General features: G+C 61.5%; 4 protein-coding genes across 6 annotated transcripts in view; 2 read left to right on the forward strand and 2 right to left on the reverse strand.

The window, feature by feature from the left end:
* Nucleotides 1-7,156, forward strand: part of TTLL12 (tubulin tyrosine ligase like 12) — a 16,124-nt gene extending 8,968 nt beyond the window's left edge. The window contains exons 6-14 of the mRNA XM_079774259.1: nt 488-564; nt 1,788-1,904; nt 1,974-2,168; nt 2,431-2,542; nt 3,198-3,349; nt 3,568-3,649; nt 5,238-5,306; nt 5,773-5,911; nt 6,211-7,156. Of these exons, the coding sequence (XP_079630385.1) occupies nt 488-564; nt 1,788-1,904; nt 1,974-2,168; nt 2,431-2,542; nt 3,198-3,349; nt 3,568-3,649; nt 5,238-5,306; nt 5,773-5,911; nt 6,211-6,362 (1,095 nt within the window). The 3' untranslated portion in view covers nt 6,363-7,156. The remainder of the gene's footprint in view (nt 1-487; nt 565-1,787; nt 1,905-1,973; nt 2,169-2,430; nt 2,543-3,197; nt 3,350-3,567; nt 3,650-5,237; nt 5,307-5,772; nt 5,912-6,210) is intronic.
* A 2,427-nt stretch (nt 7,157-9,583) lies between these two features.
* TSPO (translocator protein) lies at nt 9,584-18,510 on the reverse strand. Of its 2 annotated transcripts, none has more exons than XM_079774260.1 (4): nt 18,433-18,510; nt 11,794-12,003; nt 10,444-10,582; nt 9,584-10,008 (listed from the first exon to the last, which is right to left on the reverse strand). In XM_079774260.1, the coding sequence occupies exons 2-4, from the start codon at nt 11,973-11,975 to the stop codon at nt 9,820-9,822; spliced, it is 510 nt and encodes a 169-aa protein (XP_079630386.1). In that variant the 5' UTR covers nt 11,976-12,003; nt 18,433-18,510; the 3' UTR covers nt 9,584-9,819. The 2 variants fall into 2 exon arrangements, with proteins under 2 accessions (XP_079630386.1, XP_079630387.1); XM_079774261.1 differs by lacking the exon at nt 18,433-18,510 and adding an exon at nt 17,931-18,042.
* Nucleotides 18,511-22,880: 4,370 nt separating this feature from the next.
* MCAT (malonyl-CoA-acyl carrier protein transacylase) lies at nt 22,881-32,072 on the forward strand. Its single transcript, XM_079775827.1, has 4 exons — nt 22,881-23,326; nt 24,521-24,608; nt 27,763-27,980; nt 31,599-32,072. Exons 1-4 carry the CDS (start codon nt 22,907-22,909, stop codon nt 32,037-32,039), a joined length of 1,167 nt encoding a protein of 388 aa, XP_079631953.1. The 5' UTR covers nt 22,881-22,906; the 3' UTR covers nt 32,040-32,072.
* A 2,716-nt stretch (nt 32,073-34,788) lies between these two features.
* Nucleotides 34,789-52,184, reverse strand: BIK (BCL2 interacting killer). 2 transcript variants are annotated; one of them, XM_079775828.1, is made up of 5 exons: nt 52,122-52,184; nt 38,169-38,300; nt 36,518-36,625; nt 35,709-35,826; nt 34,789-35,230 (listed from the first exon to the last, which is right to left on the reverse strand). In XM_079775828.1, exons 2-5 carry the CDS (start codon nt 38,291-38,293, stop codon nt 35,135-35,137), a joined length of 447 nt encoding a protein of 148 aa, XP_079631954.1. In that variant the 5' UTR covers nt 38,294-38,300; nt 52,122-52,184; the 3' UTR covers nt 34,789-35,134. The 2 variants fall into 2 exon arrangements, with proteins under 2 accessions (XP_079631954.1, XP_079631955.1); XM_079775829.1 differs by having other exon boundaries at nt 38,169-38,295; nt 52,122-52,161.
* Between the last annotated feature and the right edge of the window lie 14,667 nt (nt 52,185-66,851).

Below are 66,851 nucleotides of genomic sequence, written 5' to 3' on the forward strand. Positions count from 1 at the left end.
TGTCCTCTCGGGGTGGAGGCTCGCTGCGCTCAGAGCAGGTGACCCAGGAGAAGGGAGGAAGCCCCAGGCCTTGGGTGAACTTGCACAATGTTGTTCCACTTCCTGTTGGTTAAAAGCAGCTCATTCAGCCCACACACAGGGGAAGGCGAATGAAGCCCTTCTGAGGGAGGTCAGAGTCGGGGGGCGTGTCCTAGGCCACCTCGCTGCTCAGGCTGGGAGCACCCTCCGGGCAGGCTGGGCACCTGCCGCTGGGTGTGGAGGTGGATTGAGAAACGGGCTGTCCAGCAGCTGCGGGGCCTGGAGCCCAGACCCCCAGGCCGGGGGGGGGGGGGGGGCGCAGGAGGGGCGCGGAAGCTCTGGGGAAAGGCTCCACGTGCGGGCTGGGTGTGCCCCAGGTCCTAAGCCCTGGGGAGCCGGGATGGGGAGGCGGGGCTCGTGGCTTCCTTTCTCGAAGGCCCGTCTCCACCTCCCGTGTCTCTCCTTCCAGGCCATTTTGGAGGAGAACAAGGAGAAGCTGCCACTGGCCATCGACCCGGCGGTGCGTCCCAGCGGCCACGTCTTCAAGTGCGTGCCCTCCGCTTCCAGCCAGACTTCCCGGTCCCGTTGCGCTCACACAGACCCCCCCCACCCCACCCCCAGTTCCACGGCTCCCACAACAGCACCCGCTCAGCGAGGCGCTCCTAGGCCCGCTGTCTTGAGGCCCCGCAGTGACTGAGATGCCAGAAGTGGGGTTCTTAGGGTCACAGAATGCTACAGGCAGTGAGGGGTGAGCGGGCCCTGGAGGGAGAGTTTAGAGTCACCTCGAAGGACAGGACTCGGCTGTGAGTGCGCTGGAGGCAGGCGGAGGACCCCGGAGCCGGGTCCGCCCCCGCTCTGTCCTAAGGCACAGAGTGTCGTGTGCCGACTGCTCCACGCGGGACTGCTGTGCGCGCCCAGGTTCTCGGTGTGTGTTCTGGTCCCGGAGCAAACAGCCAGGCCCCAAGGGCTGGGAGCCGTGCTGGGCACCTCGGAGGGCAGCTGGCGGCCAGGGGCTGCGCCCCGTCCTCAGGTGTGGGCTGGGGGTGACATGAGGCCAGGCAGCAGGCCCCAGCCGGCCCCGGAGCCGCGGATGCTCCATTCTACAGATGAGGAAGTGGGGTGCAGAGCTCCACCCGCCCTGAGGACAGGCGCCAGGCGGGTCCCGCTGGGCGGGGACTGGCCTCTGCCTCCAGTGGGGCCCCTCCAGCTGCCCAGACCTGGTCTAGCCAGAAAGCGGCACCTCCCCTCACCCCGTCCGCCGGTCCTGGGGGTTCCTCCCGCTGCCCGGCCCTCGTCCCCTCTCCCGAGGCCCACTGCCCAGCACCCCTCCACCTCCCTGAGCTGCTCCCTGCCCCGGTCCTGCCAGCAGCCCCGCCCCGCTCCTCTCTCCTCCCGGAGCCCCTCCCAGGCAGGCCTCCTGCCTCCACCTCAACCCCAGCAGACAGGCGCCCAGGTCCTGGCCACACCTCTGCCCGGGGCCAGGCAAGGCGGGCACAGCGAGCACCGGTGTGGGAGGAGGCCTTGTCCGGGGCACGGGCCTGAGCAGCACGCTCCCCTGGGGCACCGGCTTCTCTAAGGGTCAGGCTCCTGGTGAGCCTGTGGGCAGCGGAGTGTTGACCGGTGCCTGTGTGTCCGCGGAGGGAAGAGCCGTATTGGTGCACCCCTGGGGTTACCCCGCTTCACCCTAACAAGGCGGCCCCTTCCAGGTGCGAGAGCGGGCTGTCAGGGTCCGAGGAGCCCCTGCCGCCTGACCAGCCCTCTCCCTGCAGGGTCCACACGGACGTGCAGCAGGTGCTCGGCCACCTCACGCACCCCCGCTTCACCTTCACGCAGAGCGAGGCGGACGCCGACATCCTCTACAACTTCTCACACTTCAAGGACTACAGGTGAGGCCCCCTCCAGGCCCCGGGCCGCCCCCACCCCCCAGCCCCTGAGCCGGTCCCCCCTCTCCGCAGGCGGCTCAGCCAGGAGAGGCCGCACGTGCTGCTGAACCAGTTCCCCTGCGAGAGCCTGCTGACCGTGAAGGACTGCCTGGCCTCCATCGCACGCCGGGCGGGGGGCCCCGAGGGCCCGGCCTGGCTGCCCCGCACCTTCAACCTGCGCACCGAGCTGCCCCAGTTCGTCAGCTGCTTCCAGCAGCGGGAGAGGCGGTGAGCCCCCACCCTCGTCCCGGGGGCCCCACCCGCCGTCCCGGGGGCCTGGCCGAGACCCTCCGCTGTGCAGGGTCCAGGCCTCGCCTCCTGATCCCCAAGGCCCCGCCTCTGACCTCTGCGGTGACGTGGCCTCCCTCAGCCCCGGGCGGGGGGGCGGGGAGGGCTGGGAGGGGGCCTGGGTGTCCCTCTCTCCCCAGGTCCCGGGGCCGTTGCCTGGGAGGGGGCCCCGGGCGCAGCCCAGCCTCCCTTCTGCTCCCAGGGGCGAGGACAACCACTGGATCTGCAAGCCCTGGAACCTGGCTCGCAGCCTGGACACCCACATCACCAGGAGCCTCCACAGCGTCATCCGGCACCGCGAGAGCAGCCCCAAGGTGGGTCCGCCGCGGGCGCGGGCGCTCGGTGCACAGGCTGGGTGGCCACTGGGCGGGGGACAGGTCGAGCACCCCCACTCCTTCCCCTGCCCTGCCAGCAGGGAGGGGCCGTGGCCGTCCGGTGAGAGGAGGGAGCCCGGGTCAGAGCCGTCCTGGGTGTATCTGACCTCGGGGTCCCCACACGCTGCGCCACGCGTGACCGCACGGTTGGAGGGAGGCGGCCGGGCCCAGGAGCCCTGGGGCCCTGGACGGAGGGGTGCAGTGCATGGCGCCTGGCGGCAGTGCCGGGCGCTGGAGGGCGCGGAGCTTGCTCCGGGCAAAGGCAGAGGCGAGGGGAGAGGGCCCAGCGCCGTCACTGCAGGTCCCCCTGGGATGCGGGCCGGTGGGTTTCAGGCTGGAACCACAGTGTGTTCAGTTCCCAAAAGCTGAACTGGTGGGACCTTTTCCTTCCAGTGAACAAAGGAGAGAGAAGGGAACCGTCCCAGGATGGACGAGGGTCCGGAAGGGCAGAGGAAGGAGAGCCGGGGTGCAGGTCCCTCCAGGTGGGGGGCGGCGTTGGGCTGTCCCACAGGCGCGAGCCCTCAGCGAGCGAGACCGGTGCTCTCCCCTGCCGAGGTGCTGGGGGACCCCCGTGAGCCTGGACTGTGCCCTGCAGGTGGTGTGCAAGTACATTGAGAGTCCTGTCTTGTTCCTGCGAGAAGACGTGGGGGGGGTCAAGTTCGACGTCCGCTACATCGTGCTGCTGCGCTCGGTCAAGCCCCTCCGGTTGTTCGTGTACGACGTGTTCTGGCTGCGCTTCTCCAACCGGTAACCGAGAGACTGGCGGGCGGGCGGGGCCGGGCAGGGGGGGCCTCAGACGGGAAGTCCTTGTCCGCGCACCACGAGCCGCATTCACCACCGTAAGGGACGTCGGCCTCCTTGTAAAACGGGCACCCACACCTGTGGGCCGCGGTGACGTTTACGGACCTCCGGGGAGTCCCTGTGGGGCCACGGGACCCACTCAGGTCTGCCTGCTGGTCCTGCAGGCCCTTCGCCCTCACCGACCTGGACGACTACGAGAAACATTTCACTGTCATGAACTACGACCCGGAAGTGGTGCTGAAGCAGGTAGGCACGGGCCCCCAGACGCACCACCTGCTTCCATTCAGACCTCTGAGCACTGGGGTGAGGAGCAGCGGGGCACAGGGTCCCGCGCAGGGTGGGGGCAGGGGGCGCTGGCCTGTGACCCTGCCTGGTTTCTCTGAACGCCCCGCACTCTCCGGGCGCCTGGGGCAAAGGGGCATCAGGGCAAAGCTCCTTTCACGGTTCTGTTCGTGCAGCAAACCCGTCGGCCAGCGCGCCCCTGGGGCAGGTAGGCACAGCCTGGCGGAAGCAGGCGGCTCCGGGCGGAGGGAGGAGGAAGGGGCCGCAGCCTCGGTGCGTTATCCCACAAGCCCCCTCGCCTGCGGTGGTTACCCCCACCCCACCCCCACCCCACACAGGCCTGCCGTGCCTCCTCCCTCCGCCAGGGGCCGCTCCCAAATGTGGAGGCACTTCTTTTTTTTCCTTTTTAATATATTTTTATTGATTTCAGAGAAGGGAGAGGGAGAGGGAGACTGAAACGACAATGATGAGAGAATCATTGCTCAGCTGCCTCCTGCACGGCCCACACTGGGGATCAACCCTGCGACCCGGGCATGTGCCCTGACCAGGGATCGAACCGTGACCGCCTGGTTCACAGGTCGACGTTCAGCCGCTGAGCCACGCCAGTCGGGCTGAGAGGCCCGTCTTGAGTCTGTTCAGCATGAGCTCGTCCCTAAACAAGGCACACGCCTGTTTGCACATGGAGGTTTTTGTGTAAACAGCACCCTCGTGAACAAACCCCTGCGCTGCTCTTGCTGAGCAGGTTTTAGGGTTCGTCATTATTGTCCGTGCGGCTGCAGGCATTCCTGTCCCTCACTGGCTCACCAGCTGGAGCTCATTCCCGGGTTTCCCGGCTCCTGAGCCTGCTGCCCTGGGCCAGGCCTGAGGCCCCCAGGGCCGGTGCCGCGTGCACCCCAGCAGGGGGGTTGCTTCTTGTTCCTCTTCCTGTCCGGGGCTGCGCCCACGGGTCCCTGGGAGCCTGAGCCCTCACCGGGCCCCACGACGCTGTGGGACGTTGTTGCTGGGGGAACTGTCTTCCCGCTGCATCGAACACGTGTCACCCTGGGGCCCGTTTTCCTCTGGAGCCCCGTGTGGGGACACGTGTCCGGGGGGCGTGAGCGCCGGGCTCCCGTGGGCAGCCCATCGGGCGTTTCTGGGAGAAACCCGAGAAGCTGCTGCCCCGGGCCGTGCAGACACGGGTCCCAGGCCTGTCCCCATCGCACTGGCACGGGCGGGGGCGCGCCGTCCCGACCTCACAGCCTGCAGAGCCCCCTGCGGGCACTGCCCCTGTGAGGCCCGCAGCAGCCCTGCAAAGGAAGCCTGTGGGCAGGGAGCATCGTCCCATTTCACAGATGAAGACACTGAGGCTGCGAGAAGTACATCTGCGTGTCCAGGGTTCAGACTCGGCTCCTGCCTCCCTTGTGCCCCGAGAGGGGGGGTGGGTAAGCTGCTGGCGCTGACCTGTGGCCCCAGCGAGAGTCCGAGGCCCCCGTGGAGGCAGGGCAGCGGTGACGGGGAGTCCGAGGCCCCCGTGGAGGCAGGGCAGCGGTGACGGGCCCTGTGTCTGTCGCAGGTGCACTACGACGAGTTCATCCCTGAATTTGAGAAGCAGTACCCAGAGTTCCCCTGGAGGAGCGTCCAGGTGAGTCCTGAGCGAAGCTGAGGGGCCAGGGCCTCTGTGTGGGCCACGTGCAGGTCTGCCTCCTCCCACCGAGGTCAGGGAAGGGACGGTGAGGTGTGGAGGGCGACCGGGGGGACCTCAGGGCACCCTTGGGGCAGCCGGCGGCCACAGCCCTGCCTGTCCCAGGAGTCGCAAACCTAAGGGGGCAGCAAGGACTCCAGTGGAGGTGCAGGCTGGCCTCCACGTCCCCGGGTGAGCGTGGCAGTGCCCTGCACACCGTGGTGCAGGGGGAGCCGGGGCTCGAGGCAGGAGGCAGGCAGGTGGTGCCGGGATTGGGGGCAGGTGTGGGCAGAGGCGGCTTCGGCCAGGCCTGGGGAAACAGGATGGAGGAGGAGGTGACTCGGGCCCTTTGGGGGCTGGGGCTTGGGCAGCAAACCCCACGTGGAGAGCCGCTCGGGCAGCCCTGACCCAGCCGCCTGGTCCCCAGGCTGAGATCTTCCGGGCCTTCACGGAGCTGTTCCAGGCGGCGTGTGCTGAGCCGCCACCCCGGGGCCTCTGCCACTACCCCTCGTCCCGGGCCGTGTACGCCGTCGACCTCATGCTGAAGTGGGACAGCCGTCCAGACGGTGAGGGTCCCCCCGCCCAAACCCTCACGCACCCAAAGCCCGTGTCCAGAGGGGCATCGCTGGCCAGGGCTGCTGGGCCGTCCTTGGCCAGGAGACCTGGGCCTGGGGAGGCCCGTCGTTCAGGGGCGACAGCCTGCGTGATGGAGAGCAAACGGGGGTGGGGGGCGCCCCGCTTCCTGGAGGCTCAGGAGAGTCGGGGCCGGGCCCTCGGGTCCTTCCGTGGAGGAGGCCCCAGGCCAGGCCGAGGAGCGGAGCCCCGGGAGCTCCCAGGAGTGAGTGCCTGCGCTGTGTGCCCCCAGGGCAGCGAGTGATGCAGCCCCAGATCCTGGAGGTGAACTTCAACCCGGACTGCGAGCGCGCCTGCCGGTACCACCCCACCTTCTTCAACGACGTCTTCAGCACCTTGTTCCTGGACGAGCCCGGCGGCTGCCACGTCACCCGCCTGGTGTAGGCGCCGGCCTCCTGCGCGGGCTCCTGGCGACCCGGCCCCGGGCTCTGAGCCGCTGCTGCAGAGCCCCCTCCTCCCGGGCCGGGCCGCCAGGTCCTGCTCCCACCCGGCGCTGTGTGCACCCCCACCGCCTGTCCGGTGTTGCTGTGTTGCTCAGCTCAGCCCCAGCTTCATCGCCGAGTTTGGGTCCTGGCGTCCATGTTTCCCGGGCGTTAGCGAGAGGGGTTCTGGGGAGTGTGACGAGGTGTCCCCAGAAACAAGGTCCCCAGGAACGCCTGTGGGAGCCCAAACGTCAGCAGGGCCAGCGGCTCTCGTCCAGTCTGTTGAGGCGTCCTGGCTCCCCCAGAGCGGGGCCAGGCTCCCAGCCTCCCCTCGGCCCGTGTGGCAGGCGTCCCCAGAACACCTTGGGGACCCTGCTTGCCAGACCCAGCCTTCTCACACCCCCATTCTCCCCCTCCCCCCCCCCCACTCCCCGGAACCGTCACCAGCAAACCTGTGGCCCCCGGGCAGCTGCTGATGCCTCGCCATCCAGCGAGGGCAGCCGTCCTGCTCCCCGCGGCCCTGGCCTCCCTGGACGGCAGGGGTCGCCCTCTCTGAGGGTGGGTGGTGCTTGGGCGAGGGGACCTGCGTGTGCAGCAGAGCAACAGGCAGGGGGCGGCTTCGAGGGATGATTCCACCGAGAACTTCGCGTCAGATACATCCTCCACCAGAGTCCAGGGTCAGACGTCGGATTATTGTTACTCTTTCGTTTATGGGAAGAAAATATAAAGTTCTTGTTCGTAATGTCGTTTCTGAAATGTGGAGTCAGATGCCAGCTGTAGCCGCAATGCGCCTGCCCAGCTAACGGGACAGTGGCGGGGGCCTGCTTTGCTGTGTGTGTGTGTGTGTGTGTGTGTGTGTGTGTTTCATTCTGAAGCCAAGAGAAGTCCTGGTAGTGAGATGGCACCATCCCGTGCCTCCCATCTGCCTGTCCACCCTCTGTGCTGACCGGGACCTCGGCCCGTCCATGAGCCGAGGGGAGGCCTCGCGGGCGGGACAGCGCCTGCTTCCTCCCGGGAGAGCGGCTGGCGTCTGTCCCCTCGGCGCCTTCGTGCTCTGGCCTCCCTGTGTCTGGGTCCCGGGGCCACAGGCCTGGCATGCTCTGCCAGCGGCTCTCCTCCCGGCTCAACCAAACTCTCCAGGTGTGAGACCCGGGAGGAGAAGTTGGGGTGCTCAGGGCCCAAGTCCCCGTCTTAGACCGTTCCGCTGCCGTAACAAAATGCCGTAAACTGGCAGCTTCAACAACAGAAGCTTTTCTCACGGTCCTGGAGGGGGGCGGGGGGAGGGTCCCGAGATCAAGGGACCAGCAGATGGGTGTCTGGGAGTTCACTTCCGGGTCATGGACATCATCTTGCTGTGTCCTCCCGTGCAGAGGGGTGAGGGATCTGCGGGTCTATTAGGGCACTGATCCACCCCAGAGGGCTCATCACCCCAAAGGCCTCACCTGATACCATCACGTGGGGGTTAGGATGTCAACACGTGAATTTGGGGGACAGGCACCCCTCAGACCACAGCGGTTCCCTAACCCAGTGTCTGCGTTTCAGAGCAGGAAGTGGTGGGCAGGTGTGGAGCTCAGGCCGCTGTGCACTCGGCCGTGAGCTCTGAGCTCTTACATCAGGGCTGGGCTGGGACTTCCTCCCTGTTTCCTCGTCCTGGGATGAGGGATCACAGGGGCCCTCGCCGCTCAAGAAACTGCCAGAGGGTCCAGGGAGCTGGTGCAGAAGTGACGACCTCCCACTGAGCCTCTGGGCAGCGTGAGCGGCTGGCCCTGTGTCCTCGTGGTCAGCGGACAGGAGGGGAGCCGAGACCTCACCCGCGGAAGCGGCTCCGGGAAAGGGTGCAGCCCCGAGGACCCGATACACCTGCCCGGTGTGGGCTTTCCTGTTGAGCCGGCGTGGAAACCACCGCGGGCCCCGTGGCTGTGACAGCCAGAAAGGGGGAGCACGCGGCAAAGACCAGCAAAAGCCTCGCCGACGCAGCGGGCGGAGCCGCAAATTGCCCACCCTCCCGGCGTCTGGCTGAGCAGGCGGGATGTTGCTGGAGAGGAGCTGACCCAGGTGTAGGGAACGGACACAGCGGTCTGCGTGCGTCACGGGAGAGATCAGCAGCCTCGGGTGCTGCATGCCGCACAGCGTCTGTCGGACACACGTGGCCTCCGTTGGACACGCGTGGCCGTGGTGGGAAACTCGAAACCAAACAATAAAGTGGATGTGCAGTCCCACCTGACCCCGCTGCTCTGCGGAGCCCCGGAAACATGGCGGGAGCCGCCCCGGGCCCCGCCACGCGCTCACGGCCCTGCCAGACGCCTGCGGAGCCGAGCGTGGACATCTCTTCGCAGCGAGTGCGCAGGTGAGGCTGCTGGGCAGCGCGGGCGGCTGGCTGCTCGGCTCCCCGAGCTCCTCGTAATTTGGGGTCACGTCTGACTGTGAAGCCAGGGGGAGGAGGGAGACAGAGCAGAGGCAGCGAAACTCAGGGCTGCTGAGCCGCCGAGCGCTCTGCACAGGAAAGTGTCTCCGATTCTAATTAGCTTATGTGACAACCACAAACAGCACAGGCAACAAAGCCAGGGGGTCCGACCACGGTCCCAGGAGGCCGCGCTGCCGAGCTCGGCCCAGGGCCCAGACGTCCTCCCAGCAGGAGCGAGGCCTCTGCCCGCCTCCCTTACTCCAAACAGCTGCCTGGGAGGGCGTGGGTCTCCCGTGTGAAGCCGGGGTGACACCTGGGCAGGCCTGGCCAGTGAGGGGCTGCTGCCTGCTGGGCTGGGACCGGCCTTTCCTGCCTCTGATGTGCCCTCCCCCCATGAGGTGTTTGAGGGGCTGCCCTGGGTGGGGCGGGCTGGCAGGCGTCCTGGCCCCCAGGGGCGGCCGACGGAGGGCCCTGCCTTGGGCCCAGGCAGACTGTGGGCCGCACCCTCCAGAGGCTGAGCCCCGGCTCCTGGAGGCCCGGAGGGGGGCAGGCCGGCCTGTCAGCTGAGCCCAAGGCCCGGGCCGGGTCCCTACCAGCCAGGCAGCAGCACAGCCAGGGTGGGCTCCGGGTCAAACCCGGGCTGCTCTCCCTGGGCCCCTCGCCTCTTACAGGGTCTGGGGTGGCCCCCAGAGCGTGCAGGCGCCCTGAGCAGGCCCATCGGTGACGCAGCTCAGACACCAGCAGGGGATGAGCTTCCCCGCCAAGAAAAAGGCCAGGGCGTGTTAGAGACTTTATTTGGCTGTGACACTCGGTGCCCCGAGCCCGTGCCCCCAGCAGCGCAGAAAGTGCAGGACGTGCCCCTGGGTGTGGGCTCAGCCTGGAGCCGCTCCGAAGCCGGTGGTGACCCTGGGCTGAGCCCCCGACAGACTCGCAGGTGTGGTGGCCACGAAGGTGTGAGGCCACCACCCGCCACAGGCCCACCTGGCAGCAGCCACAGTCCTCAGGGACAGGCACCTCATTCCGCAAGCCGCCGGCCGCCCCGCCGGCCTTGGTTGTCCCGCCAGACGCAATAGTTGAGTGCGGTGGCGAAGGCCAGCCAGGCCAGGTACGGGTAGAGCAGCCGAGCAGCCGGAGGGCTCACCCGGTGCCAGGCCACGGTGGTGGCTGCCGCCAACCCCCCCGTCAGCAGGAGGTCCACCAGGGCCTGTGGAGACACGGAGGACGGGGCCTGAGGCTCAAGGTACCCACTAGGGTGCATGTCCCAGCTGCCCACCCATGGGAGCAATCTCCATCCCACCCCTGCAGGACCCGGCCACGCCCCCCCCCAGCCCTCCGCCTCAGTTCCCCCACATGTAACATGGCAACAACTGCCTCTGCCTGACCCGCGCCACGTGTGGGGCGCATGGCGCCAGGGGCAATGTGGGTTGTCCTCCACGTTGGCCCCTAAACCAGAGCCCCAGCCTGTCCGGCGCCTGCGCTGGAGGAAAGCCGCCTGGAGGCTCCACCAGAGGGCGCTGGCCCCTAAGGCTGCTGACGGGTGCTGCCTTTGGGCCCGGCCCCGTCCGGGTGGTGGGGCTCATGTCCCCCGAAGGAGGCCCACCCTCCGCGGCCCAACTCCAGGGAGCAGGGAGGCACTTACCACACCCATCTGCCGGGTGCCAAAGAAGATGGGGGGCCACGCCCAGTTCAGGGTCAGCTGCCCCGCGTAGAGGCCCAGGGGGACCACCGCTTCCTCCGAGAAGCCCCCCAGCTCTTTCCAGACCAGGTAGGAGCCGTATCTGAAACAGAGGCCCCTGTCAGGGCAACGGCGGGAAGAGGCCAGGCGCGCACTGACCTCCGGGACGGCGCGGTGATGGCGCAGGCCTGCCCTGCCGCTGACTGCTGTGTGGCCTTGGGAAGTTGCCTGACCTCTCTGGGCCTTCATTTCTCGCAGGGTTGCTGTGGGGAATCAAGTTAACACACTGGTCGTGCTTAGGACAGTGCCTGGCACGTGGGGTACTCAATAAGTATTTACCGCGATTATCGTTACCGGTGCTGTGAAGGAAGCCCGTGAGGCTCCCAGCCCTGCCCAGGCACTGCACAGAACACAGGGACATTTGGGCTGGGCCTTGCAGGATGAGTAGGAGTTTGCCCTTGGCAGTGCCTACAGGAGCCTCACGGGGCAGGGTTCCAGGAAAGAGACGGGGCCACGTTTGTGCCGTGTCAGGGTCTCGATGGTAGAGGAAGGCCAAGGAGGAGTGTGGAGGCCTGGAGGCTAGAGCGAGCTGACGCAGGAGCGAGGTCCTGGGCCAGGACTGGGGAGAAGGGAGCAGGACGCAGGGAGCGCTGGGAGCCTGGCTGGGCTGGGGGGGTGGGGGGGCCAGTGACAGCCAGGTTTCAGGGACTTACTCCCACCAGAACTCTGGGCACCCAGCCCAGCCTCTGCTACCTGCCCCGAGGGTAGCTAGGGTCTACGGCCCCACCCTGCCCTGGGCTGGCCCAGAACCCGCATGCTGGGAACATTCCAGAAGATGGGCAGGAAGCTGCCAGCACCTCCTGCATGCAGTTCCCACCGTGGCCACCAGGGGCGACCACACACAGCACTCCCTTGCAGCAACTCCCAGGGTCTAGTCCAGGGCCTCCCGCCGGGTCCCACGCTCTAGCACCAAACGGATGCTCGGCCAACGGCAGCCGCTGTGACTGCGGCTGTTACTGCTGCCATGGGTCCGGGAAGCCTCCACGCGGCCCACATATGAACTTTGCCCACGGAGCCCGTCTCACCCTGGAGTTGTGAAAACAGCCAGGATGCCAGTGTGGGGTTGAGCCATCCGGCCTGTCCCTGCCGAGAAGCCCGCAGGGGAGAGCTGGGTGGTGCAATCCACGGCCCGCCGCCCTCTCCACCCTCCCGACACGGGGCCGCTGCCCCAGCAGCACGGACAGCCCGGCCCGGCCTGGGCCCCAGAAAGGGAAGAGGCCCCGCCCGCCCGCCCCGGGGGACTGGCCCGCTCACCCCATGGCCGAGTAGAGCGTGCCCCAGATGGGGCCCAGCGTCCAGCGGGGCGGGTGCCACGAGGGCTTCTGCAGGCCGGCGTACCAGCGCAGGCCCTCCCCGCGGACGTGGTAGGAGCCCAGGAAGGCCCCCAGGCTGGGCGCCAGCGTGAAGCCCACGGCGGGCACCCAGGGCGGGGCCATCGCTGCTCCGGATGCGGTTCTGGAAGCTCTGAAAGAGAAACCAGGGCCGGGTGAGAGGCTGGGCGTTTCCCGAGGACCTACTGTGCGCAGACCCGGGTCAGGCCGCCGTCTCCTTCAGCGTCACCGAAAGTCCTGGGGGGACCTGGCACCAGCCCCTCGTCACTCACAAGGCGCTCGGTTGAAGGGAAGAGGGGAGGCGAGGAAAGGATGAGCGAGGGGGGAGGGGGAGGGGGAGGGGCCCTCCCAGCCCGGGGCCCTAGTGAACCCATCTCCACCCAAACTCCTCCCGCCCAGAAGCCCAGAAGCTGCCCCGACCGACCGACCGCAGGAGCCTCCCAGGTGCCCGTCCCACTGTGGGCCCCCCTCAGCCCGGCCCCCGCACCAGGGTCCTGTGCTCTCGCCTCAGCCTTGGCCGAGGGTCTCCAGACCGGGGAGCCCTCCGCTCTGCCCCTCAGTCAGGCCAGCTGGGCCCCCGCCACCAAGCAGGCTTCCCAGCCTCCCCCCCCCCCCCAGGCCGAGCGCCAGCCGGGGGCCTGGGAGGCCTGGGCCAGTCCACACCCTGTGCTTTAGGTCCCAGAACTTCTCGTTCACTCGTTGGGCGGCTGGTGGCAGACAGGGCTTGGCTCCTTCCTGCCTCCCAGGACTCACAGGGACCTCAGGCAAATCACCCAAACCCTCCGGCTGCCCTCAGTCTTTCCCTCCGTAAAATGGAACATCAACCTGGGCCTCCCGGGGCCCAGCCCAGTGTGGGACCTGTGCACACCCTAAAATCACCCTCCCGCCCTAACTGGTTTGGCTCAGTGGATAGAGCGTCGGTCTGTGGACTGAAAGGTCCCGGGTTCGATTCCAGTCAGGGCATGTACCTTGGTTGCAGGCACATGCCCAGTGGGAGGTGTGCAGGAGGCAGCTGATCGATGTTTCTCTCTCATTGATGTTTCTGACTCTCTATCCCTCTCCCTTCCTCTCTGTAAAAAAATCAATAAAATATATTTTTAAAATAAATAAATAATAAATAAATAAAATCACCTCCCCCCCCCCCTTCTGTGTGCCAGAGAGGGACAGCAGCCTGCCTGGGGTCACACAGCACTCTGGGGCCAAGCTTGGCCTGGGTCAAAACCCGCTCCTGCCTGACACCCTGGGCCACCGGGGTGCTGAGTGGGAGGGGGAGGCCTCAGCAGGCCGGAGGGCAGGGCTCAGGGTGAGGAAGGCTCTGCCTCGGGCCGGGAAGCTGGGGACCCAGGCATCGGCCTCGCCGTTATGCTCGGTGGCCGTGCCCCGTGCCCAGCAGCACCAAGCGCTGCGCTGAGGACCTACTAGGTGCCCGGCAGCGTGCCATGCTCCTGGCAAGCTGAGACGCTCATTGGGGCTGAGAGTCCAGAGAGACACTGAGGGGGCGGGGAGCCCAGGCTGGCCTCTGGGGCCAGCTCTGCCGGGACCTGCTGCGGGCACCCCAAGCCCCTCAGCACCCCTGACTCAGCGTCTGCTTCCCCATCACAAAAGGAGGGGCTGAGCCGCCCCTGACACACTGACCCCAGTTGGAGAATCTGGGGGTGTCTTTGCATGAGATAAGAAGCCACACACTGGATTCAGTTCAGTAAACTTACATCACAGCCTGCTGGGGTGGGGGGCTGCTTTCCCTCTCTGGCACACAGGAAGGGGGGCTGGGCACAGCCTCAGAAGGGGCACCCTGACCCGGGATCTGGGGAAGAAGGTGCTGGAAGGCAGTGAGCACTTTCTCCACAGGACACAGGAGGGGGACACAGGAGGGGGACAGAGGAGGGGGACACAGGAGGGGGATGTGGGGGTCCAGAGAAGGACACGGCCGGCCAGCAAGGGTGGCCTGGAGGGGGGTGGGAGGGGGGCAGATGCAGGGGAGAGGCCCTGTGCAACCCAGAGGCCCGCATAAATATAAAACTGAGTAATACAGACAATCCCAATTTCAACAGAAAGTAGACCATATAAGTATGCATTGTAAAAACTGTAACAAACGCTCAAAGATGTTGTCATCATCCTGAAAACAGGATTTTCTTGGCAAGAGCTGTGTGGCCGGCCCGGGCGGAGCCCCGACCTGAGCATGGGCCTTGGGTCCCGGCCTGGGCGGGAGCTTCGCCAGGTCTGGCCCTGCGGTGACGCCGGCCCAGGAGGCCCGCACGGGGCGGTTCATTACATCGCCATCGTTTTCCAAAGCGTCTCTATGAGCGTTATTTTTTTTTTTTTCAAATTAGAGAAAGTTCATTGAGGAAGTTAGAGGTGGTGGGGTGAGCCAGCCGGGCTGCAGGCTCAGGAAGCGAGTTAAGAAGCCGAGGAGGCCCTCGGGGCTCAGGGGAGGGACAGGCGGGGCGTGTGTGTGTGTGTGTGTGTGTGTGTGTGTGTGTGTGTGTGTGAGAGAGAGAGAGAGAGAGGGGGGGGGGAGAGGGAGGAAGAGGGAGAGGGAGAGGGAGAGGGAGAGGGAGAGGGAGAGGGAGAGGGAGAGGGAGAGGGAGAGGGAGAGGGAGAGGGAGAGGGAGAGGCCAGTGAATCTTAATTTTGAAGGAACAGAGTGTTGGGCTCCCAGCGGGGCCCAGCTCTGCCCTCAGCGGCCGGGATCCCTCCCTCCCTGGGCCTCGGTTTTCCCGCCTGTTGAGTGGGGACAGTTTCCCGCACTGCCCGGGGCTGGGCCCGCGACAGGGCCGGGCAGGGCGCGATCCTGGGCCCCTGAGGAGCCTCCGATCGCCCCTCCGCAGGAGCATTTCCAGGTGACTGACCGGTACTCCGGCCCCTCACAGGGCTGCAGCCCGTGGCCTTTGGGGACCGGCTCCTCTCACCAGCACCATGTTGTCAGGGCGCCCACAATGCAGCCTTGTCCACACTTCTCCCGGGGGGGGGGGGGTTGTGGGCGGGGTAGGCACCCTGACACGGCACCCAGCGCTTGCCTAAGCAACCCCCACACAGACCCGCGCGGGGTGCCAGCCGGCCGGGGCCTAGAGCCCACCTCCCAAGCCCCCCACCAGGGGTGGGGCTTCCCTGTGGCCGAAGCGACAGAGCAGGGTGAGAGCCAGAGCTCCTGCGCCCCCCACCCCTCCCCCCCCCAGGCCGCCCCTTCAAGGGCCGGGCTGTTTGTGCTCCACGGGCCGAGGGGGTCAGAGGGTCAGAGGGTCGCAAACAGGGAGCCCAGATGCCCCCCGTGGAGAGGCCAGGCGGGCGTTTCATGGGCCTCTGGAGGCTGCCTGGCTCCTGAGTCACCCCCGGGGGGACCCACACGCTGAGTCATGCTGGCCAGGCTGGCAGGGCGGCCTGAGAGATCCGCTCTGGAAGGGGCCCCGGGGGGCGCCAGGAAGCGCCCGGGGCCGGGAAGGGGAAGGGCTCGGACTCGGGCAGAGGGGCAATGCCACCCCCTCATTTCTGCCTCTGGCAGAAGGTGACTAAGAACCCAAACCTTGGCTTTGCCTCCAATTGGCTTGGTGACCCCAGGCCAAAGCGCCTCTCTGGGCCTCAGTTCCCCCCTAGGGCAAGTGGGTATAACCTGGCCTGGCTGCTTCATGGGGCCGTGGAGAGGCTCAAGTGAGGACCAGCTGAGTGAGGGGCTGTGGGTATGGGTGTTGGGGGCCACTCGCCCCATTTCCTCCATGGAGCCGACCCCAGGCTGAGAAAACTGGCTGGCCACTGGACACGCAGGGGACAATGCTGCACGGAGGCCCCGCCCCCACGGCCTCCAAACCAGGCCAAGAATGGGGCAAGCAGGGCTCAGGGCCTGGGCCCCTGGGAATGACCAGCAGGTGAGGTGCTGGCGGAGAGGTGGGGCTACTGGGGGGGGGGTCTGGTGGAGGGTGGGCTGGCGGAGGGGGTGGGGCTACTGGTGGGGGTGGGGCTACTGGAGGGGTGGGGCTGCTGGAGGGGTGGGGATACTGGAGGGGGTAGGGCTACTGGTGGGGTGGGACTGGCGGAGGGCGGAGGGCGCAGTGGGCCAGGCTGGACTCATCCCCTCGCTTATTCTTCTCAGAGCCCTGAGCCGCACGGCCCTCTGGGCCTCCGTGTGGACTCCTCACTATTCCCACGGTCCAGAAGAGGAAACTGAGGCACAGGGCATCACAGAACTGTGGGGTCTGTGTAACTCTGAGGCCGAGGACTCCACCCCCACCCCGAGCTGGGACTCTGCTGGCCGGAGCTCTGGGCCACGCGTCCACTCACAACACTGTGCGCCTCCCCTCTCAGCCCCCTCCCATCCTGACTTGGCACCTCGGCCTGCGTCACCCCACCTCCCTCCTCCCTCCTCCCTGCTCCGCCCACGGACCACGCCAGCGCCAAGGGCCTCCCTCCCGCCCACCCTAAGGCCCACGTCCCAGCCCCTCGGAGCATCGGGCAGCAGAACAGGATCTGAACCTTCCCCGCCCCGGACGGGGACCCAGGCCCTCCCTTCACTCCCGGCCCTGGGGTCCCGGGGGGCCCTCCGTCTCCCTGGACCCGCTGTGGGCTGTGGGTCCCCTGTAGGTGACGCTCCTTCAGAAGGTGGCAGAGCTGCCCCGGGGCAGCACAAAGCCTTTTGTCCTTTCTCTGACGCCCCTCCCAGCTGACCCAGCCTCCCCGCCTCTGTCTCCCTGGAAGCCACCACGGTCCCAGGGACTAGGGACTTGGGTGTGTGTGTGTGTGTAGGACTCACAGCCAATCCTCCTGATTATAACCTCTGTAAAGCCTTTCCACCATGAAAGTGTCCGAGGTACCAGACAGCAGGTCTATAAGGACCCCCAGCCGCTGGAAACCGGGAGGGCGGGGCCGCGGTGAGGCTGGGGTAGGAGTAGGACTGGGGTGGGCTGGGGTGGCGCTGGGTCCGGCTGGGAGACAAGAAGAAACTTGCTTTGTGGAGCATGACTACTTTTTAAACACAGAGCGCGGCCAGGCATTGCTTGCACAATCAAAAAGAAGTAAAAGGCCTTAACCGGTGTGGCTCAGTGGATAGAGCGTCGGCCTGCGGACTCAAGGGTCCTGGGTTCGATTCCAGTCAAGGGCATGTACCTTGGTTGTGGGCACATCCCCAGTAGGGAGTGTGCAGGAGGCAGCTGATCGATGTTTCTCTCTCATCGATGTTTCTAACTCTCTATCCCTCTCCCTTCCTCTCTGTAAAAAATCAATAAAATATTTTTTTTAAAGAAGTAAAAGAAAATACAGATTTTAAAAACCAAGATTCAAACGTAAAATGATGAAAAGGCAAGTGTACACAGCAAACAGTAGGCTCCCTCCCTGTGGGCCCTCACCCCACCCCTGAGCCACCACAGAACCCCCTGGTTCGAAGCCCAGCTCCACGGCTGTGGCTACTCCCTGGGCCAGTGGTCCCTGCCTGAGCCTCAGTTCCCCCGCGGGGCCCGGGACGCCCTGGGAGGCTCCCTCTGGGGGTGGGAGCAGCCTTCTGGAGGCCTCTCACGGAGGCCTGCTCCTCTCCCTCCCTAGCTCACAGCTCCTTTCCCACCAGTGGACAAGCTCCACTCCCTTGGAGAAGCTGAGGGAGGAGCTGACGCCTGTCTCCTCCTGCCCTGCGGGCCCCACTCTGCCCCACAGAGACACAGGCCTCAGCCCACATCCTGGCGCACAGCCTTGGTCGAGGGCCGCCTCTGCCACCCCTCCCTGCCCGTGGCCCTGGTGGAACGGCCTGGGCTCCTGAGCCTGGAGAGGCCCAGCCCCGCTCCTGCAGCCCACCCTGAGCACGTGGCTGGCGCCAGGCACCTGGCCCCGGGCACCCACATGCCTCGGCAGGCCAGCGGGAGGGGCTTGCCGCCCGGAGCAGCCCACGGCATCTGCCAGCCACCCCAGCACTCCGCAGTGTTCGCCGCTGGAAGCCCACAGGCCTCAGTTTCCCCTTCTGGCAGGTGTGCCTAGGGTACAGGTCGGTCAGCAGGCCCATGTCCAGGCCACTGCGCACCTGAGCACTGGAATGGGGGGCTAAGGACCGGGTTCTAAGGGTTCTAAGGCCGCTTGGGGTCTTACCTGGCTTTGGGCAAAACCTCCCCAGTCTGGCCGGGGTTTCCTCCCCTACAAAGGGCGTCCCACCCTCCCCGGCCGGCTGGCTCACAGGAGTGGGCGGAAGAGGGGGTGTCCGCCCCTCCCCCGCGGCTCTGCTTCTCCCCCCCCCCCCGGACGTGCCCCGGGCTGGGCGAAAGGGGGCGGAGGTGGGACGGGGCGGGGCTGCCCAAGTCTCACACACACACACACACACACACACACACACACCACACACGCACACACACGCGCACACACACACACACACACACGCACACACACACGTCTTGTCTCCCCATCGCCCAACCGCCGCCGCCCCAGTGACTTGCAGCCAAGCTCCTAGTGCAGCCCCGCGGCCTCCCCTCGGGTCTCCGCCCGGGACCTGCCACCTCTGGCCTCAGTTGCCCCCTCGGGCCAAACGCCGCCGGCGGGGATCGCGCCCTCGAGGGGCCCCCTTGCTCGGTTCCCCGGGCGCCCCGTCCCCACTCACCAGCGACGAGGACTCGCTCCGGGAAGGGAGCTGCGCAGGGGAAGTGGCAGGCGAAGTCGGTCCGGCCCGCCCCGCCCGGGGCAGTGAGGCTCCGCCCGGCCCCGCCCGGCTGGCTGGGAGCCCGGCCCGCCCACTGGCCTGCCCGCGGGACGGGACCGGACGGGACGGGACGGGGAGCTCCCTCCTCCCAGCGGCGGCGCCCGCGGGACGCGCTCTGCTCACCCGCCAGGACCAGGTCTCCTCCTCCCCACAGGTCCCAGCCGCGACCCGACTGGGTCCGCAAGCAGGTCGCTTCTCTGGAGTCTCACCTTTCCCATCTGTAAAATGGGCCAACAGAGATGGCGCTCAGAGAGGGGCATCGCATCGCTGGATGGCAAAACCTGAACCCCCACCTACACAGCCGCCTGGCCACCGTCTGCGGAGGAGCCCCCCTTTAGCTGCTGCCCAGGGCGGGAGGCAGCCTCACCCTCCTCCTGGCAGCCCTCTGGCTGGGTCCTCGGCCTCCAAGTCCTGGTCTGGAAGGTGGGCACAGGCAGTGGGACTGATGGCGCCTAGAATGCGGGCCTGGCAGAGCCGTGGTGCTCGGTGCGTGGAGGCTGCGGGCTCACAGCCCAGAGGTGCCTCCAGTTTGCCAGCGTCACCCTGATGGGACCCACAGGTCCAGCCCCTGGGGGAGGGGGGCACCCCTCCCCATCGCACGCCGCTTTGTCACTGCAGCCGGGCCTGGCCGGCCTGGGCTGACCTGGTGGGCAGAGCCCGGAGCCTGCAGGCTCACAGCCGCCCCTGCTGTCCTGGGGGACGGTGAGCCGCACCCCTCTCCCCGGGCTCAGGGGCTCAGGGGGGGGCCTCCTGGGCCCAGGTCCGACTTCCCGGGCCCTGGCATTTTGTCCGGTGGGCACTTCCACCTTTGACTGCACTGGCATAACAAGAATAATCCAGGCTGGACTCCACCCACCTCTCCCGTCGGGTTTTAAAAGAAATTAAGGTATTTGCCCCAGGCACTGCGCCTCCCTCCCAGTGAAGCGGCCTGGCCACGCCTCCCAGAGCCGCCAGCAGCGCCCTCCTCCCACGAAGAGGTGCCCGTGGCTTGGCCCAGTGACACACTTCCCTCCCCAGAAGGCCCGTGGGAGAAAGCGTGTGGCTTCCCTCCAGCCTCGCCCCTCTGCGTGCAGGCGCCAGGCCCTCGGGCACCCCGGAGGCAGAGACTGCTGTCCCTACTACTTGCTGCCCGGCAGGCCAGCGGGAGAGCCGGGCACAAACCCCCAGGGCCCTGCCCTCACGGGTTAACAGCCTGTCTCAGGTGGGAGCCTGCAGCTCCGAGGACCCACCGAGGTCTGGGCACGGCTGTGCATGTCCATCGTTCTGCCTGCATGCCTCCGCGCCTCCCGCCTCCCTCCCCTCCAACCCGGCGACCCCACCTGCACCTGGCCGCAGCCACAGCCCTCGCTGGCCCCTAGCTCCCTTCCACGCCCCTCCTCCGCTCAGAACCCTCCGCGGCCCCCACGGCCTCGGGAGCCAGCCCAAGCCTTGTGCCCGGCACGCACGGCCCTGCCAAGCTGGGGTCAAGCTGGCTGCCCACCCCTTCCCGCCTCCCTGCCTTTGCACACGCTGTTCCCCTGCCCGAGCGCCATTCCTCCTCCCCCTTTCCCTCCCCCTGGGTGTCTCCACGTGTCCAAGGCTGACTGCTCTCCAGTGTCACCCCAGGAAGCTCTTCCAGAACCCCAACTCTGTGCACCCTCCCCTCCAAGTGGGCCATGACCTCTGAACTCCACAGCACTGAGCACGGGAGCGTCCTTGGGCACGTGTCATGTGCCAGCCTCGAGGGACATATATATCCAGCACCTGGCTGATAGACACTTGGCTAAGAATTCAAAGGTGGAGATATTTGTCCCTCGGCGTCATGGAGACGGGGTCTCCCAGCCGCCACAGAGCTGATGAGAAGGCTGAGGCGATTCTGGGCTCCAAGCCTTTGCATGCAACCCGTTTTGTTCTTCCTGGGAGGTTTTAAGATGTTTGCCTCCCAAGTCCCGACATTTCACACTGATGTTCCTCTCTGTGCGGCTAACTCCATCCATCATGCCAGCACGCAGGGCCCCATTCACCCAGGAAAACCACGCCCTTTATTCTCCAGGAATGAAATAAAAACACTGATTTCCTTCCCGCCATTTCTCACTCCTCTTTCTGGAGCCGCAGGGACGCGGTGCCCTGGATTCCCTGGCTGGTCTTCGCGCTTCTTTTCCGCTCCTGCTTCTCTCGTTTGGTTCTTCTGTGGCTTTGCCTCCTGAGGTTTCCTCGGCTCTCTCTTCCTGGCCTTCTCTGGAGTTCTTCAGTTCTTCAGTTCCGCTCTCCTGTTTTTCATTCCCAGGGATTCCTTTTTGTTTTCTGAGTGCTATTTTCTCATGTCACTTCCTGTTCCTTTTTCATGGAGGCAGTGTCTTCTCTGACTTCCATGGTAGTTTTCTTTCGACTCTGAACCCTATGTGGTCTTTGTTTTCTGTCTGTAAGAGGATTTCCTCAGATGCCTGGGAGTCTTCGATGGCTGCTCACGATTAGGGGAAAAAAGGAGGAGAGCCCTAACCGGTGTGGCTCAGTGGATAGAGCGTCGGCCTGCGGACTGAAAGGTCCCAGGTTCGATTCCGGTCAAGGGCATGTACCTTGGTTGCGGGCACATCCCCAGTAGGAGGTGTGTAGGAGGCAGCTATCGATGTTTCTCTCTCATCGACGTTTCTGACTCTCTATCCTTCTCCCTTCCTCTCTGAAAAAAATCAAAAAAATATATTTTTTTAAAAAAAGGAGAATAAGTCAGTGGATGGTATGTGTTAGTTTAACTTCACTCTAAGTTGAACTTGGTGGGCCATTTGGGAACTTCCTGGACTGTCAATACCTTCAGGATTTTCATCTTGGACTGGCCAGATTCCCCAAGGTCCTCCGGGCCCTTGCTGGAGGGGAGGGGTCTGGCTCCAGGGTTCCAGCTCCGTGGGGAGAACCCTGGAGGCCGTCCCTCATTCAGCATTCAGCGCCCCCTGTTTCGGCGGAGTACCCACATCCACCACTGTCCCTGGCATGCCCAGCCCTTCCCAGAACTCATCTCTGGATATTTGCTAGAATGGGGGAGGGGCATCACTCAGTGGCTAGAGAGAAGGAGGGGAGCCAGAGATCTAACTGTTCCCCAAAGACCCCTCCAAATGGTTCTCTTTACTTTAGCCTTGCACCTCAGGTCTAGAAGCAGCCTGCTACCAGCTCCTACACTTTGCTGTTGTATGAATAAGGGCTGGTCCTCAGCTCCACTGCCGGAGGGATTTGGCTGCGTGGGGGCCGCTAGGCCAGGTCACACTGGTCCGCCCGCTTTCCGGCTTCCAGACAGGCTGTTGCTGGCCCTTTCCTGTTCTCCCTGTCCCTGTGCATTGATGTCTTTACCGGCTCCGGGGCTGGGGATTTACGGGCTTCCTGAGGCTCCATTCCTGTCCCAACCTGAGACGCTCCTCCCAGTCTTTCACGATCACAGCATTAGATTCGCCGTAATTCCCTTGACTAATCTCCTCTCGTGGGGCAAGCAGCTCATTCCCACTTTTTCCTTGTCAAAAGCAAGGCTGCCACAATGTCCTAAGAGTTAGGGCTTTCATTCTCAGGACAAACTCACTGAAGATTTGCTGACATCATTCTACCTCGATCTTTCTCATTATGAGGTGTGTAGTGAGTGTGTGTGTGTGTGTGTGTGTGTGTGTCCTGGGCTCTTTAGAAGGAGTGGGCAGGAAATGAGAGAGAAGCGAAGGGGGAGGTGTATGTATGTGATTAGGCTGAGGTTTAGAGATAGACTCTCTTTGACCCAGCCTCAGAAGCCAGGGAACCCCAATTTCCATTCCTCTTCTGTCACCCACTCTTAGAGCCTTTGTCTACTCACCCATAAATGGAGGATAACAGTACCTATTCGTCACAGCGTAGCTGTGAGAAATTAAATAAGCGAATGTCTGAAAAGTCTCCAGGGCTTCGTTCGGTGGGACAAATATTTATTGGGTGTTTATTATGGGCTAGGCACCGGGTCTGGTTTGTAGGAAACATTACACAAGAGAGCTGTTATCTTGCTTAACGCCCAGTGCAGCTGGGAGAATCAAGTAAGTGCTGAGACAAAGAATGTGGAGGCGTTTCGAGCACTTCCAGGTGCTAGGTAGAAAGCGTGACTATTGCTTCGCTGGTGTTGTTTAGTCAATAAATACTTTGGAGGGCTCATGGTGGTGCAGGGTCGCGTTTTCGTCTTTTCCGTGGGGGTTGAAGTCAGCGCACCGGTCACTCTAGACGCCCGCACGCAGCAGTGAAGAGTGGCAAGCGGGGCCGGAACCAGGAACTGCGGAACCTTTCTTCCCGCCCCGGGTGCCCGGTCCGCCCGGGAGGAAATGCGTCACGGACCGCGCCGCGCCGCGCCGCCGCAGTCGTACGTCGGTCGCCCGGGTAACGCGCGTGGGGCCGGTTCCTCAGCATGAGCGTCCGCGTGGCGCGGGCCCTGGGGGCCTGGGGCTGGGGCGCGGGCGGCCGCCGCGGCGCCTCGAACTTCCGGCCGCCTCCGCCGGGCGCCGTGGACGTGGCCGAGCTGCTGCGAGATGCGACCACGGCGGAGGAGGGGCCCCGGGAGCCGGCGGCGCGGCGGCTGCCCGGCCAGTCCTCGGTGCTGCTCTTCCCGGGCCAGGGCAGCCAGGTGGTGGGCATGGGCCGCGGGCTGCTGCGCTACCCGCGCGTCCGCGAGCTCTACGCCGCCGCCCGCCGCGTGCTGGGCTACGACCTGCTGGAGCTGAGCCTGCGCGGGCCGCAGGAGGCCCTGGACCGCACCGCGCACTGCCAGCCCGCCGTCTTCGTGGCCTCGCTGGCCGCCGTGGAGAAACTGCAGCACCTGCAGCCCGCGGTGAGGCCCGCGCTCGCACCGCCAGGCCGGGCGCTCCCGCGGGGACAGGGGTCTGAGGGCCCCCTCCGTGCCAGGCGCTGTTCTAGGCCGGAGATACCGCCATAAGCAAACACCAAGGACCCCTGCCCTGAGAGAGCTTGCATAGGGGAGGGAGACAGGTGATGGGAGTAATGCACTGTGTACATTACATAGTGTCTTAGAGATAAGTGTTGCAGGAAGGAAAACAGAGCAGGGGCGGGGGGGTCAAGGGCCGGGATGCTGCTTTAAATGATCCTTAACAGTTTGAGTACTAAGTGAATTTGGAAGATCATTGAGAATACGTCTGAGGGTGTCACTTCACTTGCAGGTGTGAATTGATTGCTGTTATTATTTAACTCGATCAAGACAGTAAGTGTTCCCCTTGGCTCCTTGGATAGAGCTTCGGCCTGCAGACTGAAGGGTCGAGGGTTCGATTCTGGTCAAGGCCCCGGAACTGGGTCGGGGTGTGTGCGGGAGGCAACCAATCGATGGGTCTCTCTCACATTGATGTTTCTCTTTCTCGCTTTCTCTCTCTCACTCCCTCTAAAAACCAATGGAAAAGTATGCTTGGATGAGGATTAACAGCAACAACAAAAAGCCCGACAAGACAGTAAATGTAAAGCTAGTACTTTAAACCCTTCACTCCATTTCACCCTCACAACCTTGTGAGGAAAATACTGTTCGTTTGTGGATGAGGAAAGGAGACTCGGAAATGAAAGGAAGCAGCTGGGTGGTCCTGTTGAGCTGTGATGATAACATTCCCGGAGGGCTTACCCTTTAATTCACGTACTTCTCTCAGCGGCCTGGGACCGGGTCTGCTCCTTCCTCATTTCCGGGATGAGATAACAGGCTCAGAAAGGTTAGGGAACCATCCCAAGCTAAGAATCAAATCCAACCCTGCGTGACCCTGGAAGTCCTACTTTTCACTTCTGTGTTCCGCTCCCTCCGGCCTGGGAGGCGGTCCAGGGCAGGGGCAAGAGTTGGAGGCAGAGCTTTGCCTCGGAGTCAGCCAGGGGCCTTCACTGCCAGGGACGTTCCTGACCAGGAAAGGGCCAGGTCAGCGAGTGTCGTCTTCGAGCTGGAGCCCCAGGCCCGCCCAGCCTGGCTCCCGGAGCCCCGGCCAGCTCTCCAGAGCAGAGCCCGAACAGGCCTCACGTTCTGCATCTGTCGCTGCAGGTGATTGAGAACTGCGTCGCCGCTGCTGGCTTCAGTGTGGGAGAGTTCGCAGCCCTAGTGTTTGCCGGAGCCATGGAGTTCTCTGAAGGTACAGAGAGGGCCTTGGTGTGGCACAGGGGTGTCGTCTTGCTGGGCTCACTAGAGATAAGGGACGTTGCCAAAAGTAATGGTGCGCCACGAGGGTGATAGAGGAGCATATAGAGAGGGGCGACATTGGAACTGAGGGCCAGACTGCACCTTGATTCTCGTTTAAGCTGGGAGAGTTCATCAGGGTTTTCCTTTCTTTCTGTAATCTCATGGAATCTGCGTGCTTGACCATCTTCCCCGCTGTCCTGTGCATTCTCGGTCCATCACACACCTTCAGTGCCTGTCACATGGTAGACACTCAGTACAGTTCATTGATTGAAAAGGAGATGAATGTTTGATCTTGAGTTTCACTTCCTAAGAGTTTTGCATACAGTGAAAAGTTAGACATCTTCGTTTACAGTTGGCCATTCTGGCCTCGGTGCCTGGCTTGGGGCATGCTGCGTGCAGACAGGAATCTGAGTGAGAGCCGTGGCAAAGGACTTGAATAGACATTTCTCCAAAGAAGATACACAAATGGCCAATGCGCACATGAGGAGATGTGCATTGCTAATCACTGGGGAAATGCAAATCAAAACCACAGTGAGCCCGGCTGGTGTGGCTCAGCTGCTGAGCATCGACCCATGAGCCAGGAGTTCACAGTTTGATTCTGAGTCAGGGCACATGCTTGGTTTTCGGGCTCGATCCCCATTAGGGTGCGTGCAGGAGGCAGCCAATCAATGATTCTCTCTCATCATTGATATCTCTCTCTCTCCCTCTCCCTTCCTCTCTGAAATCAATAAAAGCATATTTTAACAAAACAACAGACCACAATGAGATACTTCACATCCACTAGGATGGCTTTTTTAAATTTTATTTTTATTTTTCATTTATTTTTGTTTTAATATATTTTTATTGATTTCAGAACGGGAGAGAGAGATAGAAACATCAATGATGAGAGAGAATCACTGAAGGGCTACCTCCTGCATGCCCCCTACTAGGGGATCGAGCCCGCAACGGGGGCATGTGCCCTTGACTGCAATCAAACCTGGGAGTCTTCAGTCTGCAGGCTGACGCTCTATCCACTGAGCCAAACCGGCCAGGGCTCCACTAGGATGGCTTTAATTTTTTTTTTTTAATATATATTTATTTTATTGATTTTTTACAGAGAGAAAGGGAGAGGGAGAGAGAGAGTTAGAAACATCGATGAGAAACATTGATCAGCTGCCTCCTGCACACCCCTCACTGGGGATGTGCCCACAACCAAGGTACATGCCCTTGACCGGAATCGAACCCGGGACCTTTCAGTCCGCAGGCTGACGCCCTATCCACTGAGCCAAACCAGCTAGGGCAGGATGGCTTTAATTTACAACATCAGTGACAAAAAGGAAAAGAATAAGTGTTGGCAAGGATGTGAAAATAGGAGCCTTCCACGGTGCGGGTAACAGTGTAAAAGGGTGCAGCCGTTGTGGAGAAGCGTGGTGCTTCCTCAAAAAGCGAAACAGAATCACCATGTGAGCCAGGAGTCGTCCCGGGGGTCTGTACCTAGGATGAAAACGTGTACACAGATGTGTATAATACCCAAAAGGCGGAAGCAGTACAAATGTCCATCAGCCGATGAGCGGATGAGCTAATCAAGTATCTGTGCTGGAATGTTAGTCAGGAGTGAAAAGCAGTGAAGTACCGACACAGGCTGCAACATGGATGAACCTCCAACAGGTGCTCAGTGCGGAGCCACAACGGTCACATACTGTGTGATCCTTGCGTGTGAAAGGTCCAGAGACAACAGATTAGTGGTTATGGGGGTGGAGGGAAGGAGAAACGGAGTGATTACCAGTAGCAGGTGTGGTGTTTCGTGGGATGGTGGAGAGTTTTGAAACGAGAGCTGGTGGTTGCACAGCATGAATGCAACAAGTACACTGCCTTGTACACTTGAAACTGCTTATATTTTTTGTGACTTCACCTCAGTGTTTTTAAAAATATATAGCACTATTAAGGAAATGAAAAAGTTTCATATTTCCTACTTGCTAATAAAACTCTTTTATATGTACATAGTTTTACGTGTGTAATTTTCAGAATTATAGCAGGTGTACATTCTGTGTTCAGTTTTCTCGCTTGACGTTTTGCATAGCTACTTCCTGAATGCCTGCGTGGGAGGATTTCCCATGTTCTCTCTCCTGCGTGTTCTCTGCTACTTCCCCCACAGGCTCTTACGCGTTCGCTGCCAGGAAGGGGGCTAAGGGCTCAGTACAAACACGTCGGTACCAAGTGACTGAGGACGTTAGAGAGACAGTGCAGGACTCGCTCCTCAGACCTTCTCTGCTGTCCCATCAAACCCAGGACTGGCCCCTGGGTCTGGTCAGGGACAGTAGGTACAGGTCATTCCTGGATCACGACCATTGGCGCCGGGTAGCTGGGTCCAGCCCTGTCCTCTCCCCTCTCCGGAGCCACGGAGCCAGGAGCCTGTGCTCTCGGTCGTCTGCCTTGGCAGAGCTGCCGAGTGAGGGCGGCAGTGCCGGGTTTATAATAATTACGTTATTGAAGCCCATGTAATTGTTTGTAGTTGGTACATTATTCCAAATACCTGCTGGCTCTTGTTGTTCCTCTTCAACAAGATTTCTCTTACATAATAAACTAACTACTCCTGACTTTTCACAACAGTCCAGGCAGATGCATACTATTATCCTCGTTGTACTGACTAAAAATTTGACCTGGAAGGAGACCACGACTTGCCCAAAGCAACGTGGCCCGAACACCTGCCTTTCGCCGCACACCGGGGTCTCTCCGTGGCAGCACTGTTGGCATTTTGGACAGATCATTCTTTGCTTTGGGGGTGCTTTGCATGTTGAGTAGCATCCCTGGCCTCTACCCACCAGTTGCCAGTAGCACCCCTATCCCCCCCAGTTGTGACAATGAAAAAGTGCCTGCAGACAAGATCACCCCCGGTCAGACCCTACACCAGGCCGGCCTCTGGGTGGGAGCTCTGTGAGTCCATCTGTGCCGGCTGAGGACAGCACTGCTTCCTGGTGACAGTGGCACATCTCTGAGTGATGGGCGCAGACAGAACGACGGCCGTGTGGCCGGTGACAAATGCCGACATCAGTGCCTCGGCACGCCCACAGCCTGAGCGTCCCTCCCTCTTACGTACGCTGATTTCCCACGCACTTCTCTCCGGCCAGGTCTGTACGCGGTGAAAATCCGGGCTGAGGCGATGCAGGAGGCCTCGGAAGCCGTCCCCAGCGGGATGCTGTCCGTCCTCGGCCGGCCCCAGACCAAGTTCACGTCCGCCTGTCTGGAAGCCCGGGAGCACTGCAAGACCCTGGGCATGGAGAACCCCGTGTGCGAGGTGGCCAACTACCTGTTCCCGGACTGCAGGGTGATCTCGGGACACCTGGAGGTTGGTGTTGACCCTGGTCCCGTGAGGAGGTTGGCATCTGCCACCCCGTGAGCCCCAGCGGCGCGGCGGGTGCTCTGCCCAGCCGTGGGCTTGGGAAGTAGGTGAGGGCAGGAGCGATGCAGAGGAGGCCGAAGGCGGGTGCCATCCCCGCTTCACACGTACAGGCAGGGGCCTTGGGCAAACCGCCAGCCCACCTGAGGGGTAAAGGGCTGGCCGGATGGTCTCCAGGGCCTCCCTGCAGAACATTCTGGGCTTCTCTCAGCCTTGCTGTGCTGCTTCCTTAGAGAGGGGAGAGCCGGCTCCTGCTGGGCTGCTCCGCCCGCCTGCTTGCTCTGTTTCTGCACCGAGTTAACCCTCCTGCACGTCCCTCCGTTCGCCGCTCCCCCCGACGGCACTTCGAGCAGCTCCTCCGTGACAGGCGCTGAGGGCCCCGTGGCTGATGGGCCAGGTTCCTGCCATCGAAGGAAGGCCACTGGGAGCGGGGGAGCCAGGGCCAGGGCACAGCCAGGGCCAGGCTGTCCACCAGTGGGCTCACGGAGGGGACGCCAGACGGCAGTGCCTGGAGGAGATGGATGCGGGCGCAGGGCGCTGTTCGCACGCCTTGTCTGGTCCTCCCAGCCCGTCCTTGCTCTGCGGCAGGGAGTCTGGGCTCAGCCTCACACACAGGAAGTGGAGGCAGAGGGCAAGTGCTTGGAGGTGAGGGAGGCGGTGCCGGGGCTGAAGCCGGTCTCACTCGAGTGCTTTCCTGCACTTGACTGCTCAGGGCTTCCTCTCAGGCCTTGCCAGCAGCCAGGTGTCCCGTGTCTCCTGAGTCAGCGAGAGCCAGCAGGCCCCTCTTGTGACAAGATGGGGAGGAGACCGGAGACCAGGTACAGCGGCCTCCACATCTTCGTGAAGCTGGCTGCTCATTGGGACGAAGTGCAGAGTGGGCCAGGCGGACCCCACCCCGGAGGCCTCTCCCTCGCAGGCTCCCGGGCAGGTGGGCATCGCCCGGTGGCCCCCGGAGCCCCAGGTGTGGCCTCTCGGTTCTGTTGGAAGTGCCGGGGTCTTCAGCCCAGGATGTAAAACCCTCGGCGCCTCTGCTGGACCAGCGCTGACCTGAGCGCCAGCCACAGGGGAGCCTGCTGGGCCCACGGCTGGGCCCACGGCTGGGACTCAAGTTGGAGGAGTCGGAGGCTCCATGGAAAGCACTCGGGGACCCACTGAAATGATGCAGGGTCCACACAGGATGCTGTGTCACAGTCCTGCGTGGTGGGAGGCCCCGCATGGAGTCAACAGGCCTCTGTGCAGAGGCTGCTGGGGCACGGCCCTCCGTGAGCTGGGGTGGGGGGTCGGGGGAGGGTGGCCATGGATGTGAGGCACCAGGGCAGGCAGGGCAGTCTGGATTCTGCCGCAGTGACGGCCCGAACCCTCCATGGTCCCCGCGGATGTGGTTCCCACAGGTGAGGTCCCCACGCCGGGTAAGCGGTGCTGGGCTGGGCTCTACTTCGCGCTTGCCCCGGGGTTCAAGCTGCAAACAGCACAGGAGAGTGACAGGAGGGCCAAGGGCTGCCCTGGCCATGCCTGGGCGGGCAGGATGCACCCCTGCAGGGAGGGGCCCCCAGAGGTGCCGTGCCACCCAAAACTAACCCTCCTCCTGTGGGGGCACAGACTAGGTACCCTGTTACAAAGTTTCCCGGTGGACAGGGATGGGCTTGGTATTCCAGAGAATGACTGCTAACCTTAAATAGCACTTGTTTGCCAAGCATAGTTCTCCTTACCATAGCCCTATAAATATTGCCGTTACCCCATTTTATAGAGGAGGAAACTGAGGCACAGAGGTAAAGTAAAATCACCCACGATCATGCAACTGCCGTGACCTTTTTAAGGCTTAACTTAGTCTTCCAGGGAGCAGCTGGCCCAGGCTCTGAGCAGGCCCTGACGGTGTCGGGTTGGGGGGAGCAGGCTGTGGATGGTGTTGGGTTTGGGGGAGCAGGCTGTGGATGGTGTTGGGTTTGGGGGAGCAGGCTGTGGATGGTGTTGGGTTGGGGGGAGCAGGCTGTGGATGGTGTTGGGTTGGGGGGAGCAGGCTGTGGATGGTGTTGGGTTTGGGGGGAGCAGGCTGTGGATGGTGTTGGGTTTGGGGGAGCAGGCTGTGGATGGTGTTGGGTTGGGGGAGCAGGCTGTGGATGGTGTTGGGTTGGGGGGAGCAGGCTGTGGATGGTGTTGGGTTTGGGGGAGCAGGCTGTGGATGGTGTTGGGTTTGGGGGAGCAGGCTGTGGATGGTGTTGGGTTTGGGGGAGCAGGCTGTGGATGGTGTTGGGTTTGGGGGGAACGGCAGACTGTTTAGTGCACAGGTCCCAGTGGAGGGTGGCCCTGGGCTGTGTCCTGAGAGCGAAGGTCTCTTAAGAATATCTGTTGTTAAAGACATTTGCACGTTATGTTGTTTGCAAGCAGCTCCTGGTTTAGGCCTGTTGGCCTGGGGATCGGGATGGGCTTCCGGAGGAGGGGGCCAGGGAAGACAATGAGCTGGGAGCCTCCTGGGTTTTCACGTTGGCGGTTACGTAGGAACATGAAAACAGCCCTAGTAACCATGACGAGGGGTAGCGGAATGGGATGGAAAATGAACACATTAGACCAGCGGTCGCCAACCCGTGGTCCGTGAGGTCCGAAAGGTTGGCGACAGCTCCAATAGACTGCTTTTTAAATTTTTTAAATATATTTTATTGACTTTTACAGGGAGGAAGGGAGAGGGATAGAGAGCTAGAAACATCGATGAGAGAGAAACATCGACCAGCTGCCTCCTGCACACCCCCTACTGGGGATGTGCCCGCAACCAAGGTACATGCCCTTGATTGGAATCGAACCCGGGACCCTTCAGTCCTCAGGCCGACGCTCTATCCACTGAGCCAAACCGGTTTTGGCTAAATTTTTTTCTTTGTTAAGATTTTATGTTGATTTTTATTTTTAAGTATTTTCATTATTTCAGAGAGGGGGGGAGAAGGAGAGAGAGAGAGAAGAAACAGCAGTGATGAGAAAGAATCATTGATCGGCTGTTCCTGAACGCCCCACACTGGGGATTGAGCCCACAACCTGGGCACGTGCCCTGACCGGAAATCGAACTGGCAACCTTTCAGTGCACAGGGCTATGCTCAAACAACTGAGCCACTCCGACCAGGGCTAGATAGTTCCCTTTTGTAATCAGACTCTGTCACACCCCTCCGGTTTGATCACTTCCCAGCAACCTTCAAAGTAGATGAAATTGTGCTTTTTTAGGGAGGAAGGAGAAGGTCAGAGATCGAGTGCTTTGCCTGGGGCCACCAACTAGTGAATGACAGTGCTGAGATGGGACCCAGATCCCGCGGTTCCCGCCTCAGGTCTCAGCCACACTGGTCGCCTGCCTGGGCACCGGTCCATGGTCAGGTCCTGGAGGGGGCCTCCTGGAGGGGGCCTCCTGGGGCACTGACTCGGGAGCCGCTCTCACGAACGAGGTGCCTGGAGTCCGTCACCGCCTGTGGTTGCGGGAGGAGGTGTGGGAGGAGGAGCCTGTTCTGGACCGGGGCTGTGATGGAGCCGTGCTGGCTGCTGTGTCGTTTCCTGAGCTTGGCTTGGCTTACCCCTCCTCCCGTTCCCTTGCAGGCTCTGCAGTTTCTCCAGAAGAACTCCTCCAGGTTCCACTTCCGACGCACCAAGATGCTGCCGGTCAGCGGGGCCTTCCACACCCGCCTCATGGAGCCCGCCGTGGAGCCCCTGGCGCAGGTCCTCAAGGCCATCGACGTGAAGCGGCCCCTGGTCTCCGTGCACGCCAACGTCAGCGGGAGCAGGTACATGCACCCTGCGCAGATCCAGCAGCTGCTGGTGAAGCAGGTGGTCTCCCCGGTGAAGTGGGAGCAGACGATGCACGCCTTGTACGAGAGGAAGAAAGGCTCCGACTTCCCCCGGACCTTCGAGGTGGGCCCCGGGAAGCAGCTGGGCGCCATCCTGCGGAGCTGCAACCTGCAGGCCTGGAAGTCCTACAGCCACGTGGACGTGCTCGAGGCCGAGGAGGCCGCGGACGAGGACCTGCAGGGTCTCCGATGACCTCGGGGTGGGGTGGGGGCGGCGGGGGCTGAGCAAGCCTGGCCTCCCCAGAGGAGGCTGTTCCTGCTGCTTCCTGTCCAGTCTCTGCCTGCCAGTGATGGGGAGGGACTGTGTGACGCCACTAAAGCACATAAAGTGAGTATTTATACAACAGTCCATTTCTCCTCCACACGTGTTTGGATGCTGGGGGCGGGGCTGCTGAGCCTTGAGTGCTGTTGGTGTCACTGGAAGGAATTGACCTCCGGGCCAGTTGGCTGTGAGGACCCGTCGCCCTACAGTGGGAGCTGCTGTGCAGGAGACACCCCCAGGGAGCAGGACTTGGTGCTCACTGTGTCTGCTCTGAGTGTGTTGCTGTGGATGTGTAGAGTTGTAATCTGGTATGATCTAAAGCTGTCTACTGGTTCTAGTTTCTGCCCCAATGCCAGACAATCCAGTTCCTCCCAGTATGTCTGGGTCCCCCAGAGCCTTCTCTCCCCCCGCCCCCCGCCCGGCGCTGGAGCTCAGAGGAAGCAGGACCTTGTAAGTTCAGTTCATGCGCTGGCCCTTTAAGAGGAACAGCTGGTTCTCCATCGGCCTCTGTGTCACTGAGCCCCAATCCCTGCTGGTTTTCACAGCCTGTAGTTACGGGGACTTGTCTTCCCAGCTCTGGGAGCCTGGGCTGGGGGGTCTGGTGTGGGGCTGGGACCCCTTGCTCCTCACGGGGGCCTCCGCAGAGACAATCTCCCTCCTGGTTAAAGAAGTGGCACACGTGGGTGCCGGTCCAGCCCGTTCGGTGCCTCCGCCCCTCCTACCAGTGTGCCTTCTTGTAGGACTTCCATTCAGCCGGCTTTCAGGTGGTTCCAAATGATGGTGGTTCTGGTTTAGTTGTAATGCTGATGCCATTGTGGGAGGCGGGAAGTACCAGTGGGTGTTTACCTACCTACGCTGCCATCTCGGTTCTCACTGATCAGACAGGGGGCAAGCCTTCCTGGGAATGAAGCCCGTTGGTCTTCACATACTGCTGATGTGCTGGCTCTTCAAATCCTGGGTGGGGCTGCTGGTGTTTCATTCCACAGTGTTTCTCAGCAGGGCCCTGCTGGCCTGCGGGTAGAACCAGCCCCCCTGTGGGAACCCCAGCTTGTGGGTAGCTGTGCCGGCTCCTGGCCACTGTGACCCCCAAACACGGTCTCCACAGCCCTGGCCGAGAGCCACTGCGGATATGCCGACTGTCCAGACATTCCTTGAAGATGGTTGTTTTTTTTAATACCTTTTTATTGATTTCAGAGAGGAAGGGAGAGGGAGAGGGAGAAACATCAATGATGAGAGAATCATGGATCAGCTGCCTCCTGCACAATCCACACTGGGGATCGAGCCTGCAACCCAGGCATGTGCCCTGACCGGGAATCGAACCATGACCTGGTTCATAGGTCGACGCTCAACAACTGAGCCACGTCAGCCGGGCAAGAACTGTTTCTTAAAACATGTAGAAATTTTCAAACATTCACAAAGAACTTTATTATTTTTAAGCAATCGCCAGTTCTGCTGGAATCCCCTTTGCGGAGTGCTGAGCAGCGCGGTCAGGCGACCAGCTCTGGGCGGGCTGTGCTGCAGGCAGGGAGGGGTCCGAGGTCCCTTCAGCCCAGGAAGTCCCGCGAGAGGGAGCGGGTGCGTGGAGGCAGCGGATGTGGCAGGCCTGCTGCTCCTCTGGGAGGGAGCCCTGGGTCTGAGCGTGCTCCAAGCCACGGGAGGAGCCGAACAGCCAGCGAGAGGCAGTGGCACAGGAGGGACCCCGAGGGTGTGGCGAGAACCTCCACCCGGAGTCCTGCGGGGGGGGTGGGGGGGCCCTCGCCCTGCCCCTGCCAACTGAATCTGGAGGAGACAGGGAGTGGGGAGCTGTGGGAGCAGAGTCTCAGGGGAGCCCAGTACTCTCCTTGGAGGGCTGGCAGCCAGTCCCCCCGCCCGGGGGACACCAACACCATCTTTGTGCGCCCTGGGGACACCAACACCATCTTTGTGCGGGGTGTCCCTCCATCTTTGGGTCCCCTGGCTCCCTGGTCTGCCTGGATTGGGCGCTGCCCTCCTGCCCTGGCAGGAGCAGGGTGCCCAGGGCACCCTTCTGAGCCTCCATCTCACCTCATCTCCAGAAATCCTGACCAGACCAGGGGCTGTGTTCAAAGGCCCCGAAATGGAAGATGATGGGGCCCCTCCTGGCCCCACAGCCTCCGCCTCAGGTCCCCGGGGTGTGGGGTCGTGTCCACGCTGGGCGAGCCCAGCCTGAGGGAGAGCTGCTGCGGGTGATGGGGAGCGCTGTGGAGATTCTTTGGGGATCCCGAGCTTGCCTGAGAGGAACAGCCCTGGTCCTGCCTTTTGGGGTGGAAGAGGCTTCTTAGATCACCACGGACTCGGGCCGAAGCTGGTTTTAACTAGGAGGGGTCGTCCCTCTGCCCCTGTGGGAATCCTGGGGCCCTGCCAGCCTCCCCCTCCTGTGCGCCCGCTCAGAGGCTGCACCGCGCCCGCAGGCAGGGCTGGATGAGCATGCGTGGGAGGGAGGGCAGCCCCAAGGACAGAATCCCTAACGGTCAATGTCAGGCACCAAGACGTGAAGGGCAGAGTGAGCCGGTGCCGGGGGGCCCAAGCAGCACTCGGGTGTGGGGGGGAGCCCGAGGCTGTGACGCAGGCAAGTGGCTGGGGCATTCCCCTCCCCCCATCATCTCCCTCCAAGGGGCAAGATGGAGCCCACACTGCAAACCCAGAGAGGACCAGAGACGAATGGAAACCAACATTTTATTGAGCTCTCCTCGCCCCTCAAATCTCCTCCCGCAGATTGATTCTCTGCTGCGGGCGTCGCAGACACGGGTGTGACCAGCACTCCCCAGCGCCGCGGCATGGCCCACGGGAGGAAGGGCCAGGAAGATCCCAGAGGTATTTCATTTCTCTTACAAAAACAACCCAAACAACACGGAGGAAACCTCAGGAGTGTCCCAGCACTCAGCATTTAAATATAAAAAAGGGATCATAAGAAAACAGTTAAAAAGACAAAACCAACAAGGCCACCTCCAGGGTGGTGGGGGGGAGGGTCCAGCCCGCCCCGCACTGGCCAGCAGCGCGTCCGTCCGTCACTGGAGGAGGTGCAGGCCCCAGTCTAGCAGCAGCACCAGCAGCAGCAGCCCGGACAGCTTGCGCCCCCGTCCCTGGCCCTGGCGGGGGGCCACCTGTGAGAGGAAGCGGAGAGTGAGGACCACCTGGGGGGCTGGTGGTCAGCCCTGGGGTGTGCGCGGGGTGAGGCGGGTGAACAAGGGCATCTCCCGCAGGAACGGGGCTCTGGGACCTGGTCCAGGGAGAGGAGGAGGGCAGGAGGGTAGGAGAGGCAAGTGCCCCTGAGGACAGGCTGAGGGGTAGGGGACAATCCACTGTGCTGGTGGGAGGAACGGGGGGCGGGAGGGGGAAAGCTGCTCAGGACAAGAGTCCCCTGCCGGGCAGGTGAGTGAGGAGCCGGAGGGAAAGGTGTGGACACGGGTGTGAAGCAGGCAAGGCACCCCAGGGTCCGTGCAGCCAACAATCCCAGGCTCAGCCCCAGAGGCTTCGGGACCAGGCAGAAGTGGGGGAGCAGGCAGACAAGCAGTAGGGGGTGGCGGGGAGCGGGCCACGAGAGGGAACGCTTTACGGAGCAGCCCCACTGCCCAGGCTCACCCAGTCCCTGAGGATCAGGAAGCTCCAGAACCTTCTGTTCCCCCTGAGGTAAGTGAGACCCCCCATAACACTTGTAAGGACAACCCTCAGGCCGGTCTGGTTGTAGGTGTGAGCGAAGCTGAAAGACAGAAGGGAGAGGGAGTGGCCATTACTGCGCAGACAGGGCCGATGGCCTTGATTCCCGGTGACAGCTGTGGGGAGACGTGGGCACGTCCCCTCTCCCCGGCCACCACGCCCACCTTCGCCCTCCTCCCTGGGTGGCTCTGCAATGAGGGCCTCTCCATGCTCCATGGCCGTTTCTGGTCCTCAGTTCACCTGACTTCCTGTCTGTCTCCTCTCCCCCCTCCCCTACCCCACCCCCACCTGCCAGTGCACTTCCTGTCTGTCTCCTCTCCCCCCTCCCCTACCCCTGGCGTCTGGCCTTGCGCTCTGGACCTGGCCACATGGAAAACCCTCCACTGTCCACAGCCCAAAGAGGCGGGTCCCAGGGGAGCAGTCCTCCCTCCAGAGAAGCTATGTTTGGGTACAGGCCTGGGCTCCCCAAAAGAAGGCTGCCTCCCTGAGACCAAGGGACCGCACCGCTTGGGGCCTGGTCTCAAGTAAGAGCTCTCTGTCCCCACCCGGAGCAATCCATGAGGTCTGAGGACCCTCAGGGAGGCCGGCACATCATGAGCGTCTCCGCGGGGACTCAGGCACCAGCATCCGGGCACCACCATCGGAGCCCACTCAGCACGTCCTGTCATTCAAGGTCCGGCTGTCGGCGGCCAAGGCAGGAAGGACAAAGTGCGACGCTGGGCGGGGGCTGGTACCTGTACATGGCCATCCGGGGCAGGTGGGCAAAGCGGAGCAGCATCCATCTCACTTGCAGCTCGTCCCCGATGGAGGCCAGCCGCATGGCCACCTCGTGAGGCAGGGCTCTGAGGGGGGCAGGGAAGCAGGGTGGGCTGTGTCAGCGACTCACACCTAACCCACCCAGCCAACTGGGCCACAGGTTCCGGAGCGCAGAGCGGGGCGCGGGGCAGGGAACCTTCAGGCCTCTGGCTCCCACCTCGCGGCAGACAGCCATCGAGGTCTGTCCACCGGGGACTCCAGAAGTGGGGGCGGGGGCTTCCGGTCTGGTCTGAGCCCTCAGCCAGGGTAGGAGGACATGGAGGCATTTTGGGTATTGGAGCTGGGCAGGTGGGGGGCTGAGCCCCCCCGGATCACAGGCTGGCTTCCCACAGGGGCCTCAACTTACCCTCTTCCTCATGGGGGGGTGCTCAGGGACCTGTTCCCTGGTCCCCAATCCTGAAACCTCCTCGGTCATCACCCCTGAGAAAGGAGGGGCTGAGCAGCCGCCTACACTCCCCCAATTTCCCCGCCTGACGTGCTCCCCTCCCCCTTGGTGCCTGGGCGGGTCACAGCCCTGCTCTCCGGGGTTTGCCCACACATTCCATCCCAGTGACTAGGCCGCTGCCTGGGGATTCCCAGACCAGAGCCCTCCCAGCACAGCAGGCCCCGGCCACCTGCCCAGTCTCGGGCCATGCTCTCTGCTCCAGGAGCAATGGGGGGCGGGGAGGGTGGGGTGGGCTGGCTGGCACCAGGGAGTGGGCTGAGGTCCCACCTGCATGCCGATACCCGATACCCTGTGGGGCCTCAGGAAAACACTGTGCCAGCTGGACGTCCCTGCTGCCATCTACAGACGGGGCAGGTGGAGGAAAAAGGCGCATTGTGGGTCCCTCCCGCCCTCACAGCCCAACCAGCCCCAACCCCCAAGTCCAAGATCTAATGACTAAGAGTCCTGAGGCCTAGAGCAGCGGCGAGCACCCGGGACCCTGAACTGATCCTGGGCACGTGCCCTCTTTGCCGCCCCCCCAGCCAGGGCCAGGAGCCGCAGCAGAGTCTGAAGGGGCCTCAGGCTACCTCGATCCATCTCTTAAGGGGCCTTTGTTTAAAATTATGTATATATATATATATATATAGATTGATTTCAGAGAGGAAGGGAGAGGGAGAGAGAGAAACATCCATGATGAGAGAGAATCATTAATCAGCTGCCTCCTGCACTCCCCACACTGGGGATCGAGCCTGTAACCCAGGCATGTGCCCTGACCAGGAATCGAACAGTGACCTCCTGGTTCAAGGTCGATGCTCAACCACTGAGTCACACCTGCCAGGCTCTTAAGAGGCCTTGATGAAGAGGTCAGGGTCATGGGGGCCGGGAGGCACTCCGTCCTAAGGCCCCACGCTTGAGTCATTGGATGGCTGGCGCCGAAGGTCCTTGGATGCTCTAAGGTGCCCTCCGTGAAACGGTATCAGAACACAGCTTCCCTGCCCGGGGCACTGGCCTCCACGACCACACCCGGGGAATTCCACTCTGGAGCCCTGCCCGGACCAGAAGGCCTGCTCTCCTAACCACGCCCCCCAAAGGCCACGGACCAGGAATGGGGTGGGCGGGGCCCACAGACAGCTAGCGGGACCTACCCGAGGGGCTCAGGATAGTACTGGAGGAGACTGGTCACGCCCGGGTCCGCCGCCGCTCGCAGGCCATGCTCCTGAAGGAAGGTGCACAAGATGAGGCTCCGGGAGAGGTGTCCTGCTTGAGGCATGTCTTCTCTGGGGAAAAGGACAGACAGACACGGGCTGACCGACGCCCAAACCATGCGCCCTTACCTCTACCCTCGCCCACGCTCCCTCTGCTAAAGCCGCCATCAGCCTCCTCCCACCCAGCCCCCCAGCACGAATCCCCACACGCTGGCTGGCTGTGTGTCTCTGGGTAAGTCACCGCACCTCTCTGTTCTCCCTCAGACATTTCTAACGTCAGGGGTCTGAAATGACTCCTGAGGGCTCTGGTCTTCCCTCTTTGTGAAAAGAAAAAGGGAATCAGTGCACAAATATAAGGAAGGCTCTACACCTGGCCCCCAGGAGGCGGCTGGTCAACCACAAACCCAGGTGTCTGTCGTCGTGGTGGTGACGGCGGCTGGCAGTAGTGACCGGGAGCTCCGCTCCGTGGCACTCTGTTTCCCTGGAGCGGAGTGAGGAGCAGTCGGGCAGTCCCAGTTCCACGGGGACCCTGCCCATCTCCCAGTCTTTGTTCCTAAGCACAGTCACACATCACACAATTTCAAACATGGGATCCCTCCCACAGAGCGTTACAGCTCCTTCCTCCACCGTCTCAGCAAGGCTCTTATTTACCCCCTGCCCCCCCACCCCCAAACAACTAAGTTTCTTCAGGGCGGCCCCAAATCCTTGTGCATCTAAGCCCATCACGACACTCCTGCTCTCCCTTTCCCAGCATGCCTTGCAGCTAGGGATGGGCATGTAACCCAGTCCTGGCCACTGCCGTCTCAGAAGTCTGACGTGGGGGCTGAGAGGGAGCGGACTGGGCCTGGGCCGCTCTCCCTGCTGCTGCCTGCAGCGCAGAGTGAGGCTGGAGCCGAGCCGCCTTCCGGGGCACGGGGGTGCTGAGTACAGCGACTGCCAGGCTCAGACACAGCCACGGGGAAGAGCTGGCTCTCCGGTGGCACCATGGGAACAGAAAATGCACGCCAGTGGCTGCCTGTGCAGGAAGGTAAAACCCAGTTTGTTCAAATGGCCCTTCACTAACCTTCCCATTCCTGCAGCCAAAGGCCCACGATTTCACCCATGAACTCCCACATCCGTAACGGCTCACGTCATCACGTGATCGCTGGGCGAGCTGTGCCCTGGCTGACCATCGTGTACCCCACGCTGTACCAGACGGCTGTGGGTCCAGAGGAGGAGGATGGAACCAAAGAGTCCGAGTTCAAGTCCCCCTCTGCCACTCAGCTGCGTGACGCCCGTTCTCTCATCTGTACGGCACCCGCAGCCCCTGGCTCTGGGGTTGGGGCCTCCTGCCAGTGCCCCGAGCAGAGCCTGGAGCACTGAGGGAGGGCGCTAACCTCACGGCCTTTCCATCCTGGCCTTTCCTTTGCGTTTCCCTGTTATCTTCTTACAATAGCGTCCCGGGCTTTGAAACAGGTCTAACTCCGCACATCTGCCCGCCCTGAACCAAGACGGAGCAGAGCCCAGACCTCCGCTCCTAGAGTTATGTCTGCAGGCACCACGTGCACGGGCACCCCCCTCCGGGACAGAGGGCACCCACCTCCGGGGTCAGAGGGCACCCACCTCCGGGGACAGAGGGCACCCCCCTCCGGGGACAGAGGGCACCCCCCTCCGGGGACAGAGGGCACCCCCCTCCGGGGTCAGAGGGCACCCACCTCCGGGGACAGAGAGCACCCCCCTCCGGGGACAGAGGGCACCCCCCTCCGGGGACAGAGGGCACCCCCCTCCGGGGTCAGAGGGCACCCACCTCCGGGGACAGAGGGCACCCACCTCCGGGGACAGAGGGCACCCACCTCCAGGACAGAGGGCACCCACCTCCGGGGTCAGAGGGCACCCACCTCCGGGACAGAGGGCACCCACCTCCGGGACAGAGGGCACCCACCTCCGAGGTCAGAGGGCACCCCCTCCAGGACAGAGGGCACCCACCTCTGGGGTCAGAGGGTACCCAATTCCGGGGACAGAGGCTGCACAAGAGTGCGCCCCCACTTGCTCCAGCGTGAAAGGGTGAAGGCGCAGAAGGCGAAGGCGGGCAGGGCTCAGGGAACACAGGGAAGCTGGGGGCCCCCAGGTGCCCGGGCGAGTCTAGACAGGTGAGTCTCAACAATGCGCCCCAAAGGCAGGCGCGGCGATGGCCAAGCCGCGGCGTCAGCGAGGGCGCAGACAGGCACGGGGGTGGGGGGTGGGGGCCTCGGAGGAGGGAGGGGGCGCACAGGACAGCACTGTTCCCGAGAAGAACTGCTCGGAGCGCCTCTCCAAGAGGGACGGCTGTTTGCGTTTCCTAAGCGGGAAGCGGCAGTTTTGCGTCTGTTCCGGATGGGAGCCCACGGAAAGGCAGTGCGGGAGCGGGAGCGGGAGCGGGGCGGAGAAATCAGACATGAAGGTGTAAACACAGCCACAATGGCTCGGCGAGCCCGCGGCCTGGCATATGCCAGCGCACCTGTCAGGACAGCCCCCGCCCCAGAGGAGCTGGCAGAGAGGAGCTGGCAGGTCAGGCCCAGCATCCGCACCCGGGGGGGGGGGGGGGGGGGGGGGCGGGGCGCCGCTGCCTGCGAGGGGCCTGCAGGCACAGGTGAAAGGCAGGTAGGGCCAAGAGGCAGGGACTCCCCCAGACCCTCGGGCCTGCACACGTGTCCGGGGAAGGGCAGGGTGACCTTTCTAAGACCCTAAATGCTGTCAGCAATCCAAACGCCCAGCGCTGGGGGTGCAGCCTTCCCTCATCAGCACCGGGCGGGGGGGGGGGGGGGGGTGCTGGGGCCATGCATCCGGCCCCTCCGCAGTTGTTCACGACACGTAACCTGTGTGGTCTGACGCCACTGCTGTAGCCAGAGTGACTTCTTAGCCTTATGACTGGGGGGAGGGGAGGTTGGCTGCTGAAAGGACCAGCCCTGATCCAGGCAGCCAGGGCATGACCCCAGCCCTGCCTCGTTTCACCCCTCTTCCGGCAACTTGGCCCGTTTGGCCAGAGAAAGGAGAACTCGGGGGAGGGGCAGTTGTCCCAAAGGAAGGAGGACGGAGCTAGACTTCCACAGAGAGGACTGTGATGAAGGAAGCCGCTGAGAACCGAGGATGGCACCATCCCCGCCGGCAGAAGGAAAGGGGTCCTTTTCGTAAAAGGCAGGCGTTTCAAGGTTCCTGATCCAAGATCAACATACAGAAACCCACCGCCTCCCTGCAGGGCAACCAGAAGGGACCAGGAGAAAAGAAATACATCGTCACAGGTTTTGATCCGGGATGAATCTCACAGAACACGCTTAAAATCTCCGGAGAAACACGGAACACTCCAGCCCAGCCAGTGAGGCTCAGGGGTGGAGCGCTGAGCATCAACCTATGACCCAGAGGTCACGGTTCGATTCCCAGTGTGGGGCAGGCAGGAGGCAGCCGATCGATGATTGCCTCTCATCGTTGATGTTTCTTTCTCTCTCTTTCCCTTCCTTTCTCTGAAATCAACAAAAACATATTTTAAAAAGAAAGAAAGAAAAATGTAACACTTCGTTAAACACAGGAAAGACCCAGATGAACGGAGGCAGCGCTCGGGGGGAGGGCGCCCTGCACAGGCTGCAGGCAGTGAGCGCACACTGCACTTGAGCTGGTGATAAGCCGGTGGTTGAGGAATTGTGACCAGGAGCGCTGCCTGCACCCAGGCCCCGGGGGCTGGTGTCTATGGAAATGACCATTTCCCTGGGAAAGCAGTCCCAGCCCTCATTTGCATCGGCCTCCGGGTTCCCCCTCCCTCCGGCCCACCCCCCTCTGCAGGCTGAGGCCCCTGGAAACCCCTCCCTGCTGGGGCCTCGAGGGGACTTCACTGGGCCTGGGTCTCAGAGCCTCACCTTGACCCACTGATCCCACATCCCTCGCCCCCACCCCACCCCCACCCTACCCCCCGACAATCCCGGAAACCTTTGGCAACAAATGGGGCACCCCGCGACCAGGGCCCTCTCCTCACCCGGCCGCCTCGCCAGCTCCGCCTGCCACCCTCACCTTGGGCCCTGTCCCTGCCACTACAGACGGCTGTCACTATGCCCGATGTGTCATGGGCAGTGCCCGCTGGCCACCATCCTGTCTCCTGGCTTGGCTCACGCCTCTTTGCCCCTAAAGAACTCGGCTCTAGCGTCCCCTTCCAGATCCTAGAGCCAGGTGGGGGCACCACGGGGCTCCCACGCCATCTGCTCCCTCTGTCTCTAGCCAATCACACTGGCGTTGCGGGTCCCACATCTCTGACTTCGAGCAGGGACTCGGAGCCAGGCTGCGGGGTGGCCTCCCGCGTCACTGACACCAGCAATGCTGCCTCTCGGGGCTGCTGTGGGACAAAGGGGCGGAATCCGTGCTCATGTGCCAGCCAGCAACAGCGCAGGCGCGGCCTCCACCCTCCCTGACTCGCGGCACCGAGCGGAGCAGCGCCTGTGGCAGGACTAAGCAAAGGCCCGTGCGGAGGCCGCGGCAGCTGCCGATCCCGGAGCCGGGCCTGGCTGTCGGCATCTATTTTTTCCAACAGGTTTGCAAATATGTGGTTTAAAGCCCTTCTTTGGTGAAAGGAAGCCGCGCGTCCCCACCCACCCAGACAGCCCACACCTCACCCTCCTACAGACTCAGTGGAAAACACAGCCAGGAGCCCCGTTAGGTCCGAAGAGGTCAGGATGCAAATCTAGCCCCTGTGCAGAGGACAGCCGCCCCCGCGGCGTGGGGACACCTGCAGGCCGGGCCACACGGCTGGCCTGCTTTGGGTTAACAGCTCTGCCCTTAGCCACCAGCTCCAGGCCTGGCCTCGGTTTCCAAGCCTGGGAAATGGGGACATGCCATCTCCCTCCCAGGGCTGCATTGAAGCTGAGCGAGTCGCGTTCCGGTGCAGCATACAGTAGGTGTTCTGCCAAAGACAGACAGGCCAGGGTTGCAGAAGTCGGGGAGGGGTGTCAACCTCCTGGTGGGGGACCCACAGACCCGGGCAGGACGCTGACAATTTCAATTTCAAAAATGGCAGGCCAAGGTCAGAGGGCGGAAGGGACCAGAGGGGTCACAGGGAGGTCAGTGGAGGGAGGAAGATGCTCCTTCCAACAGGCGACAGGTCACAGGCTGTGCCCCGCGCGTGCACACACACACACACGGACACTAACAGCTGGCCCCTCCTTGGCGTGTGGACCCTCTGCCTCCTCCAGCCCAGCCTTGCCACGTGTCAGCAAACCAGGAACAGGGCATGGCCCGGCAATGCCCGCTGGACACTGGGTCCTGGGGCCAGGCCACAGGGTGCTGGGTGGGCCTGGCCGGGGAACCCTGGTCCTGTCTTTTCTGGGAGGGCTTCCACCCCCACCCCCCCGTCCCAGTCACAGCCCTGCCCCTGCCCGTGATGGGGTGATGCCCCGGTGGGTGGAGCACCCAGAGCCCACAGCATCGGGCACGCGCTCGAGCAGAACGGCCTTGACCTCAGCAGGAAGGCCTGGGCTCCGTCCCCGCTCTGCCACTGCGGTGCGACCAGGACTGACCTGAGCGGCCGGGACAGGGCCCTCTGCAGGCAAACAGCACCCCCGTCTGCCCAGGGGGGAAAGCTCCCACTGTGGCCCTCAGCGTGCCCGGCAGGCGCCAAACGGAGCCCCTAAGGAACCCACAGGTGGGACGGGAGCGGTCATGAGGGGCAGGACGGCAGCGGGGTCCCTCAGGCAGCATCCACCAAAGTCACAAATGTCCGGAACCTCTGACTTCCAGAGACGCATCCGACAGAAACCCACCCGTCCCGGCGGCCCTGGGAGGGGCACGCCGCGGGTCTGGAGGTGCCCCGGTGCCAAGATCGTGAAGGCGCGTGGCGACAGGACACAGCGGGAGGGAGCAGCTAGTTTGTGACTGTGCTGCTGCCCTGAGGAAAAGGAGAGTAAACAGACACTGCTCTCTGCACAGATCAGTCCAGCAGACCGTGTCTCTGGGAAGGGCTGGGGGGGGGGGGGGGGACCTGATTTTTATCACATACTAGTAGCCCTGCACACCAATCCGAGTGCCAGTAGCTCGCTGCCGCCCTCCAGTAGCTCTCCGCCCGCTGCCCCGCCCTCCTGTAGCCCCCCCCCCCCCCCCCCCCGCACAGCTTGCTGCCCTGCCCCCTATGCTTCCTGGCGTAACGACCATTTGCATGTTACATCTTTATTATAAAGATGCTTCTGTGCTCTGGGACCTTTACTTCCACGGGTGTGCGGCCATCACTGACTCAAAACTAAAGCAAAACCCAGCCGGCGTGGCTCAGGGGCTGAACATCGATACATGAACAAGGAGGTCAGGGCACATGCCAGGGCTGCAGGCTCGATCCCCAGTAGGGGGCGTGCAGGAGGCAGCCGATCGCTGATTCTCATCATTGATGTTTCTCTCTCTCCCTCTCCCTCTCCCTTCCTCTCTGGAATTATTTTTTTTAAAAAACTAAAGCAAAAACAACTGTTTCAAGCCCTAGCCAGTCTGGCTCAGTGGATAGAGTGTTGGCCTGCGGACTGAAGGGTCCCCAGTTCGATTCCAGTCGGGGCACATGCCTGGGTTGCGTGCTCGATCCCCAGTGGGGGACGTGCAAGGGCAGCCGATCAATGATTCTCTCTCATCATTGATGTTTCTATTTCTCCTTCCTCTCTGAAATCAATTAAAAAAAATAATTAAAAAAAACTGTTTCAAGTCAATAGCTTGACTTGGTCTGAAATGGAGCTGTTTGTCTTTTATCATTTTTATTTAATTTTATTGGTTTCAGAGAGAGAGAAACATCGACGTGTTGTTCCACTTCCCTAATGCGTTTATTGTTGATGCTTGTATGTGCCCTGACTGGGCCTCTGGAGGCGGTAGAGCTGTTCGTCTTAAAGGTCTATTTCAGTTACCAAGTACCCACCCCTACCCCCCACCCTCCTCCCTCCTCCTCCCACTCCCTCCCCACCTGGAGCGGAAGTCCAGGCTCCAGGCTCCAGCCTGGGCCATTCTGAACCTGCAGATGCTCAAACAGCCTGTGTCGGGGGGCGGGTTCACTTCCCTGAGTGATGGAGAGATCATGGGGAAAGGGAGGGAGAGGTAAGTAAGGAGAAAGGCATTTCAAGCAAAGAGAAAGTTTTGGAAATTGGCCTTGGGGGTGGGTGGGTGTTGTTCACAAACTTGGAACATTGTGGCTTGAAAGGGACTCTTGAGGCCCCGGCCCCGGGGTGCCGCCCTCCGCCTGCAGCCAGCCTGCCTCCTCGACCAGCGGTGCGGGTGCTGGCCGCCCCGCCCGGCCCCGGTGCCTGCTGCACCCTCCGCCCCCCCCCCAGGCTGGGGGACCCGGGCCAGCCCAGTCCCAGCTTCGCTCTGGCCGCTCTCTGGGCCTGTGACTTCATCTCCGGGTGACCCCCACATCCTTTTTATTTGCATCAACCTCCCTCAGAAGGAGGGGACTGTCCCCCCATTTCACAGATGGGGACCTGAGAGGGCTGAGAACGGAAATCCAGAGCCTCTTCGCCACAAAAGCAGGGTACGCACATCCGGGCTCCAGAAATACTCTGACGCAGCAACCTGGGCGGACACGCTCGGAGAAACGCGTCATTCCACCTGTTCGCACCCTGCCCTGGAGCCCAGAGGTGGAGGCGGGGCGGAACGGACATGTGCACACATACAGTTTTAACCCTGTGGGAGGGGCCCCCCTATTTACAGGTGAGGAAACTGAGGCTCAGCAGTGAAGGGCTGGTCACCCATCGGAGGCCTCCAACTCCAGGCACTTCCTTTAGAGCCACCGTTCAGGTCAAAACGTGGCAGGAGCTGTTCAAGCCGGATTCACGGCCTGGGGTTGCCCTGGGCACCTGGCGACGTAAGCTCCGGAACCTCAGCTTGGTGCAGGGCCGGCACCCCGTCCTCCCCGCGTCCACACGTGGTGGGCAGGTGGCCCCGGGAAAACAGAAGGAGGCGGGTCTGGGTGGGTCTCCACAGGAAAGATGGGAAGAAGGCGTGGCGAGGGACACAAGTGAGGAGCCAGCTGTGACTCCATTTATGCAAATGTGTACATATCACTGGTTACATACATTTTTTAAAATATTTTTAAATTTATTTATAGGAAGGGAGAGGGAGGGAGATAGAAACATCAACGAGAGAGAATCATGGATCGGCTGCCTCCTGCACACCCGCTACTGGGGACCGAGCCCACAACGTGGGCATGTGCCCTGGCCTGGCATTGAACCCTGACCTCCTGGTTCATAGGTCGACCACTGAGCCACACCGGCCAGGCTGGTTACATACGTTATGTACAAATGGAAACACAGAAGACCTGGAAGGAAATGTGTCTCGTAGCGGCTACCTCTGGAGGGGCTCGCGGAATGCCTGGGGTAGTTGGCAAGGGATGGAGGAAGGCTTCAGTGTTCTGAGTATATAATTACTTCTGCAACTAACATATCACCCTCACCCCAAACTCAGCAGTTCACCTGTGGCCTTTGTCCTGTGTGAGCCTGGCCATGCGACCACCTCTCTGATCATTATTTCCTCAAAGGCACAGGGAGGAGGACCCCCTCAGCCCGGGGACAGGACTGGAGATTCAACCACGGCCACCGCCATTTGGCTCCGTGGCTAGAGCTCCCGCCTGCGGACGGGAGGGTCCCGGGTCTGATCCTGGTCAAGGGCAAGGACCTTGGTTGCACATTCCCAGGCCCTGGACGGGGTGCATGCAGGAGGCAGCCAGTTGCTGTGTCTCCCTCACCCTTCCACTCTCTAAAAACCCATGGAAAAATGCCCTCAGGTGACCCTGAAACCCTCAGCAAGACAGAAGCGAATCGGTTCCTGTTTCCAGTTCTACCTGAGTGTGGTTTCAGGTGGCGTCGTAACCCCTCAGGAACGTGAAAAGACACAGGTGTGTGCGTGCCGCCTTCACACCTGCCCAGGGACAAAGTGGTTTCCGCTGTTTGTGGGGTTCATGGGAGAAAAAAACGGCCCCATGGTCACCTGGGGGGGTCTCCCCACCGGAGCAGGCCAACCCGGCCCCAGGCCGGCGGGGGCCCAGGCAGGCAGGGCGGAGCGGCTGCCGGGCCCGCCTGGAAGACACTCGGGGGGGGGGGGCCCGGGTGCTCGGCCGGCTCGGCCACGGGACACGCGGCAAATTCCTTGGCCCCTCGGACTCGGGACGAATTCCTCGGATGTAAAACAAGCGTTGGGGAGATTCTTTTCTGTCTTTTCCTTCTTGATTATCTATAGAAATACTCCAAACTGCAGCACAAGTGTAACATTAATAATCCTCTTGACAACAGGTTTTGAGAGTAATTTTTTAAAAATATATTTTTATTGACTTCAGAGAGGAAAGAAGAGGGAGAGACAGAAACACCAATGAGAGAGAATCATCCATCAGCTCCCTCCTGCATGGCCCCCACTGGGGATGGAGCCCACAACCTGGGCCTGTGCCCTGGGACTGGAATCGAACCCAGGACCCTTCAGTCCGCAAGCCGACGCTCTATCCACTGAGCCAAACAGCCTAGGGCTTGAAGGTAATTTTAAGTCAGTTTGCTGTGGTTGGTCTGAATGTTTGGGTGTCTCCATCCCCCCTCCCTCTCCCCTGCCCCCCATTCCTATGTTGAAAACCTAACAGGCCACGGGGCTTTAGGAGGCGGGCCCTTGGGAGGGTCCGCCAATAGGATTCGTGCTTTTCTGAAGGGGCCCGCCCCGTCCTCCAGGGCGGAGACGGAAGTCAGTGGGCCCTGACCTTGGCCTCCCAGCGCCCAAAGTGCGGGAAATATGGGCGGGAAATAAATCGTGTTGCTCATGAGCCACCCAGTCTGTTATGATAAACAGTTCAACGAGATGAAGAGAAAACAGGTGGGGGGGGGGGGGGGGAGGCAGGGCAAGAAAAACCCAGCGGTCACGTTCTCAGAGTCACAGGGGGTTGCAGTCACCAGGACCTGGGGGACACCAGCAAGCGGACCCCGTGCCTTCCCAGCGCCATTGGAAGGGCAGGTGTCGGTGCCGATGCCACCCGGTCGGCCGGTAAGTTAAAGAGCGTGTACTGACGGTGGCCGAGGGGCTATCCCTGCGGAGCCCAGGGCAGGCAGCCCTCGGGGTCTCTTCCCCCCAGACTGGGGTCTCCCTGCAGTGCCTTCCCAGCCCTTTTGCAGCCTCAACCCCATCTTTACACCCTTCCTCTGCCTCCGCAGGCTGGCACGGGGGCGGGGGGAGCTGCTCCCTCCTCCAGGCAGGCCTCAGAACCCAGCTGCTCCCCACCAATCAATGGCTCCGCATCTTCCTCCTCCCAGCACTTGGTAAACAGACCTGGATGGGCACTCGGCCCATTAAAGTCTCATTAAACGTTTCCTGGTCTGTCTGCCCAGCTCAGCGCAGGCCCAGTGAACACGGACAGCTTGGGGGAGCCAGGCGGCATGTCACACGCTGTGGGAGCTGGGCTCAGGGTGCCGGGCAGGCCTGGCTGGGGGACCCTAGAGTGGACACACGCTCACCTTCGCCAAAGGGCAGGCGTGAGAGCCTGGTGGGGAGGCAGCTGTGAGGAGGCGGCCCGCGTGCAGGGCACACACAATGCTCACCCACGGGAAGCTAGCGTCCCGGGAGCCTGAGCTCCGGCCGCGCTGGGCACCCGGGGTCACACCTGAGTCGGTCCATGGAGCCCGCAGCTCGCCCTGCCCTGCCTCAGGGGGCCCCTCCTGAGCTCCAAACCAGACACACAGGCCACCTCGATCTTAAACCTCCCGTTCACAGCGAGCCTCCAACAGCCAGGTGGGCTTTGCTTTGCTTTTCGGTGGCTAATCCTCACCTGAGGCTATTTTCCCACCGATTTTAGGGAGAGAGGGAGACAGAGGGAAAGACAGAGAAACATCGATGTGAGAGAAACACATCGAGGGGTGGCCTCCTGCACGAGCCCCGACCAGGGCCCGGGCCAGGGAGGAGCCTGCAGCCAAGGTACATGCCCTTGACTGGAATCGAACCCGGGACAATTTGGTCCACAGGCCGGCGCTCTAGCCACTGAGCCAGACCGGCTAGGGCGGCTTGTCTTCGCCCTGGAACATGCACTTCCTCTGAGTCTGGTGACCGGGTGTCTTCTCCTGCCGCCAGAAAAACAGGTTTCCCGAGCAGGCCCGGTGTTTTGTGTTGTCACATCCTAATGTTGACTCTAGGAAAATCAGCTGCTCCCCGGAGCCGCCCCGAGGCCCTGGCCGCCAGACCTGGCTGCATCCCGTACATCCCCCGTATTTCTCGCAGGGAGCCCGGCCCCAACCCACCCTGGGCAGGACAAAGGGACGAGGGGGCGGCTGCACGCGTCCACTGCGGGCGCTGCAGGCTTCCTGGCGGCCGCCAACAACACACCCGAGCGTGCGGGGACTTCCTCGGAATGGTTCTGAGCAGAGGGTCAAGCAGCCGGTCTCTCGTGGGCTCCACTCTGCCCGAGGCAGGGGGGCAAGAAGCCATTCCCCATCTACAAACTTAGTAGGGCCCCCAAACAGGACTTTCCAGGAGCGGGCGTGCCTCCGGGCCAGCTCAGGACACAGCGGAATGGACCCCTTCCCGACGCCCCTTCCGTTTACCAGAGACGCTCACAGGTGCCAACGCGGCCGACACTGCTCTCTGCCTTCTCTGCAGCTCCGGGAGCCCAGCTCTTCACCTACTGCCCACCCGAAACTGCCCACAGCTGGCACAGCCGGCCCCTGCCCACTCCGCCCCTGGGCCCAGGCTGGGCTGGAGCTCCTGCTCTCACGGCACCCAGACGGGCTAAGTCACACCAGTGGGCCCACACGGGCCATTTCACACCGCCCTTCGTGTCCTGGAGGCAGGACAATAAGGTCCCGGGACAGAGGAGGTGGTGGGAGGAGCGGGAGGACAGCACCTTTACCCAAGGCAGTCAGAGAAGACTTCTCAGAGGAGGCGGCAATGATGAGAGTGACACCCATAGGGGGCGTGCTGAGCGTATCCCTCCACTTGTTTTAAGCCTCACACCATCCCATGGAAGGCCTCTGGGGATCCCTGGTGCTTGGAGGAATATCCCGGCCGAGATAGGTCCCACCTAAACCAAGATCAACTGGCCGCCAACTCAGAAGGTTTATTAAATATGTTTCCACCCAGCTGGCGTGGCTCAGTGGTTGAATGACGACCTATGAACCAGGAGGTCTTGCTTCCATTCCCGGTCAGGGCACATGCCGGGAAAGGGGGGGAGGTTGCAGGTTCTATCCCCAGTAGGAGGTGTGCAGGAGGCAGCCAATCAATTATTCTCTCATCACTGATGCATCTCTCTCCCTCCCGCTCCCTTCTTCTCTCTGACGTCACTGAAAACATAACGTATATCCCCCTGCCCAGGAAGACATTCTGAGGCACTGGCTGAAAGCCCGCAGCTTGGAAGCCAGTCTTCCTAGATACTGAAGACATATTAAAACAAAAACTAAAGAAAAGCACACACACACACAAAAAAAACCAACTAGCAACACTAAACTTGTACAGCCTAAGGTTGGTAAGACTGGAGAAGCCACAGCGAAATCCCTGTGACCTTGAGGTGCAGAAGATGGTGGGAAATCCCCACATCCTGGAGTGAGGAGGGAGGGGAAGAGTGGAGGAGAGGTGAAACAGGAGGAAGAGCAGCACTCAGCAGCCGGCACCCGGACCTAGGCCCAGCCTCGGCCTCAGACAGACCAGGTAGGGAACCAGTGCAAACGGTACCAATACTACAAAAACTACAAAAACGCGCCGCTCCTGAAAACTCATCCCTAAGGCACGCCCAGAAGAAGTAGAATAAGGTTCAAGTGTTAACTCCAGGACGCCACTAACGGTGAACACTTGGCGAGGCGTTCTCCACACCCGGTTTGGAAACCTCATGGACCCATTTTACAGAATGAGCAAACTGAGGCCCCGCCGTAGAGCAGCGCAGCGAAGATCACACAGAGGGACTGAGCGGAGGGTTTGTGCTCGGCTCCCAGAGCATGGCTGTGAGCTTTCAGCATTTAAGCTCCCTCCTGGAACCGCACCGTTTCTCCGTCTGTAACATGGGACCCATCCTGAGGCGGCGGGGGAGCCACAGGCCGTCTCCTCCTGACGAGGGAAGGACCGGCTGAGCACCTCCGGGCCGGGAGCTGGAGCTGGAGCTGGAGCTGGAGCCCAGCCGACGGAGCAAACCCTCTCCGGAGCGCAGGCAGCAGGTGCCGCGCAAAATGTTACAACCGCAGCAGCAGCACAACAACAGCCCGTCCAGCCCCGGGGCTCGCGCTGCAAAATTACAGTAACAATTCGCCATCGGCTCACAAAACGACTCGCACCCCGGAGGCCTGAGCGCGGGGCCGCGGCCGGTCACCGGATGGAGTGCGGACCCCCGGCCGCCGCCTCCCGCCTCCCGGGAACAGGCCGCGGCCCCCGCGGTTCGCACGCCGCCCCCCGCGGCCCCCGCGCAGGCCCCGCAGGGGAGTGGCGCCGCGCCCCGGCCGCCCAAGTTCCTGCTCGGACTTCCCCGGTCCCGCCATCAGCCCCGTCGCTCACTCCGGGCAGGTGCGCGGCGGCGGGCGGCACCTCGGTCCCGCGGGGACGGTGCCCGACGCCATCTTCCCTTTTTGGTGGCCGCCCGGCTGGCGCCCCCGCGTCCCGGCCCGGTGCGCACGGGGGGTACGGGCTCCCGGCCCCGAGGCCGCGCGGGAGGGCGGGGCGGGACGGCGAGGGATCCGGTCCTCCCGGGGGGCGCTCAGGCCGCCCCATCGCTCGGATGCGGGGACGGAGGCCCGCGGGGAGCCCAGGTCCCCCCAGAGAGGGGGTGTCTCGGAGCCAGGGTCCCGCCAGCGACACCCCCGACAGCTGCTGGGGGCTCCCGCCTTCCAGCCGCCCGCACCCAGGGCCGCTCCGGGGGCTCGGGCTCGGGCTGGGCCGCGGGGCGGGCGGCCGCGGGGTGGGGGTCCCCGCAGGGAAGGCGGGGCTCGGACTCACCTCGCGTCGGCGGTGGCGGTGCCAGGCGTGGCGGTGCCCACGGCGCTCAGCCCGGCGGCGGATGGCGTGCAGCTGGCGGCCCGCGCTCCCGTATAAACCGCCGGCCCCGCCCCCCGCCCCGCCCCGCCCCGCCGCCCCCGCCGAGTCCGGGCTCCGGTGCGGAGAGCAGACCCGCTACAGTGTCGCGGTTGCTTGTTGACGCTCCGCTCCTGCTCTCCGTTCCCAGCTCGTGTGCACGCGGCGTGCAGGCCGCCGGCCCCGGGGACACCTGTGGGTGAACCCGCACCCTTACAGGGATGACCCCCCGTCCTCAAAGCCGTCCTAAGGGCTCGGTGTGCGTTTCACGCCCCTTTATTTCCCCGGGACACAGGCTCCGAAAACAGCGAGGACTGAGCGCTCCAGTCTTCGCGCTTAGGGCGGGGCGCTCCGGGAGCTACCCAGGTTCTGTTTGGGTTTTCAGTTTCTTTATTGTGGTAAAGACCCGTAAAATGGACCATCTTAACTAGTTTGAAGTGTACGCTCAGCGGCATGAAATACATTCCAAAGGTGCAGCCCTCTCCGCCTTCCATCTCCCTAACCTCCCGTCGAGTGCAAGAACCCTGGGCGCACGCAGCCACCCGCCTTCTGGGCACCCTCCGCCCCACGCCCCCTCCTTCCTGCTGCACCACTCACAGCACCCCGTTTTCCTGCCTCCCACAGTGGGGTCGGCCAGCCCTGCTCTGGGGTTCCTGGGCCCAGGGGGAAATGGGGGACAGAGACCGCCCCCAAAGGCCCTGAGAGGGAAGAGAAATCAGAAAGGTTCCTGGGGGTGGGCCCAGGGGGCAGGTGGGGAGGGGTGGGTCCTGGGGGGAGGGGCGTGGGGTCCCAGTCGGAGGTGGAGGAGGGCGGGAATTACAAAGTAACCATTGTCCCAGGAACACAACAACAAGGCTGTTTACCTCAGTCCTGCAGCCTCAGGACCCGAGCAGCGGGGGGTCCGGGCCTCCCTGCTCCTGTTTCTCTCACTTGCTACCTGTTGGGGCCCCCTCGCCCCTTCCCGCCTCTGTAGTGACCATGTTACCTACTTTTCCCTCTGGGTCCTCACCTGAGAAATGGGATGACAGCGTCTGGCATCCCCTCCTACCCCCACCCGCTAGATCCCCAGGCTGGGGGGGTAGGGGGTGGGGGTGTAAGAGGAGATAATCCTAAAATGTTTCCTAAACTCTGCAGAGTTCCAGCTCCAAGGCCTCCCCCGCCCTGGGAGCTCTCCTGGCCTCCACTACTTGTGATCCTTTCTTTGATCTCCCCCCCTCACCCCCACCCCCAAATCCCATTGTCTCCCAGCCCCCCAAAGTCTGGATGGCACTGACCCTCCCTAATAACCACAGTGCCTCCCTGGCAGGAGCCCGAAGCCTAAAAATAGGGCCTCTCTCCGCATTCACTGCAGATGAAAAATCAGACAGGGGAGGCGATGACACAGGGTCCAGGGGCCCAGGAGTGTGAGAATGCCTCCAGAGGGTCTGGAGGCTGAAGGCACAGTGCCAGGCGCATAGTAGGTGCTCAGAAAACATTAGCAAAACTGGTGGAGGGAGGAGGACAGTGGGGACAGACGGGAGGTAGGAAGGCCTAGGGAGGGGTCGGTGAGAGTATCCTTGAGATAACATGCTGATCCCTGGACAGGAGGAGGAAAACAAGTTTTGAATAAGAATTGGGCCTGCGGGGGACCCTGGCCTCTCCCCGTCCACAGGAGGCCTTAGGGTAGAAGGTGAATGACAATAGCAATAAGAGCAGTACTGGCCGCCACCGCGCTGCTCCCACCACCTGGTCAGTCCCCCAATCCCAGGACTAAGCACCTTTTCCGATCTGGAATCCTTACAACTGCTGCCTGGAGCTGGCCATCCCCCCTCACCCCTCACCCCCCCGCACTACAGACACCAGAGCACCCCAGGGGTCAGTGCACAGGCAAGAGAGAACTTGTAACCCATTTTACAGATGAGAAGACTGAGGCTCTGAAAAAGGCCACTTACCGGAGCCCATCCAGCCTGTGGGCAGCAGAGCCGTTCAAGCCCAGGTCTCCCTACACCTCCTGCCCGCCCCACCCCCCACAGCTGCCCCAGCGCCGGGCCTTCGTTTCCCTTCCTCCATGGGGAGCTGCTGGCCTTCCCAGCGCCGTGGGACTGAGTGTGGATCCTGCTCTCTAAGAGGCAGCCATGACCCAGGGGGGCAGCCCTTTCTTCCCGGGGCCCTTCCCCAGAGCCTCTCCTGCTGAGGCCACGACCGCTGCCCAGCAGGCCTTGCAGCACCAACATAGGGTAGGGCTTTTTTTTATCATTCCCGTAACAAATATTGATTGGCACCTGCACTACACCAGGCAGGGCGGTAGATGGTGGGGATCTAGAGATGACACAGTCTAGTGGGGGGCCCACACCCAAGTGGGGGAGACAGTGGAGTCAGAAGCTCGGAGGGAGAGTGAAGCTGGGGAGGGCGTGAGAGTTGGGGGTGGGGGGCCTTAGCCGGTGGTCAGGGGAGTCGTGTAGGCTCTGACCTCAGTGCAAAGCCTGGAGAGAAGTGAGGACAAGGCTTTCCGGGAGTGCGGGAGGGGAGGGGAGCGGCCCAGGGCGAGGGCTGGGCTATGTGTGTGTGCAGGCCCAGCGCTGGCCCAGCGTCCAGGGCCCACCTGGGGGCAGCGCCACGCAGCTTTTCCATGGCCCTGTTTTCCACTTGTCATCCCAGACTTGTGTCCTCAGCCTTGGGACACCTTATCTCAGTGGTTCCCAGCGAGGGGCACACGCCACAGGGGGGCAATTTGATTTTTGAGGGGGGCAATTCGAGAATGAGTTAGTCACAGTGAATCTTTTGCATTTCTTATGGTTCTAGGACCCTCATGTACAGCATGTAAATATATATTGTGACGTATTTATGCATTTCGGTTCTCTATTATGTTTTGAATCTTTATTTGCTATTTTTTCATATCACTTCCTATTATTATTTTTAACAATTTCTTAGTGATTTCTTCCTCAGGACTTCAACTGTCCTTTTGTTCTTTTATTTTTCTCTTTCATGGAAGCCATGTTCTTTGGAAGCCTGTTTAGACCAAGCTAATGGCCTTTGGAAGCCTGTTTAGACCAAGCTAATGGCCCTTCAGGTTTCCTCCACGTGCATAGGAGTCACTTTTTTAATAATAAGAATTCCATGTCACAGGGAGGGGGGCATCAGGAATGAGAGATGCTCAGGGGGCGTGGCCGAAACGAGGCTGGGAACCGCTGCCGGGAGCCAGAGCAGCCGAGGGCCGGCTCCCCTCCAAGGCATTTCCCCTGCCACGGCCTGGTGGACACCCTGGGGGGGTGGGGTCCCTCCCTGGATGGGGCCCTCGAGTGCCTATGTCGCCTGGGTGGCTCCACGTGCCCCTGCTGGCCCCCTGCAGGGTAGGTCTCCCCGTTGCATCTCTAAAATCCTGATGCTCCCCTCCCTGTGGCCTAGAATTGGGCCTGCAGAAGACGCCGGCTTCCTATCACCCCAAAGCAGGCCTGGGGGAGAAGGGGGATGATGTTTTCTGTCTGAGGCTACACAGCCCGGAAACTGGAGGGCGGGGGCTCGAACCCAGGTCTCTCTGGCCCGTCTGACTTGGGGGTCTGTGAACCCCTAGAGTGAAGCCTTTTCTGGGGAGGAAAGCTACAGCCTGGGCCGCAGTAAGGATGAGGCCGAGGCGTCCCCGCGGGGCCTGGCGCACAGTAGGTGGTGAGTCAACCAGAGGCTGTTAGCAAGGGGTCCCCGGTAGGAACTGCGGAGGAGTCTGACATTTTCACAAAAGAAGCTGTATCTCAGAGATGCATCGCCTAGTGCCGTGGTCGGCAAACTGCGGCTCGCGAGCCACATGCGGCTCTTTGGCCCCTTGAGTGTGGCTCTTCCACAAAATACCACGGCCTGGGCGAGTCTATGTTGAAGAAGTGGCGTTAGAAGAAGTTTAAGTTTAAAAAATTTGGCTCTCAGAAGAAATTTCAATCGTTGTCCTGTTGCTATTTGGCTCTGTTGACTGATGAGTTTGCCGACCACTGGCTAGTAAATGAAATAAGACATTTCACAATCAGTATGCCCAGTTCCATCCCAGGCTTTTTTTTTTAATCCGTATCTAAAAAGCTTGGAAGGAAATAAAGTGGAACCTCGTTTCTCGAACTTCATTAGTTCCGGAAGGCTGTTCCAGAGAGGAAGGGAGAGGGATGGAGAGACAGAAACACGGGTGAGAGAGAAACGTCACTGAGCGGCTGCCTCCTGCACGTGTCCTGACCTGGAATCGAATGGGTGACCTCGTGGTTCCTGAGTGGAAGCTCAACCACCGAGCCACGCAGGACTCCCTGCCATAACCTTTCTTACACACAAACACGTCCAATGGGCTGTTCAATGCAGAAACACTTCTGTTCTTAAATGTCCCAGCCACGCCCTCCCAGCCTCCAACAAGACATTCACTCACCGCTGCCTCCGGAATGCGATCCCTGGCTCCCTGCCCCCGTGGATCCCATCAGCAGCTTCCCTCCCCCTGAGCGCCTGGAGGGGTGGTTCTGTGCGCACTTCCACACCCGCAGCAGCATCAGCCCTCTCCTGGCCGCTTTACGTTCAAACGTGCGCTAACCACCGTCCTCTCCTTGGCTCGCTGCCTGAGAGACCTTTGTGTCCTGCTGAGCCCCGCAGGCAGAGGTGTCGGTGAAAACTGCAGTGGAGGCTGACAGCAGAGACTGTGTCTGTGAACACTTTGGTCGAGAACTGAACTATTCGAGATGGGAGGCGTTCGAGAACCGAGGTTTGACGGTCCGGCGCTGCGGAAGGGAACGCGAGCTAGGAATGGTGGTCGTCTCTGAGCGTGAGGGGGTGCGTGGGTTAGTAGTGTTTCTCCTGTTTTTCTGTGTTTTCCCAATTTTCTGTATAGGAGCGTATTAACTTGGTAATCAGAAAAACACCGATTTCTTTTTAAAGAGGAAGAGCCCTGGCCAGCGTCGCTCAGTGGTTAGAGTGTCAGCCTGTGCCTGGAAGGGTTTCGGGTTCGAATCCCGATAAGGGTGCGTATCTGGGTTGCAGGCTTGATCCCCAGCCCTGGTCCGGGCATGTGCCGGAGGCAACCAATTGATATGTCTCTCACACAGATGTCTCTCTCTCTTAGTCTTTCTCTTTCTCTTTCTCTCTCTCCTATCTCTCTCTCCCCCTCCTCCCTCCCTTCCACTCTCTTTAAAAATCAATAGAAAAAATATCCTCGGGTGAGGATTAAAAAAAAGAAGTAGAAGAGGAAGAAAAGCATGTCTGGTCTTGTCTGGGCAGAGCAGAGCCAGAGACGGTGGCACATGTCTCTGTGAGACCAAAGGGGATGAGACACCCTGGGTCTGAGACAGAGGTGAGGGGCCCCCAGGAGAGGGACAGCAGAGCCGGCCCTGGAGAGGCCACGCCCGATCAGGAAAGGCCTCCGGCAGGAGGGGTACCGGGGGCGCCTGGCGTCAGGCCGGCCCTCGTCCGGCGGGTGGCAGGGCTGGCAGCAGGCCAGGAGCCAGATCTCAGGAACTGGAGGCGGGAGCCACGGGGGAGGGTATGGGAGAGATGACGCCCGGAGCCTCTGCGTGCCCAGGGCTCCTGGACGGGGCATCCCAGCCTCACGCGACGGGCAGAGGTGCCCGGCTGCCCGTCCCCTGGCCAGAGCCAGCAGCACCTTCTCCACTTGGCATTCGGCGCATCCAGCCCGGCCTGCCCTGCGCGGGGCCTCTGTGGGTGAGGGAAGCCTCCGGGAGCCTCACTGCACCCCCATTTTACAGGCAAGGAGCCGAGGCTGGGAGAGGCCGGCTGACCGGCAGGCGGAGAGGCCTGGATGCGGGGTGGGGGGCGGGGGGTGAGGGCTGGGGCTTTCCTTCCCGCACGGCCTAATGCATCGGGGCTCAGTTTCTCTCACTTCCTGGGAAACACGAAGGGCAACACCCAACTCAACTGGTTGTGAGGCCCCAACCAGCTTGGCTCAGTGGATAGAGCCTTGGCCTGCGGACTGAAGGGTCCCAGGTTTGATTCCGGTCAAGGGCATGTACCTCGTTTGTGGGCACATCCCAATAGGGGGTGTTCAGGAGGCAGCTGATCGATGTTTCTAACTCTCTATCCCTCTCCCTTCCTCTCTGTAAAAAAACCAATAAAATATATATTTTTAAAAATGGTGGTGAGAATGGCAGACAGCGCCTGGCAATCGTCACTTCTGTCCGAGGTCACTCAGGAGTGGGGGCCTCCGCGTCCCCTCCTTCACCCTGAGGCACCTACTGACCTGTCTGTCTGTCCGACTCCCCGGAGTGCGGAGTGAGGGCTGAGCCTTGGTGCCGCACAGGCGAGCTCTGCGGGGAGCTGTTGGAGTCAGGTGTGGGCCGCTGACCCGCACGGGCGGGGGCAGAGCTGAGGGGCGGGGGCCCGGGGCCGGCCCTCACGTCTCATGGACACAACGTGGCAGAGGGGTGCTCTGGCGTTTCCCCAGCCGGATGCTGGAGGGTGGCTCTGGCCTGGCTCCCGCTCGGGTTTGACTCGCTCACCCTGGGGACAGCGGGCGGCCGTGGAGGGACCCTCGGGGAGGAACAGCCGGCACCACGTGAGGGCTCCGGCCTGGCAGTGCGTCCTCCGGCCACAGTCAAGCCTTCAGCTGACCCCAGCCCCACCGACACCTCATGGAGACCCCGAGCCAACCAGCCGCTCCGCTGCCCCTCAGTGCCTGACTCCCTTCCAGTGAGGATAACACATGTTCCTGGTTGCTCGGAGGCACTAGGCTGCTGTGGTTTGTCAGGCAGCGATAGAAACGAAGACACCGGTTCCTGACTCTTCAGCAAATCCTCTTGGCGTTACCTGTGAACTGCGTCCTCTCCCACCTGGTCGGTGTAAAGTCTCCTCACTGGTCTACCTGCTTCTACGCCAGCCCCTCTAAGGCCTGGACTCAGCATAGCAGCCTGAGTGAGGTTAAACTAAAGCTCTGGCCGGTGTGGCTCCATGGTTAGAATGTCCGCCTGCGGGTTCAGTTCCCGGCCAAGGACACATGCCACTTCCAGTCCAGGCTTGTTCATTCGGGAGGCAACTAGTCCCTCTATCTCTCTCACATTGATGTTTCTCTCTCTCTCTCCCCCTCCCTCCCTCCCTCCCTTCCACTCTCTGAAAAGTAATGGACAAAAATATCCCTAGGTGAAGATTAACAAAAAAAAAATATCCTCAGGCAAGGATTAACAAAAATAAAATAAAATTCTGATTGGTTCCTCCCTAGCTCACATCCTGCCAGGGTTCTCTATCTTACACAGCGTGAAATTGAGGCCCTACCTAACCTAGCCTAATTACCGTTCCGGCCCCATTTCCTATAACTGCTGTTGCTCACTCCACCCCGGCACACTGGCCTCCTTGCTGTTCCTCACGTACAGGTTCCTGGCGGCCTCAGGGCCTTTGCACCTGCTGTTTTCTCCCCCGATGGCTCTCCCATTAGATACCTGCTGTTTATTTCCAGGGAGGCCTTCCCTGACAGCCCCGTTTAACCTGCAGTCCGTGGCCCCTAGACTTCTGTACCAATCTCGCTGCAGTACTACCTCTCAGACACACAATAGTTTACTTTTTTTCTTTTTTTAAAAAAAATATATTTGTACTGATTTCAGAGAGGAAGGGAGAGGGCTAGAGAGATAGAAACATCCATGATGAGAGGGAATCCTGGATTGGCTGCCTCCTGCACGCCCCCCCACTGGGGATCGAGCCTGCAACCTGGGCATGTGCCCTGACCGGGAATCGAACTGTGACCTCCTGGTTCATAGGTCGACGCTCAACCACCAATCACTGCCGCCGGGTTTAAATGGTCTTTTCTTTCTCTTGTAAATTATTTGCAGTTTTTGCAATGAATGTGTATTGAGTTTCCGGTCATAAACAATAACTGTTTTATAGATGTTATATTCCGTGAAAGAAGCCAGAGCCAGAGAACATACTGCGTGGTTCCATTTGCATGAAGTTCAAGACCAGCAAAGCTCACCTCTGGTGATGGAGGTGAGACCAGTGGCTACCTCTGAGGTGGGGTGGGCATCGGCTGGGAGGGGGCAGGAGGGAACTTCCTGGGGTGATATGGATGGCGTCTGTACATCTGTAAACGTGCATTGAGCTGAGTGCTTAAGATCTGTGCACTTTCGGCAAATTAAAACTCAGCTCGATACCACAAGATAAAATTAAGCGAGGCACCGTGAATCAGACTTGAAATAGCCCAGGCCGGGGCTTTAATGAAGACCCTGATTTACGGCTGCTGCCAGGGGTGCTTGGCATCAGGAGCCCCTGGTGGGACCGGAGGGGCCAGCGCTGCTGGTGGCAGGGTAATGACAGTTGGCAACGGGACCAGCGCATTGCAGGGCAGATGGCGGAGGCTCAACCGGCCCGGCTCAGCTCAGGGCCACGACGATGCCATAGACACGTGTTCGGGACAAAAACCAAGAAGCCCGTGTGACCGAAATAGCCGAATCTCAGGCAGCCTGTCAGGCAGACAGAGAGCAGGCCTCCCTCCCTCAGACAACGCCAGGAATCCGGTCAGAGGGGAGCGCTGTCTGCTCCCCAGCATTGTGGCGGCTGGCTCGGGCCTGGGCATCCGGCGGGAGCAGGCTGGAAGCCCCAGGTTATCGTGCGAGGAGCAGGCCCTGTGGGTGCCGGCAGGAAGGAGCCAGGCCTGCAGAGCCTCCCTCCATCCAGAAATAACATCCCCCTGACAGCCGGGTTTATCGGTGCGATGACAGATTGGCTCTGAACAATGACAGCCGTCCGAGTAGCTCCCGCAGCCAGCGTGGTGTCAGCGGCCACTGCTGTCCACACCGCTGCTCTGGGGGTGGGGGCGCCCCAGGAGGACCTGGTCCATGAGCCCCCCGAGGGCAGGGTCCCTTGTGCAATCTCACTCCCTTGCACCCACCGCTGGGCCCCTCAGTAGACACTGCTTCCCAGGCGGGTGAGTGTCCCGTCACCATCGCTCCCTGCCTCACGGCAGCCTCACGGGGCAGGTCCTGCGGTCCTGCCTCACAGGGGGAGCCGAGGCCAGGCAGGGGAGGTGGTGTGGGGGGTCCCCGTCTCACAGATGCTGATCACAGCTTCCAAACTCCCTCTCCTGCCTCGGAGAATGAGGGGGACCCGGGGACCACGGAATTTGGGGATTTTTTTTCTCTCAAAGGAAATAATTTTAAACAAAACAACATTTTTAAATTGATTTTAGAGATAAAGAGGGGAGAGAGAGAGAGAGACATCGATCTGTTGTCACGTATTTACGCATTCATGGGTTGGTTCTTGCATGTGCCCTGACCGGGGATCGAACCTGCCACCCGGCTGCATGGGGAGACCACGGAGCCACCCGAGCGCGCAGGGCCCAGTTTCTTTCCATTCCCTGCCCTGCCCTTCCCCCGGGGACCTGCAGATGTTACTGTGTCCCCGCTGACAACGAACACAACTGCAAACAAAAGCAACAACACCCTGCCCAACGGCTGAGCCTCTGACAACACGCCGGCCTCTGACAACACACCGACCGCCCTGGCTAAGTGCAGGGAGCCCCCCCCCCCCCCCCCCCGCGCCCGTCTTCTCTGGCCGTGCGGGGTGCCCTAGGCGCAGCTGTGAGGAGGGCAGCCTGGTGAACGTCTGGAAAATGCCCAGTGAGGGTGCTCTCCGACCTGACATTTCGCATCCAGACCTGGTCGGTGTGCAGCCGGGAAGTCCAAGTGTGGAGCTCGCCGCCTGCCGCCGCCTCTGCCCTGCACGGTCGCCCGGGCACATCCGGGAGGCTGGGACAGGCTGCAGTGGGCTAGAGCGCACCACTCCTGAGCCCCGCTGGGCACTGGGGACGCAGGCAGGACCCTGGCTCTGGGTGTCCCAACCCCTGCTCTGGGGAGATCAGCCCCGCCCCCTGCGGTCTTCGGGGGCTGGGCTGGGCCTTCAGCAGGGGGAGGGGGAAGGGCAGGTTTCTGGGAGCCTGAGAGCCAGCTGATAGAGAAAGTCTGGACTCTAGTCCCTCCCTTCCCAGCCTTTGCCCCAACACACACACACGCACACACACACGCACACACACACGCACACGCACACATACATGTGCATACACACGCACGCACGGCTGTGGCTCTCATGTGAGTGCTTCTGTTTGTTAATAATGTATCATAATAACAACACTATCCTGTTCACAGAAACCGCCCTCCCTCGGTGCCTGGCTCCCTGCTGAGCTGTTCCCTGCGGCCTCCCTGAACCTCGACACCCCTCGGAGCTGGTTGTGTTCTGAACCCCATTTGCGGGAGGAGGAGCCGGGCACACAGAGGTCAGTACTCAGAGCCACGGCTCCTGGCGGCTCTCGGAGAGAATCATCTCCCGTCACCGTCCTTCCTCCACCGCCGACGCAGCTTCACCTGGCGGAGGGTCCGAACACCGGGACCTCAGGGCTGGGGGACGGCAGGTGGGGAGGGAGGGGCCCAGCAGGAGGGCAAAGGGGTCCTTGTGGGCGCCCACATGGGGAGAAGGCAGGCAGAGGAGACAGGATGGAGAGCTGGGCGCCCAGAGAAGCAGCCCCCGCCCCCCGAGCTGGCTGGTCTTTGAGGAACAACAAGTGGGGAGCCCCCTTGCCTCCCAGCAGCTCTGGGCCTGGAAGATTCTTTCCGCCCACTCGCTCAGGAGGTGAATTATCTCCATGCTCTTCGGGGGCACGTAGCTGGGACACGGCTAGAATGGCAAGGCGACCCCAGGTGTCCCCAGACCCCTGCTTGTGTGTGTGTGCCTCATTCAGCTGCCTACCACGTGGCAGCCCCGACTTGGGGCCTGGGGGGAGGCGGGGCCCAGCTCCCAGCAGCCCAGGCTCCTGGCCAGGACACATGGCATTCCAGGTCCCTCCAGGCCTGGGACGTGGGGCATGCCATGGGAAACCAAGGTTCTCAGGGGTTGCATTTTCTGCCCGGGGTCACACAGCCAGCAGCAGGCCTGAGATTCGAACCCAGGCCTGAGGGTGGGACTCCCAATCCAGCGATCTTTCCTGCTGGCCCCTGTTGCGGTGAGGAGGGCTCGGCATGTGGGAGGGGGATGGAGAAATCCCGGGAGCAGCATGGCGGAGGAGGACCGTGGGCAAAGGACAGGACCAAGGGGAAGACGCGGCCCATTTCGAAGGAAAGGAAGGAAGGGACGAGGACGTGACGGGAGAAACGTAGGAAAAAACGGGGTGAAGTGAAGGAGGCCCGTAGCAGGCCTGAGAGGTCAGCACGGCTGGCCCCGCGGGGCCTGCGTGTTCTGTGCCACGGGACACAGGACACACGTGCTCAGGAATGTGTGTGCCCACTGGGGCCGGGCATGGGCTGGCGCGGTAATTGTTTGTTGGCTGAATCCATGTCTGCGTGTGAAGCTGGTCACTGCCCTGTAGACAGCTCGCAGCCCACCCTTGGCTGGTGTGCTCGCGGGCAGCGTGGTCTTAAGGAAAGGCTTTCTGAGAGCCCCCTCCCTGCCCCCCAGGCCCCAGCGTTCCATTTTCTCCCCAGCCTCTGTTTTCACCTATTTCCGAGCCCACAGGCTCTCTCTCCACTCCTGCGGCCCCAGACCAGGCAGCCTGGGTCTCAGGGCTCACCCCCCCCCCCCCCTTCCCACCCCCTGGCCAGAAATGGGCTTGGCAAAGCCAGAGCTAGGCCCCAGTGTCCAGCGCCTCCCTGACCCTCAGTGGATGCTGTCTGAGGCCTGGTTCCCTCCCCTCTGTGCTGTGAAAGGTGGTGTATGAGACGGATGGGGGGATGGGGATGGGGGGATGGGGGATGGGGGTGGGGGATGGGGGAGTGGGGAGTGCTAGAGACCGTGGTAAACCAGGGCCTGAGGGTGGCTCTGAGGTGGGGCAGCGCCTGGGTGGAGCACAGAGTCCCTGCACAGCGCAGGGCAGGGCCTGCTGGCCTGGCCACAGCGTGGGCTGGGGTGGGCTGGGCACTGGGTTCCGTCCAGCAGGGGGCACCCCTGGGGTTAGTGACAGCCTCGGGGAGCAGTGGGCTGGGGCTCCATCAGAGTCCTGGGTGGCGGCTGAGTTGGGCAGGGCACGCAGTAGGTCACAGCTGAATTGATAATGTTCATGGCTGCATGGCCTCGGGGAACTTATTTGCTTATTTAAAAAGTGGAGATAGCAACCCCATTAGGATGGCTGCTGTCAAACCCAAACCCAAACAAACACGGGCCTGGCTCAGTGGATAGAGCGTCCACCTGCCTGCGGACTAAAGGGTCCCAGGTTTGATTCCGGTCAAGGGCATGTACCTTGGTTGCAGGCTCCTCCCCGGCCCAGACCCTGGTTGGGGCTCATGAACATGGATGTTTCTCTCTGTCTTTCCCTCTCTCTTCCACTCTCTAAAAAGTCAATGGAAAAATATCCTCGGGTGAGGGTTAACAAAAACCAAAAACAAAACAAAACACAGAAAATAACCAGGTTGGTGAGGTTGTAGAGAAATCGGGGCCCTGTGTGCTGGGGGTGGGAGTGTAAAATGCTGCAGTCACTGGAAAACAGCCTGGCAGTTCCTCAGAATTACACAGGCCCTGGCCGGGTAGCCCGGGTGGTGAGAGCAACGTCCCAATACGCTAAGTTTGTGGGTTCAAGCCTCAGTCAGGGCACATACAAGAATCAACCAATAGGCCTCGCCTGTTTGGCTCAGTGGATAGAACGTCAGCTTGCGGACCAAAGGGTCCCAGGTTCGATTCTGGCCAAGGGCACAGGCCCAGGTTGCGGGCTCAATCCCCCTGCCCCAGTAGGGGGCGTGTAGGAGGCAGCCAATCAATGCTTCTCATCATTGATGTTTCTATCTATCTCCCTTCCTCTCTGAAATCAATAAAAATGTATATATATAAAAAATAATGAAATAAACTCCTGAAGGAAAGGGAGGTTGTTTAGAAAAAGAAGAAAAAAAAGAATCAACCAATAAATGCATAAATAAGTGGAACAACAAATCTATGTTTCTCTCTAAAATTCAATAAAAGCTGGGCCGGTGCTGCTCAGTGGTGGAGTGTCGATCCATGAACCAAAGAGATCCCCAGTTCAAGTCCCAAACAGGGCACATGCCTGGGTTGTGGGCTCGATCCCAAGTAGGGGGCGTACAGGAGCAGCCAATCGATGATTCTCTTTCATTGATGTTTTTCTTTTTGTAGCCCTCTCCTGTCCTGTCTCTAAAATCAATAAAAAACATATTAAGAATATATTTTTTAAAAACGGGATAACACCACTCACTGGGCAGGGTTCTTGTGAGGGCTGAGTGGGCAGGGTTATGGCCAGGTGTTTAGGGCACTTCACGTCCTGCACGCAGAGGGCCGGCTGCCGAGGGCTGCAACCTGGCCAACTGCTCAAGCCCCCTGGCTCAGACCCGCCCGCAATGGGTTTAATGCTGCTGCAGCTAAGTTAAAACTCTTTTTAAAACACATTTATTGATTGATGGATTGATTTTAGAGAGGAAGGGAGAGAGACGACAGACAGACAGTCTTTGAGAGAGCAACATTGATTTGTTGTTTCACTTATTTACACATTCATTGGTTGATTCTTTTTTTAAAATTTTTTTTTATTTTATTGATTTTTTTACAGAGAGGAAGGGAGAGGGATAGAGAGTTAGAAACATCAATGAGAGAGAAACATCGATCAGCTGCCTCCTGCACACCCCCTACTGGGGATGTGCCCGCAACCAGGGTACATGCCCTTGACCGGAATTGAACCTGGGACCCTTCAGTCCGCAGGCCGACGCTCTATCCACTGAGCCAAACTGGCTAGGGCTCATTGGTTGATTCTTGCATGTGCTCTGACTGGGGGATTAAACCTGCAACCTTGGTGTATCGGGAGGACGCTCTAGCCAACTGAGCTACTCGGCCAGGGCCTCAAAGTCTTAATAATTTTTGAACAAGGGAGCATGTATTTTCATTTTGCATGGGGCCCCTCAAACTATGTGGCTGGCTCTGGCCATCAGCCACTGTGAAACCGGTGGTTCTTAGTAAAAAAGACACCTGGACAGACTGTCACCACCTCGGGGCAGGAAGAGCCTGGGAAGGGATGCACCATAGTGGGCGGGGCGAAGGCCTCGAGGCCACATGGTGACAGCGCTGCCCTCGGGGCTGAGGAGCAGAGGGCCAGCTGCCCAGGGAGGAGAAGCCGCAGACACGGAGGCTGGGGAGGGGCTGGGGCCAGGTCATCCCAAGATGGGGCCCTGACCATACACCCAAGTTGCTATTTTAAACCTCCCGTGGCTGAACCTGGCCCCAGGAGCCAGCAGACGATGCTCACTGAGCATCTATTAGGAGCCAGTGGTTCCAGGCGCCGTAATCGCATCGCTTTTGTCATCTCCCCACGCTCCTTCCCCCCCTCAGTTGACGGGGAGAACGCTGAGGCTGAGCGCCGTGGAGTGGAGGGACAGTGGCAGCTGTGCGGTGGGTGTGAACGTGGCTGTCAGGCTCCAGGTGAGCGCTGGTTCCACTAGATGGTGCTAACGGTAAGTGGTGATGAATGGAAATCGCTCGGAGAGGCTTGTGGGAGGTTTCAGGAATCCCTGGAAGCAAAGCTCAGAACTTCACCCAGAAAAACTCCGTCTTCCCCGAGGCTGCTCTCTGTTTTCCAAGGGAGCAGTAGCGTGAGTGGTCAGGTTTTCTGGGTTCAAATCCAGGCTCTGCCACTGACAAGTTCCATAAAATTGTACAACTTTTCCATTGATGAAATACAAAATAAAATAACAATGGAGTATAACTTTTTAGTAATACAGGTCTACTAATGAGCAAATGGACTTTTTTTTT

The sequence above is a fragment of the Cnephaeus nilssonii genome, assembly GCF_951640355.1.
Source record: "Cnephaeus nilssonii genome assembly, chromosome: 6".
Taxonomy (NCBI): domain Eukaryota; kingdom Metazoa; phylum Chordata; class Mammalia; order Chiroptera; family Vespertilionidae; genus Cnephaeus; species Cnephaeus nilssonii.

Excerpts from the sequence above, each read along its gene's own strand:
- TSPO (XM_079774260.1), bottom strand. The coding sequence starts at position 11,975 with ATGGCCCCGCCCTGGGTGCCCGCCGTGGGCTTCACGCTGGCGCCCAGC. Across the intron at positions 10,583-11,793 it reads ACGCTCTACTCGGCCATGGG|ATACGGCTCCTACCTGGTCT; the intron begins GTGAGCGGGCCA and ends CCTCTGTTTCAG. Across the intron at positions 10,009-10,443 it reads GCACCCGGCAGATGGGTGTG|GCCCTGGTGGACCTCCTGCT; the intron begins GTAAGTGCCTCC and ends GTGTCTCCACAG.
- MCAT (XM_079775827.1), top strand. The coding sequence starts at position 22,907 with ATGAGCGTCCGCGTGGCGCGGGCCCTGGGGGCCTGGGGCTGGGGCGCG. Across the intron at positions 23,327-24,520 it reads TGCAGCACCTGCAGCCCGCG|GTGATTGAGAACTGCGTCGC; the intron begins GTGAGGCCCGCG and ends CTGTCGCTGCAG. Across the intron at positions 27,981-31,598 it reads TGATCTCGGGACACCTGGAG|GCTCTGCAGTTTCTCCAGAA; the intron begins GTTGGTGTTGAC and ends GTTCCCTTGCAG.
- BIK (XM_079775828.1), bottom strand. The coding sequence starts at position 38,293 with ATGCCTCAAGCAGGACACCTCTCCCGGAGCCTCATCTTGTGCACCTTC. Across the intron at positions 35,827-36,517 it reads CCCCGGATGGCCATGTACAG|CTTCGCTCACACCTACAACC; the intron begins GTACCAGCCCCC and ends TCTGTCTTTCAG. Across the intron at positions 35,231-35,708 it reads TCCTGATCCTCAGGGACTGG|GTGGCCCCCCGCCAGGGCCA; the intron begins GTGAGCCTGGGC and ends TTCCTCTCACAG.